The sequence below is a fragment of the Leptopilina heterotoma genome, unplaced genomic scaffold, assembly GCF_015476425.1.
Source record: "Leptopilina heterotoma isolate Lh14 unplaced genomic scaffold, ASM1547642v1 Lhet_175, whole genome shotgun sequence".
NCBI classification, from domain to species: Eukaryota; Metazoa; Arthropoda; class Insecta; order Hymenoptera; family Figitidae; genus Leptopilina; species Leptopilina heterotoma.
In genome coordinates this window covers 607,713-679,801 of record NW_025110891.1, presented here as the reverse complement: position 1 = coordinate 679,801, position 72,089 = coordinate 607,713, and the positions used below count along the sequence as shown (strand labels likewise).

The window sequence follows — 72,089 nt, the reverse complement described above, 5'->3', positions numbered from 1 at the left end:
CCCTTGCAAATCGTGATATTTTTGACGGAGTCTTACCCAAATGTTAAACTCTTTTTAAATTCACAATATGTGACGCTCCACGGTGAAAGGGACCTTAGCTGCAAAAAAATTAATTTTAAGTTATTTATCTCGTTCTATAGTTTTTGAGTTGCTCTTTCAAATACAAAAGTCAAAAATAATTTCTACTTATAGGTTTTTTTGTTATTAATGTTTAAAAATGAGCTTGTTGAGTGTCTACACGTGGATGTTCAGAAAATCAGCCCCTCTACTTTCCAATACTACTACACTGAACATGTAGGGGAGATTGGGGTAAACCCGCTCACTTTTTTTCAGATCGGTAAAAATCTAGGAAAGTATTCTCTAAATCCAAGTTAATTTATATCATTTGAAAGCTTATGATTTCTACTTAAAAAATAAAAAAGAGTTAATGATTTATCTTTTTTAGTTTTGCTTAGAGAAAATTTTTAAACACATATACCAAATATCGAAATCACAATTTTCCAGGGTAAATCCGCTCACTTTATCTTTTTAAGACGGAACAGTTTTATTTTTTAAATATTAAAACTCGTCTTATTCCCGTCTTAAGTAGGGTAGAGTGGGGTAAAAAAGCCACTTTTTTACTTTTGGTACTATAAAATCGAAATTTAAATTTCTTTTTTCAAATTTCTAATTGTTACTGAAAGTTTAGTTATTAATCTTCAAAATCCTTGTAGAACATTTTTTTGTATTCCGTGAAAGGACAAAGTTATAAGAGTTTTACGAAAGTTCTGCATATGGCTTTTTTGCACCACTTGGTGGAGTGAAAAAGCCATTTGGTGATTTTGTCAAAATATTTTGTTATTAAATTTTGTAATATTATATTTTTCTTTTATCTGTATAACAAATAAATAATTTAGAAAAGTTTTTAGCGTCCAAAATTGTATTTTATGTTAAGTTTACCTGCTTTCAATTCACAGTAATCGAAACAAGCAGTTAAAAAATACAAATTACAATAACAACTATAATATTATCGATACGACAGCCAAACTAGAATCAAAAGTTGAGTTTTACTTAATTAAACTTATATTCCAAACGGCTGGTAAAATAGTTCAATAGTTTCAAAATAAAAGCCAAATGCCTTTTTTGCACCCTTGGCTTTTTACCTCACACTACCCTATGATTTATTTTGGATAAACTATAAGTTCTATAAACAATTCTATAAACAACAAATTGGTTTAATAAATAATGAATATAGATTTTATGAATTACAACTATGGATTTCAATAATGTTAAATTTTATTAAGAGAAAGTGAAATATAGTTACAATTTTGGTTTTAACAAGTCATAAATTTTGTTATTGTTAAAATATAATACGTGAAATTATTTTATTCTAAATTTTAAAATTAAAACTAAGTAAGCGGCTTTAACCCGTCTTCACGTGAGCGACTTTACCTCGAGTGTATTCCTCATATTTCAGAATAAATTTAATTAAATCTTTTTGAAATAAGACAAAACAATATATGATTTTTTAAACTGTTTACAGCGTAGACCCTTTAATTTAAAACAAAGAACACTCAAATATATTAAAAATTATACGCTGTAGACAGTTTTAGAAAGTTAATTGTAAAAAAATTCCACTGTGATGCTTGCAAGTGATTTTTGAAAATATTTCAAAACTCATTTAACACATCACACTGCAAAAACGGGCGTCTTAAGAACGTCTCATTTTAAGACGCTTAGACGTTTATAAACGTCTTTTGTCAGGAAGCGTCTTATTCATCCTAAACGTCTTAAAAGTTTAAGACGTTTAGAAATTTGAGACGCTTTTGCGGTTATAATCGATGATTCGATACAGAAGTCGATCATAGTTTGGCAGCGAGAACGGCGCGCTAGATATAACCTCAAAATCTGTCTATACTGTTGTCTGCACGCGAAAATGTCGATTGAAAGCGAAAAAATGAAAACAGTTTACTTTAATTTCAAAGAAAGCTGCAAAAAAGTGAAATTTGCAAAACAAAATAATTCATCGGATTTAATTCTATTACATGATGCAATAGATAATTTAATAAAAAATGATACAATGTTACAAAATATAACCACGAACAGTCATCTGCTATTGCAATTTAAAGATGGAACTAGAATTCGCGACATAGAAGTTGACGACGAAGTCAGTGATAATTGCGATGTATACGTTGTTATGATGCATTTAAAAAGCTTTGTTAAAGAAAGTGAAACGACTGTAGAATATTCTGTGATGGACCAAAGAAGTTTCGAAACGACACAACTTGGTAAAGTAAGTACAGATAATAATGACGTATATTCTTCAATTTCTATATTTCTTCTTGTATTTTTCATATATATCTTATACTAGTTTTGTCTTTAAAGAAACCCATGTAATTTAAGGGTTGCCATGTGTCAGGGCAATCTGGGAAGAGGCAGGAAATTTTTTCAAAAGTACTGGGAAAATAGAAAATTTCATGTAGTGCTGTGAAAACTTTTTTTTTTAATTTAAATTTTGACTTTGAATTTTTGTAAAATTTTTTATAATTAAAAACCTCTATTCAAATTTTTTATTTCCGTCAGTAAAAAAGAAAATTCCTTCTAGAAAGCAGGAAAAAACACTAATGTTTTTTTAACATAAATTTATTCGCCTGGTTTAAGTTGCAGATGAGTGATGCTGACTCGACAAACAATCACGACGCTGGCACGTCAAAGACTTGCGACGCTTTATCTATTAAATCAAAAGATTTAAAAGAAACTACGAAAATTAAAACTTCTGTCATGTATAAAGGGAATGTTCCTTATCCTGCGAGGCTCCCAAAACTGACGAAAGAACTTTTAAAAATTGATAAAAATGGTCAAACTCTAGAAAGGGAGAAATATTTTGTGAGTTTTTGGGCATCTCATTTATTAGAAATAACAAATGGAGGTCCCACTCCGAAGGACTACCGCAACTATGCACAAACAATTGTCGATTCTTTTCCTGCACTTGCCGGAGGTTCAAATAATTACGTAAGTCAATTATCGTTATTGTGAAATTTTTATTATTTAAAAGTAATTATGATTTTAAAGTAAAAAATAAATTCAAGAAAAATTAAGGATTTTCAAAGGTGGCTGGACTCCCTGTTAATATTTTTTTAGAATTACATTTAGAATAAACAGGGGTGATAAATGTCAGTAAAGTCAAGGAAAAGTCAGTAAAAAAAGTTTTTGTCGGGGAAATTAAGAAAAGTTGAGAAATTTTTTAACTTATTTCAAAGAATTGCGACTTTTTCGACTTTTCTTCAAAATATTGAAACAAAATGCCACAATTTTTTAGTAAAAATATGCAACTTATTTTGATTTTCATAATGTTAATGAATAATCTTTAGATGTAAATTTAAAAATGAAAATTATGAAAATTAACTTCTAATTGAATTCTAGAAGAAATTTCAGAAATTTTTTTTAAACAATTGATCTAAAGATGAAGTTTAGTTGACAATTGTAGAAAATAATTTAATTCAGGAAGGGTTATAATTTTAAATCTTAAAATTCATAAATTTTTCTCATTTTTAGTTAAATTTTATATTTTTCTATAAAAAAATTGTCTGGAAAATGTCATGGAAATTGATAAATTGATACTTGAGACCATCCTGATAAAATTTAATTTAATTTTTCAATGAATTTTACAGGGAATTTTAAAGGAGCAATTAATTCGAAAAGTTCGGAATACGCGATACAATGAAAAATTGTACAAAAAAAAGAAAAATCAAAATAGCTCAGAGGCCTTTCAGAATCTGGATGCGAACGCAGAAATTTCTATGGAGTTTGAAAAAGAAGATGACAAGGATGACGAGTAAGTTTTAAAATAATTTATAAATTATTATGTTAAATCATAAATTCATTTTGGGTTACAACGTGGCAAAAAATCAGGGAAAAGGAAAGAAATTTCATTAAATAATACAAAAATTAAAAACCTTTTAAAATGTTTCATTTTGGGTCAAGAAAATTATTACAATTTCTTTTGGAAATCAGGGAAATATCAGAGAAAAGCAAAATTTAATTTTAGTGGCAAAACCTTGTCCTTATATATAATTTTAAAAATCTTCAAAACTTTTTATTAATTAAAAGTTCTGTCTGTTTTTTAGATCAATACCTGCAGTGAATGATGACGATAAAGAAGCACTGAGTGCGCTTGAAAAATGCAACTGGAATGAAGATAGTTCACACAACAGACGTTTGATTAAAGAAACAATTATTTTTCGTAGAAAATGGATTGAAAGTGAAGAAGTAAAACGCACCTTGGATATTGTAACGAAATTTCCACATCTGAAATCATTTTCTATGGTATTTAGCTCAAAATCATTATATGGACAAATTTTTTTTTTAATAATTAAAAAGAATAAATGTGATACAGGAGTGTGCAGGAAAATTTGCCAAATAATATTTACTATAATTATTTTATGCAAATATATATATAACTAAATTGACATTTTAGTACAAAATTTAATTTAAACGAATTTGCAAATTGATATTTAGGCGAATATTTTGAAGTCTTAAATAGTTTACCGCGTTTATCTAAATTAATTAACAATAAATTATCAACAAAATTTTTATTAATTGATTTTGGAATTTATGATAAAATACTTTTATCAGATAAATTGTTGGTTAAATGACAGTTAAGCACAATGAAAATTTCGTTGAATTTGCTATTTTAATCAAATAAAAATTCTGTTAAATAAGATGTAAAGCAATTTTTTCATCGATCAAATTTTGAATCCATTCTTTTGCAAATTGTATTTTTAATTGTAATATTTAATATGTTTTTCAGATAATGTATGAATTACAATTAATAAACAGGGTTGCTACAGAAGTCTGTTTTTAAATTTCCATGACTTTTCCAGGTTTTCCAGTACCAAATCTGATAAATTTCCAGGTCACCTTTTGAACATTATAAATTAGAGCAATTTTTCTGTATTATAAAAATATTCACGTTAGATTATCTCTATTTGATTATTAAAGCACAGACAGGGTGTCTACTGAAAATATGACTTAAAATTCCAGGACATTCCAGGACAGATTTTTTATTTTTCCAGGACATTTACATGTGTAATATTATTTCATATTACGATTAACATAATTTAAATTACCCTACTTGAACAAAAATATTAATTTTATTATAAAAATAGTTAAAAATCAATATTATATAATATAGATATCAGATTCTTTAATCAAACGACAAATTAAAATTATTTTTTGATGAATCAAAAAAATTATTTTTTTAAATTTAAGTAAAATTTTTAAATTATTGAATATTTAAAAGCAAAATATGAAAAATTCAAGGATATTTCAGGACATTTCCAGGAATTCCAAGACATCATTTTTTAAAAGAAAAAATGTAGTAAAAAATATTAAGTGGAATAAAATTCCAGGCATTTCAAATTTCCATGACATTTCCAGGTATTCCAGACCTTTTTTTAAAAAATCCCTGACTTTTCCAGGTATTCCAGACCTTTTTTAAAAAATCCCTGACTTTTCCAGGTTTTCCAGGTTCTGTAGCAACCTATATTTTTTATTAAAAAATATAGAGTTTGATGTCATGTACAGCAGAGTGGAGGAATTTTTGGATCAGTTAACCGTGTACTATGATTTAAACTTGGAATCGGAGGTTTCGAAGGCTCAAGCTTTTTCTAAATTTCACAACGAAATAACGCTAAAGAAATTTCTTCAAGTGAACGAAAAATTATTTACGATTTCAGAGGTAAATTATTCTATCGATATATTTATTGGTTAAATACTCATATGAAACAGGACATAAGTAAAAAACAATATTATAAATATTGTGCAATCTTAACTGTCATTCTTTTAGGGCGGAAAATCGACTAAAGAACTACAATCTGCGGAAAATTCTTCTCCTAGGGCAGTCCTATACACAATTGAAGGACTCTTTGCATCTGGATTTATCGTTGCTGATGGGTCAATAAAAATTAAAATTGCTGAACCCACTGTATCAAAAGTGATTGCTTGTTTGGTGGCCGTGTATTACACATGATCAGTATAAACTACCCAACAGCATACAAGAATACTCTTGATTTTCTTGATTTTAAATTATTTAATTCCGGAATAGAGAAAAAAACATCTTTACAAAAATTTGACCCCAATTTGAATTATAAATTAAAAAAAATAAGCAAAGTTTGATTTTAAAACCGAAGTATTCGTTTATCTATTGTTGTTTACAGATAAATGAGATCGCAGTATTACTTATATATCGAAATTAAAAGTTTATACCTACTAGAGGTATATAAAAATATAAAATATTTTTAAAAGTTATTATTTGAGTTCTTATAATTATTTATTTTTTATCAGTTAATATAAATAAGCATAAAATATAACCATTGAGACTGAAAAATATAAATAAATAATATTTTATTTCTTTAAAGACAAATGTCTATAGTATTTAAGCAAAAATTTGTTGTTCGTAAAATAAAAGTTTTTATACTTATAAACAATATTCCAAACTGATAGTTAAACAAAACTGACAGTTTAAAAAATTGTTTTTATCATATGTAAAGTGTTTTGAAAAGTAAAGTGTATATGTACAAATAAAAATTAATTATTTTATTACTACGCTTTATTCTCAAAGAGAAAAATGTTACAAGTACAATCTTGTTAATAAATATGAATGTTATATTTAAAATATTCTTTCAAATCATTTTAATATTCCTTCAAATCATCCGTAAAATTCAGTTTGCTCGTTGTTTAACAGTAAAACATATTGGTCACCTTCGAATTTTAATACTGGCAAAGAATGAGGGAAAAGCAAATTTACAATTGAAATTGAAAATTGGTTCTTATTTGGCGATTTTTGAAGGCGATAAGCATTAAATTGTTCGGAGTAAAACGATGTTTCTAGCATGCTGTAAATTATAATAATATTTTCGCCTTCAACGAACATGTCATTAATCACTCCAAACAGAGGAAGAGATTCATCTGCGTTTTTTACGAGAATTAAATCGTTCTTTTTGTAGGTTGTTCCTTGATATTGAACTTCAGATGTTCTCATAATTTTGCAATGAAATCGATCATTTTCAGCCACATAGTCGTTTAATAAATGCGAATTTGGTAAATTTTCAAGGAAAATAATTGGACCAACTGACACATCGTGTCCTTGATATAGAAAATTTTTAGACTCCATGCTTGAAGCCGATTGAAGTCGTGAACACAGTCGAGATTGAGATCTAAATGCCAATGAATAGGGCATGTTTTTAAAGTTGCGGATCACAGGAACTAAAGACTTAAAGTAGTTATGAGCCGCTTCAAAGGTAAAACACCACTGTTGACGCGCTGGTCCGAATAATTTAATGTACAGTGGCACATGAATCAAAAAATGAAACTTCGGAACAATCCTGTTTGGATAAAGTCGATTGAATTCCATAATAAAAACTTCGATCATACGAGATAATAAATCCACTGTTTCTATATGGATCTCGAACGCCAAGCAAACATTCAAAATTTGCAATAGACGAATGTGACAAAAGATCCTATTCACTATTTCAGCTTCTTTTCGACGGTAAGTCCACTCAGCAATTAAAAATGGTAAGCAATGAGCGAGGCCAAACATTTGTGAAGCACTTTGTTTTAAGGAACCACCTTCTTGTATGTGCTCTGGAGAAATACAAGCTGGTTTATTGTCTTTAAAATAATCGAAATCGAAACTTGATATTGTAGAATTTAAATCTTCGACAGTATGAAGTCCAACTTCAAAAATTAAATAATGAAGGAAGGCTCGCATTTCAACTTCAAGAACTCCCAAAATTAGAATGTGCATCACATCTTGAGGAAAACACTTCGTCACATCAAAGTGTTGAATCTCACTTAAAGGACTAGGTCCATTTATTCCGTATCGTTTTTTCCAAAAAATTAGTACATCTGCTCTTACATTCGTCTCGCTCACGGCTTCAACATGTTCTTGATGTGTAGCTGCGTCGCGAAGAGTAAAATGTTTTTCATTAAAACTTTTTTTCCACTCAGATTGTGTTGTTTTACAAGTGCGACATGGAGGTTTTGCTGATACCGACATATTAAAACCTCCCATTTCAGCTGAACCTGGCGTGTCTCCTGACGCAAATATTACTGACCCTTTAAATATTTTCACTTGGTTATTAATTGTGATTGAAATTCCCTCAGTTTCGAAAATTTGTACGTCAGCTAAAAAATCTTTTAATACATTTTTTAAACCATGCCGTTTCAAAATTTGTGACTTGACTATTCCTAGTAATTGAACAACGTCTATCTTGCTTCGAAATTCTGGATGTAAATTTGCAATAGTCTAGTACATCATATATAATTTTTCCTTTTTCGAACTAGCACTTAAAGGATTTGCTACTCCCAGTTCATCGATGTACAAAATTATTGCAATTCTTGGATTTTCGATATTTTCTTGTATTTGATGGTTAGTTAACAAATTTTTTAAACTTGGTAAGAAAGGAATCAGAACAGCATTATCATCAATCTCCACGAGGTCTCTGAACGGAGCTGTTTTAGTTCGAACCCAACGATACGAAGAACCCACTTTAACTTTTTTCGGTAATATCATTCCAAATCTTTCAATTAAATATTTGTCCAACAGATGCTTAGTTCTTATTGTTGAAAATATTTCATTTGTATCGAATTCTTCAAATATTTTTGACACAAGTTGGAAATTTATGAGACCTGTATTGGTATCTACTTGTCCTCTGATTTGATTCTGTAAAAAGTAAATGTTTGACAGAATTATTTTGAGCAATTTAAAAATATTAATAAATAAACAAACGTATAAAATGAACTTTATATTACTTTAAATAAATGTTATAATAATTTGTTGTCTGTTTTTTCAATTTGATTTATTATATTTTAAAAAGTTAGATTAGGATATTGTGGTGTTTTATATACAATTATTTTTAAGAGAAATATTAAACTATATATTTTTGAATTAACTAAATATGAATATTTGGAAAAAACTTCAATAATATGGGATAATAATATATTCGGGACACTTGAAAATATTTAATTTATATTGTATTCTTACTAAGATTGTGCTGAAAAGGAATTCAAAAATATCAATTAAACTCTCAGTCATTTCAGTAATTGCAAGTGCAGAAGTGCGATAAGTTTCACGCATGTTGACAAGAAACTGAGCGAGCCTCAGTTGCATAGCTTCTATTTGCAATCCAATTCCTAAAAATGATAAAAATATTATTTTTTAACAAACATTTAAATCTTATAAATTGCTCAAATTTTTTTTATTATTTATGCTGAACAAACTAATGTAATGTATATAAACCCGAAATTTTTTTTTAATTACACTTGTTTTAGAAAATTGTAAATAAAATTATTTAATAATGCTAATTAACATAAAAAATAAAATAATAATAAATATTTATTAAATTATATTTTAATAATAAAACAGTTATCTTTAGTACTAGTTATCTTGCTATAGATTTATAGGTTATGTTAGTTTATTGAATCACAATTTATTATTACAAAGTGTAAAAACTATTTCCATTTACCTGCATTTTTCTCTTCGTTTTGTTGCTCATTGATTTCATCAAATACATTAGCTTTGAAACGATGATTGTGTAATACATGGAATTTAAAAGCTCTCCACTTTTTAAATGTAGCACTGCATCCATTTAAAACACATTTGACTTTAAATTTAGGATCATTTTTGTGGTATGTTATCATGTGCTTAACAAGCAAATCAAAAGAAATTGTCCTAAAATGGCAAAGCAAACATACCTTTTGATCCATTTCCCAAAAAGGAAATTATAATGTGTATACAACTTATGTACAATAAAAATGACAACGTACTTCAATAATATGTAAAAGATAGGTTACGAACTTTATCATATGCGGTTGTCGAATAATCGTGCTTGGGAATAAGAAATTATAGAATCGTTTCTTACATAATTAATTTAAACATTTAATTTAATTTAATTAAATGAATGTGTATAATATGTAGATGATACAATTTACATGTACTTAATTATTATAGACATTTGTAATTTAAATTTGAAAATTCCGCCATTTCCTGAGAATCGATTCTTATATAGATATTTGAGACACTTATAAACGTCTTAAACGAAGACGCTTATACAAGACGCCAAAAAGCGTCTAAAATATGACCACATAAACGTCTTAAATCAAGACTCCTGTTTTTTGCAGTGCAGGCCCATTTCGGGACTTTTTGGAAAATCTTCTCTATATTATAAGGTCCAAAAAATTTTTAAAAAATAAAAAAATCTGGCGCAAAGTTAAAAAAAATTAATTAGTTTATAAAAAAAATTTTTTTTTAATAAAAATTTAAAAAAAATTGTTTTGTTTACATTTTTTAAAAGTCGAAAGAAAACTAAAACTTTTATTTTTTGACAACTTTTTCCTAAACTTAATATTTTCGGACTTTTAAGCTACTGAATATAGGTCTACAATTAAAAGTCCAAAATTTCGAAAATTCATAACTCGAAAAATTTGACAATTAAACAAAAATAAAAAAATACTTATCTATTTTTTTCGATACAGAATAGAAAAAATATATTTTTGACCGATTTTAAGAGGTCGACTTAAATCTCACGTGGAATTGCCCATATATATGTACTTCGAAGATGGACATCCAATAGCAACAAAAAAAATTTGTCAAATAAATTAAGACTCAATAATAATGATCGAAAAATTTAAAAATCCAAAAAACGTTTTTTTCTGACACCTCTAAAACATATGATCGCCTCTGATTCTATGTTGAATTCATGAAACTAAACGAAAGTTCGTTAATATAAGTTGAATGTTAAGTACTATTCACAGTACCAATATCTCCATCTTAAATTAAGTTCATAGCGTCAAATCGCTATTGAGCGGGTTTACCCTGTAAGCGGGTTCACCCCAGTCTTCCCTACGTACAATTCGTGCGTTTCGTGTAACACAGAAAACTAGTAATGTGTAGAGAGTAGTGGGGCTGAATGTCAATGGAACGTCTTGACCAATCAGAGTGGCTCTACTGTAAATGCTTTTCCTGTAGAATTCGTCTGTTGTAGCTAAGGTTCCTTTTACCGTGAAGCGTCACATATTATCCTTATGGAAATTTAAATCTAAACTTTGATCAAAGACTGTTTTTTAAAGTTTATATCCTCTAATTGTTATTAATTGTTCTAAACAAAATGAATTTTTAAAACAAGCATCAGCTGATGTAAGGTTTGAATTTGAAGCAGGAATTAACATGCCAGCCGAGACCACCGCCTATTGCCTAATCATCTATGACCACGTCATACAATAGAAACCAATCAGCGGCGTGTGTAAAGAAATTATTGTAAAGGAGTGGGGATAGTGTGGTGGTGGTAATTAATATAAGAGCAGCTGCTCTTGGCCAGAAATTTATTCTTGCTCCAACATGGATGGAGTTCATTGTAGACCACTTGTTTTCCTGTTTGAACCGCCTTGTCCTTGAAATTCACTGCCAGGACGCTACAAAAGTGAAAATCTATGGCTAACTCATAATTACCATGGAATTGATTGGGCTGCTGGAGATGTCCCTTAAGATGAAGTCCGACTTTTTCTACAAGGAATCCTGCGAGGTACTAGTGCTATCTATGTTAAAGGATTAGAAAAGATGACATGACCAGAGACATACATACTAAATGTATATAATTTAGAAGATTATAATTGTCCATCGTTGAAAAAACTTGTGTATAAATTGTTAACTACTTGTGAACATCATACTTATATGTATTATATATATATATTAAGCAATTCCACGTGAGATATATATATTTCTTATAATATAGAGAAGATTTTCCAAAAAATCCCGAGGTGGGACTGATGTGTTGAATGAGTTCTAAACATTTTCAAAAATCACTTGCAAGCATCAGTGGGATTTTTTTTACAATTAACTTCTAAAACTGTCTAAAGCGTAGATCCTTTAATTTAAAAAAAAGAACACTCAAATAGATTAAAAATTATACGCTGTAGACAGTTTAAAAAAAATAATTGTAAAAAAATCCCACTGTGATGCTTGCAAGTGATTTTTGATAATGTTTTAAAACTCATTTAATAAAAAAATAAAAAAAAAATTTTTAATAAAATATTTTTAAAAAAAATTTTTTTGTTTACATATCTTAAAAGTCGAAAGAAAACTTAAACTTTCATTCTTTGACAACTTTTTCCTAAACTCAATATTTTCGGACTTAAAGCTACTGAATAAAGGTAGGTCTACAATTACAAGTCCAAAATTTCAAAAATTCATATCTCAAAAATATGGACAATTAAACAAAAATAAAAAAATACGTATCTGTTTTTTTTTCGATATAGAATAGAAAAAAAAATATTTTTTGCTTATTTTAAGAGGTCGACTAAAATCTCACGTTGAATTGCTCAGTATATGTGACCTGGTCTATGAAAAGGGACCTTACGTGTCAAAAAATCTTTTTTTTACTTTTTTGTTGATTCGGATAGGGTTTGAAACGCTCTTTAAGATGATGAAAACCAAAAAATCATAAGTTGATTAGAAGTTTTAAAACAAAAATTTTTAAGTTAAAAGAAACAAGAGTAAAAATTTGAAAAACTGATTTTTTGTTATTATACAAATTAAAATAACGAAGACGATAATTTTTTATTATTTAGAAAAGTTGACAGTTTCTTTGATAACTGTCAACAGTTAAAATTCAAATTTGATATCATATTCGTAATCAGCGATCTCAAAAACCTTATTACTGTCTTTTTTACAAAAAACGATCACTTTTTAGAGAAGTTGACAGCTGTCAACTGTCAAATTGTTAATTTAGCATCATATTCGTAATCAGCGGCCTCGAAAACCCTTACAAACATGTGTCACTTATTTATACTTATTGTTGCAAGTTAGAAAACTTAGATTATTTTTTCTATGTTTGGGGAGTTTGTTATTAATTTATATAAACAATTATTAAAAAAAAAATTTCATTACTTGTATGTTATTTATTTAGATACTGTGATTCACGGTGAAGAAAATAAGCCTAAATTGATTAAAAAATATTAATATTTAAAAAAGTTACAAGGGTTTTTCTAAGTTAAACTTTAACTGCTGTTTTCTCGAAAACTTGTTTTCGCACGTAAGGTCCCTTTTCACTGTCCAGGTCACATATATGTTTTTTTAGTTTTCTTCGAAAAAAGAATCAGCTATGATTTCGGAAATGAAAATTTGAAATCTTAAACCGACTCCAAATAAAACTGCGTTAGCACAATTTTGACTCATTTTAGGTAAACCTAAAAGTGCTTGAAGACCATCGTGATGGGGCATTCCAGGCCAAATCGGAAATTATTTTGCTTTTGCATCTCAAATTTTTTTTTGAACATTTTTTTTAGTAATCTTTGAAATGAGCTACCTTGATTTTTTCAAAATAAAATTTTATTTTTAACAATTTATGTATTGATTAATTCTTTTCAAAATTTTTTGTAAGAAACTAGCACTAAATTAACAATTCTTCAGCCTTGTCCGATCGTGGGCAAACAATGGGATCTATTTCTTTAAAAAATTTTTATTTTTATATACACAGTGAAAACGGTAGGCCTCACTTGTCATTTGACCAAATCACAATATTACACAGAAAGAATGTTAAGTTTGGAGAGACTCAGTCTGAAAACATATATGCTGTGAAAAATTTGTATGATTTTGTCAAATAGCAAGTTAGTCATTTGGCCTTAAAATTTGGGCTTAAAAATTGTTAATATAGTGTTAGTTTCTTACATAATTTTTTGAAAAAAATTGATCAATACATACATTGTTAAAAATGAAATTTTATTTTAAAAAAAATTTATGTAAGAAACGTCATTTTTCAAAAATCTGTATCTCTTGAACCGCTTTATGAAAAAATTTGAAAAAAATTAAGGTAGCTCATTTCAAAGAGTACTAAAAAAAATGTTTAAAAAAAATTTGAGATGCAAATGCAAAATAATTTCCGATTTGGCCTGGAATGCCCCATATATATATGTATGATAATAAGTTTAAATTCAATTTACAGGTAAAATTGTATTTATTTTTCAAATTTCTCTGATATAAACATTTTTATTTTACAAATTGGAATTCTACAATATTATAAGTTCCACCAATATTCTTCATTTAAAGCTACTTTGCGATTGCAGCTTCTTGCATCGTCTCCAGAGAACTTGGATCTTTTTCAAATAGTTTAGCGAATCTTGACGGTAAGTAAGCAATGAAGTCAGCATTTACTTTTACGATGATTCTCGTTCCATACATGGCCTGCACTATCTTTATTTTTGTAATATAATAAACAGCATTTTTAACCATTTCTGAAAGAGGCTTCGTCGGCAAATAACATTCAAAACGTCCAACGGCGTTGACTTTTTCTAATTCCATTTTAGTTGGTGCTAATGCGGAAAACCTTAAGCAAACAAAATATAAAACAAAGTTAAATTTCTAGAAAGAATAAACTTGAAGTATTTAGAAATATAAAGACGGAATGAGAAACTGAGAAATATAAAGTCTGAAAATAACCTAAAAGACAGAAAAAATGGTAAAAAATCTATAAAATAAAGCTGAAAAGAGAATCTGAGAAATATAAAATCCTAAAAATAACCTAAAAGATAGAAAAATTGTAATAAAACTATGAAAAAGAATGAAGTTGAAAACAGAAACTTAGAAATATAAAATTCTGAATATAGAAACTGAGTAATATTAAGCTTGAAAATATCCTAAAAGATAAAAAAACACTTAAATGTAACTTTGAAAATAAAGCTGAAAATAGAAACTGAGGAATATTAAACCTGAAAATAACCTAAAAGATAGAAAAAGTGTAATAAAACTATACAAAAACCGCTGCCAAGTGGTACATTTTTATAATTTTAATGTTCATTTCATGAACACTTTGCTTCCTCATAGAAATAATAATAATTGAAATATAAGAATTAATTTTTATACCGACAGATTGGCTCAGTCGGATAGATGCCTGGCGTTGGTGGTCGTTTAAGGACCAAAGGTATAAGTACCCTTGGTTCGCGCCCACTTGGCTTGGTATTTTTCCGGCACGTGAGACAATCTGAGCGGGAGGTTTGACGTCGAGGTATAATGATGTGCACCGTCGATTATTGTCCGGTACACACCATTAGAACTCGACTGTCGATAAACCGGTTGTACTCAGAGAGGTTTTCTACAGTTTCCCTCTTCTCTGGCGAGAAAACCCATTGACGGGTGGTCCAGGCGTAATGCGAGTACTCCTAATAAAGTCGGCTGTAGACGCAAAATTAGGTTAATATATATAGAAAAATTTCTAAAGTAGAATGGTTATGCTTAATCCAAAAAAGTATTTCTCGGGGACTCTTGTCGAAGTGCGTAAGGCCAATAGGGCAGGAGTATAAACAATAAAAAAAAAAAAAAAAAAAAAAATTAATTTTTATAAAAGAGTTAAAAATCATTAAATCTTGGTCCAAAAATATGTTTTTATATATTCTATAAGATGGTTATAAGATTTTAATAATTACACATAAGTTAATAAACAAGAATGTTGACAAAATTATATTTTCCACAATTTTTGATTTTTCAAATACCAATAATTTGATAATTTTTGACCGAATCAGGTTCAAAAATAGGTCAATCGAAGCCTTTTTAATGCTCTACAAGTTGGTAATAAAACTTTTAAAGTTTCTTTTATATTTTTCAACAAAATTTTCAAAAAAGTGTTATTTTCGAAAAATTTAGATTTTTAAAACTTTAATATCTCTGGATAATATAGACGAAAAATGTTCAATGAAGGTTCAAAAGATGCGTCTGAAAAAGTTCTACAAAACTAAAGAAAAACATTTATAGGTGCCCTAACATTTTTTTTAAGTTATGGACAAAAAACTTTTATTTACAAAATGAAAAATGCAAAAAAAATATAGTTAAACTTTATGAATCAGGATAAAAATTCTCTCATTTTAAGTCCCCCAGGGAGACCTACAATTTAAAAAAAAATTGAGGCCTTTAGCTTTTTCTCGTTCTGAGATATTGATGAGGCAAATGTAATGTTAGTACACACTCACACACACATCGCGACAAATTTTTAAAATCCGTTTATTGGATTTCGGAGGTCAAAATACGTTGAAATTTTTTTTTATTTATTAAGAACATTTATACGGGCAGTGCCCATTCGTATATAAAGTACTAAAAGATTAGGTATATTTTAAAAAAATTTATAAATATGTCAAAAAAATCACAATCGAAAATTTTGCTAATACAATCCTTCCTCTATGAGGAAGTAATTATAAAGCTGAAAATCGTCTAAACGAATAATTCCTCGGGTTAATTTAGCAAGCTAGGAACTAAACCTCATTTTCCCGGAATAGCCGATAAAAATATAATAATAACTATTTTATTATCTTGTTAATTATCGAATTGTATACATTGTGAAATTAAAATAACTAAATTGTTAAAAGACATTCGTGAATTAACAAATTAACTTTTCGTGAAATTTTACTAATTTTATACGTTTGTAAATACAAACTTCTGGACACTTAATAAACAAATAAAAATTTAGTGAGTCGTGTAATAAATTAAGTTTTTTTTACTATCGAATTTCTTTTCTTTTCTTCCTTTTCCTTAATAACAATAAGGTGAGTTTCAACTCTTAAAACTAAACAAGATCCCACGATCTGTAATTTTTACCTCTTAACCCCTTGGCAGTCGATGACGTGTATACACGTCATGGTGCAGGTGGGCTCAAACTGTCGATGACGTGTATAGACGCAAGCAGATTTTTGGCTACAAAAACACACAGATTTGTCCAGAAATTTATACTCGGGGGTTTTCGGGGTCGCTGATTACGAATCCGTTTTCAGATTTTAAAAATTCAAAATGGCGGATCCAATATAGCGGACGACATTTTTACAAACTCGTCCAATTCATTTAAAACTCGTTTCTTGGCGGTTTTCGGGGTCGCTGATAACGAATCTAGCAATGTGGCGTTTTGAATATGTCTGGCGCCATTTTAAAAAATTTATCAGATTTACTTAAAAGTTGTTACTTGGGATTTATTGATGTCGTAGATTAAAAATGTAATATCGGTTTTAAAAATGGCGGATCTAATATAAGAACAAAAAAAATATAAACAAGTAAAATAAAAAATGGATTGTAAAATCCGACCGCATACCTCCACGTGGTAAACTCTGGGGTCGTAAGTAACGTAGCATACTTAACAGCTGACTGCGGAGGAAAATTTTGAATTTATTATCGTTTCAAAAGTTTTTCGTAATCAGCGAAAACTCTCTAGTAACGAGTTTCGAATAAATCCGATAAATTTTAGAAAATTTCATTCGCTATATTGGATCCGCTATTTTAAATTTTTAAAATCTAAAATTGGATTCGTAATCAGCGACCCCGAAAACTCCCGAGTAAAAAGTTTTAAGTGAATCCAATGAATTTTAAAAAATTTCGTCCGCTATATTGGATCCGCCATTTTAAATTTTTAAAATCTGAAATCGGTTTCGTAATCAGCGACCCTGAAAATCCCCGAGTAAAAAGTTTCAAGTGAATCCGATGAATTTTAGAAAATGTTATCCGCCATATTGGAACCACCATTCTGAATTTTCAAAATCTAAAATCGGATTCGTAATCAGCGACCCCGAAAACCCCTGAGTAACAAGTTTCAAGTGAATTCAGTCGATTTTTAATTTTCATGTCCGCCATATTGGATCCGCCATTTTAAATTTTCAAAATCTGATATCGGATCCGTAATCAGCGACTTCAAATACAATAATATGCTCGTTTGCGCAAATTTTAGTTTTCTAAAAAGTTGTCGACATTTTGAGCCCACTTATGAGATTTTTGTCTTGATTGCGAAGGGGTTAAGATTACATACATATTTTTCTTACACTTTATATTCACTTTTAAATAGACAAATTACTTCTTTTATGTTGTGAACTTCTCTTTAAAAGAAATCAAAATTCAATAATTATTCAAATTATTAAATCTTGTTAGTATATATTTTTATATACAAAATTTTATCTTTTTTACGATATCTCATGTCGTAACAAATAATTTAATTAAAATTAAAATAAATTTAATAACAATTCGAAGTTGAAAAATATGCCGTCTTAAGTTTTATAAAAATTTATTTTCGAGAAAATCAATACTCGCTTAAAAAAACTATGAAATACTTTTTAACCCCTTCGGTGTGTAGCTAAAATATAACAAAATGGTCTTAAAATCTGTAAGACCTTCTTGTTAATAAATTTTTATGACACTTGGTATTTCGATGTTTTTGGGGTCGCTGATTACGAATATGTGTTAGTTTTTAAAAATTTAAAATGGCGAATCCAATATGGCGGACACGATTTTGAAAAATTCATTGGATTTGCTTAAAATTTATTACTCGGGAGTTTTTGTGGTCGCTCATTACGAATCTGGTGTTAGTTTTTAAAAATTAAAAATGTCGGATTCAATATGGCGGACCCGATTTTAAAAAATTCATTGGATTTGCTTAAAATGTGTTACTTGGAAGTTTTCGTGGTCACTGATTACGAATATGATAGGTACTAGTTTTAAAAATTTTAAATAGGGGAGATGGGGGCGAAGCGACGTGACGCACTTTTTTTATTTTAAAATATTTTCTAATTCCGATTATATTTCGAGTCCTATATTGTATAATACGATGTGTCAAGACATGACGCAACTTTGTTAATGTATAGTTTGTTGATAGACTAAACCTAAAAAAGTTATAGAAAATTTTCTGAACACAATCACAAAAATAATGGGGCCAAGCGACGCAATCGAAATGTAGGTGAATATCAAACCAATTATCTTATCTATAAGTAAATAGAGAAAGAAGTTCATTTAAATATTTGTCTATTGAATAAATGTTAAATAATTATTAAATTATAATTTTCAGTTTTTCGCTTATAAACATGATTTTTGGGAATTTACCCCCACTTTTCTCAAAATCCTGACGTGACCGGCTGTAATACAATATGGTGGTCGAAGTTGTTGAAATTTTGAAAGAGAAATTTTAATTTCAGGATTTCTCTTGAGAAATTCACCATGTAATTTCTTTATTAGGTGAAAGGAGTCGACCTTTCTTTGCAACCGACTCGAAATCATCAATTTCTCGAGGATATAAATGAATCGATTGTTTTGAATTATTTCTGACTTTGGGTAAATTATAGGAAGGATCTTTTATTTCACAGTCGCTCATTTCTTCATTCGAACTATCTGCTCCATCCAGAAGTTCATGGGTAGCTGGTTTTCGTTTAGCTATATTAATTAGAATTTATTTTTCTTCACGATACATTAACGTTTTGCATGATTTACAAACGAACAGTCCTACAAAAGCACGAAACTTTTGATCCCAATTTTGATTCACTTTAACATCACCACTCTTACAACGATGTTTCTCTAAAGCAAATGGATTGCAACAAGTATTAGCACATGGCATTTTCGCAAATATAAAAAGAAAATTTTTCACATTTATTTTTTTGACAGCCAATAAAGAAAACTAGTAAAAACAATAGATGAGATCTTCATTTTTTGTTGCAAACTTTAGGTGCATATATCAGAACTGGGTAAGATTTACTCAAAAAAATCAAAGTTGGTTATGAGTCCTTCAATTTTTGTGAAACTTGGTATAAAGGTAGTGTTTTATGACAGAAGATTTTATAAAAAAAGATTTAAAAATTTTTTTTAAAATTTTACCGGACATTAAACATTAAAGCACATTTTTTTTGAAAAACGAATAACTTTTATCCATTTAGTTAGATTTTGTTTATATTTTAGGTAATAATAGTTGGATATCTAACAATTTAAAGTGCAATATTAAAGAAAAAAATCCAAAATTTGCCCGGAAAAAAATTAAAAAAAAATTTTGATTTCATTTTTTCGGGCATTAGCACCCCTTCGATTTTTTTGTAACGATAATATTTGGATTCGTTATCTTCTCCAGAATTTTTTGCACAAAAAAAATCCCTGGAGACTTTAAAACTAACCGAAATATCGAATTTTTTGTCTCGAGGAGCACAGATATCGATCTCGCGTAAACACGCCTGAGATGTGCACCAAACGTTCTTAAGCGTGAATTTTCGCATTCTAATATTTTTTTGTTCATTTTTAATAAAAAAGGAAGGTTTGAAAATCAAGTTTTGCAATTATAAATTTGTTTTTAAACAATTTTGAATCTCAAAATGTGTAGGTATGTAATATATAAGGGGCAAATTTTCTCAAGTGTACCAATGTCAAAATTGCAAGTTGTTAGATCGGGCTAATATTTTCACAGTATTTAGAACTATGAATAAGTACTTAAAACCACCAAGTAATTATGAAGTTTTATAAAAAATTGTAGGGGGTATGGGGTTGAAGATTTTAAGTAAGTATAAACAGTGAGTTTTATAAAAAATCGTAGCTTTTATATAATAAAGAAAAAAAATTGTGACCTATATGTTTTTGGTAGGTTTTTTTCTGCTCTTTTAAATAGTGAGAATTTTTTTTCAAACAATTCAAAATTTAACTCTTTTTTTAAAAATTAGAAATTTTTTTTAAAAAAGTTTTTTTTTCTTTAAACTAAACTTTCCGGCTAAATATTTTTTGACATTTTCTAAAGTACATTTTTTTAATTTTTACATTTTTGATGTAAGAAGAGGTGATTTTTTTTATCTGAATAATTTTTTATTATTTTAATATCAATATCAAGCGTGATACACCTATAAGGTGTTAAATATTTTATTTATACTGCAAATAACTGGAATATATTTTTTTAAAGTTGAATTTTATAAACATTTGTTTTAAAAAAAACTAACGCTTTATCTTTATTTTTATAAATATTTATTTGTAAAACGTCAATTTAATCAAAATACTTCATATTGTAAAATATTTCTATTTTTATTAATTAATTAATTAATAATTCAAAAACAAAAAAAACGTCACTTTTTTCGTTTCACATATTGAAAGTACACAACATAAGCTTTCTTTTGGTACAAGAAAAAAAGGGGGCTTTTTTTTGAAAAAAATCAAAAAATATTTTAATTTTCAAAAAAGGGTTAAATTTTGAATTAAAAAAAAAATTTCTCACTATTTGAAAGTGCGGGAAAAAACTTATCAAAAACATATAGGTCACAATTTTTTTTCTTTATTATATGAAAGCTACGATTTTTTATAAAACTCACTGTTTATACTTATCCAAAATCTTCAACCCCCTCCCCCTACAATTTTTTATAAAACTTCATAATTACTTGGTGGTTTTAAATACTTATTCATATTTCTAAATACTGTGAAAATATTAGCCCGATCTAACAACTTGCAATTTTGACATTGGTACACTTGAGAAAATTTGCCCCTTATATATTACATACCTACACATTTTGAGATTCAAAATTGTTTAAAAACAAATTTATAATTGCAAAACTTGATTTTCAAACCTTTCTTTTTTATTAAAAATTAACAAAAAAATATTAGAATGCGAAAATTCACGCTTAAGAACGTTTCGTGCACATCTCAGGCGTGTTTACGCGAGATCGATATCTGTGCACCTCGAGACAAAAAATTCGATATTTCGGTTAGTTTTAAAGTCTCCAGGGATTTTTTTTTGCAAAAAATTCTGGAGAAGATAACAAATCCAAATATTATCGTTACAAGAAAATCGAAGGGGTTCTTATGCCCGAAAAAATGAAATCAAAATTTTTTTTGACTTTTTTTCTTGGGCAAATTTTGGATTTTTTTCTTTAACATTGCACTTTAAATTGTTAGACATCCAACTATTATTACCTAAAATATAAACAAAATCTAACTAAATGGATAAAAGTTATTCGTTTTTCAAAAAAATGTGCTTTAATATTTAATGCCCGGTAAAATCCACAATTTTGAAAATTTTTTAAAATCTTTTTTTCCTAAAATTTTCTGTTATAAAACACAACCTTTATACCAAGTTTCACAAAAATTAAAAGACCCATGACCAACTTTGATTTTTTTGAAAAAATTTGACCCAACTGTCAAAATAAGTTCTATACATTTTCTTATTCTATACATTTATATTGAATGTTATATATATGTGTGTCTCTTAGTAATACATATATATTTTGAATAATTAATTGTTTGAAATCACAATAGTGAGCAGTGCGACGAGCGTATTCCCGCGCGCTCGAGAGTTTGCGAATCAGTTAATTCCCGCACGTCGTCAGAAAAATGCGCATAACTTCTGTAGTTTTAGAGGTTACTCACTTTTTATTTAATTTACTCGTTAGAGTTTTGCGCATCACATGAGTATAGTCTGATTTTTTCCCACATTGAAAACATACTTTAAATCGCAATTGTTTAAAATAATTGTTAATAACAATTATAAATTTTTATTTTACTGCAATTTTTTCAGTTGGACTTTAAACTACAGACTTTTAGCTTTAATTTTAAAAAAATTAGAATTATCTTCATTCATTTCGGAGCATAATAATGAAAAGAATAAAAGATAACCTAAGAGTTTAACACCTTATTACTTTCAAATTAAATAAAATTTTTGAAAAATATTATAGGGGGTAAAAGTGTACTCATATATTTATCAAAAACCAAAGCTAACTTTAAATTTAGGGACAAAAATTTTTTAAGTGGCCGGTTTCATTTATTTTGTCCCAGTTCATAAAATTACTGGTATTAAACTATACAAAAACACTTACTTTTAATTCCAAAAATCAAAAATAAGTAGCAAAAATTTGATTTCTGTTATCGCGAAAAAAATGCCCAGAGCTCAAAAACACATTATTTATTGTCAAACACCCTATAAGTTAATAAATATAAAATTTGTTATGCCACCAATTAAGAATGTAATATATTTATTGTGATGTTATAAATATCAAAAATAATAAATTTTGTGATGACAAAAGCAAATATTAAATAAAATATAATAAGATTATTTATTTTTGTTTAAATAATTTTACGTCCGTTTATTAAATATTTTGTCAAATAAATTTTACGAGGCCTTTAAACGGATTTACACAGGTGTTATAAACTTAAAATCATAAGGACAACATGTTTCGACAGAATACTGTCCTCTTCAGGTCCATTTGGCTTTTTTTAAATAATAAAAAATTTATAACAAAAGTACAACAATAACGACAAAAAAAGACACCATTTTCCTGCAAATAAGATCACATTTTAGAATCGGTGAACTTGAATAATAAAAAATATTTTAAGGCCATTTGAACCTTGATGACGTCAAAAATGACAAATTTTAATATTGCATATCTGCAGCTATCTAGTTTTTACAATTTTCAATATATTAAGCTGAAAATTTGTGGAGATGTAGAGAATAATATAATCTTTGGGTAGATGTAATTAGTTTTTCAAATTTTTTGAATAAATTTTTTTTGAATAATTGAAAAAATGTATAGTGAATGCATTTGATTACCTAATGCGCCTGCGCTCCAGACACCGGTGAGTATTTTACATGGTAGTTTTGTTTGTAATTTATAAAGTTATTTTGTAGAATTGAAGCGGAAAATAAGTAATAAATAAATATAATAATAAATTTTATTTTGTACTTTTATAAGCAAATGAAGAAGAAAAAACTTTTTTTATTTACATTATCAATATTTACCAAGCATTTTACATACAGCCGTCAGCTGGCGCCTTCCGTATGTGTATGGTGCTCACTAAAAGAAGCTCAAACATGTTTTATACAGTACACATTTAAAAAAATTTATTTATTTTTATCCACTGTTTTTACATGTAGCAATTACAAATTTAGCACACATATACGAAATCGATAAACATTTAAAATTATTTAAAAGGCATTTCTCTCTTTGTGTTATAAATATAATGGCTATTCTGTAATGCATTTTAAGAGGACTTCTATAATGTAAACCATTATGGTGCGATCACATCTCGGTGAAAGTAGTGGAGACAAAAATATTAACTTTCTCATTTGCTTCAATTTTTGCCTCCAGAAGTAATAATCGGACAAAAAAATGCAACTGCAAACTATTGAAGAAACGCCCTAAAAACTAGGTGTGAACGCGATTTCGACATTTTCCGGTAAATTTTGTTCCTATCGACGAAGGTACAAACAGATCCCTATAGATTTATTTCAAAATTAAAATATAGACAATTAAATTTAGGTATGACAAAATAAGGATAATTTTGGGAATAAAAGTTTTTGTATGTTTTTTTGGAAAAAATGAAAAGTTCCTGATTTTACTTTTTACCGGTAGGGCGAAAACGGACAGCAGAAGAAATTAGAAAACCTGGAATGTTCTTCGAAAGCTTATTCAATTACGATTTTATCAGACTATACTTTATTTTTCCGTACTACATTATACAAACCTGCAAACGACCAAAAAATTATGTAGTAAAAGATTGTGTAAATTTTTAGATTTTTGAAGAAAGCTTTAAAAAATTTTTGATATGTACTTCCCCTATCGATCACAGTTTTTTTTACCTAGAAAGATGAAAATTTGTATGCATATGTATTTTCAAAAATGAATTACAGGAAAAATATAGCAAACATATTTGGTATTGATCTTCATAGTGTTTTCAGCGAAAAACTCGAAAATTTTGAAAAAAAATGCATGTACCCCCCCTCTGCGGCAACAGTTTTTTTACCTAAAGAGCTGTAAATTGGCATACTTATGTATTTTTTCGCGTAGATGACAGGAATAATATAGCGGAAGTGATTAGAATTGATCTTCATAGTGTTTCCATCGAAAAACTAGAATCTCTTTTTGCAAGCTCGAAAATATTTTAACCCTTGCGAAAAACTAAAAAAAAATTCCGTTTTAGAAAAAAGTGTGTATCCCCCCTTGTCTTTACAATTTTTGGCCTATAGGACTGCAGTTTTGCTTATTCTTATGCATTTTCGTGTGTAGATTTCAGGAAAAATATAGCGAACGTGATTGGATTTGATCTTCATTGCGTTTTGAGCGAAAACCTAAAATTTTTTTTTCAATTTTTGATAGTAATTATATCTATGCTAGTTCTTTCAATTCTTAGTCTAGTGTACTCACGTTGAGCATTTTTTATTTATTTTCACGTGTAGATTACAGAAAAAATTATTGGAGTTCATCTTTATATTTTTTTTGCGAAAAACTAGAAATTTTTCTTTATTTAGAAAAAAAATGTGTACCCCCTTCTTGGTTTTCACAATTCTTGGCCTATTGGACAACAGTTTTGCTTATTGTATGTATTTTCATGTATAGATATTAGGAAAAACACACCAAACATGATTGGATTTTATCTTCATATTTTTTCAGCGAAAAACTCAAAGTTTTTAAATATTACGTCAAAAAAGCGTGTTTTTCACCCTAGCGCCTACAGCTTTTTATCTGAAGAGATCAAATTGGTTATTTATTTATTTTCACCTGTAGATTACAGAAAAAGTAAAGCGAACAATATTGGAGTTGATATTTATATTTTTTTCAGCAAAAAAGTAGAAGTTTTAAACGAGGGTACGGATCCCTCGGTTTTAGTACGAGTTCTATTCGCACTTGTTCAGTTTTTTTTAACTGAATTTAGGCAGTGGCCCACAATTCCCAAACATTTTTAAAAATCGTAAAATTGCACTCTTTGGTAAAACTGAAATTTCTTTAAGGTAAGTGCTAATTTTGAAAATCTGACTATAATACATGATAGCTTATTACAGGTCTCCTCAGAGGTGAGCAGGTTATTCTAAAATGTAACGCTACAAACTCGGTGGGCAGTTGTTCCAAATGACTTTCAGATTCCAAATTTTAAAACCGATAAATCGTACCTGATCCTCTTTTTGAATTATCTCTTATACAGATAGTGGGAAACTTGAACAATTTATTATCTTAATGTGGAAGCTTTGACTCAGAAGACTGCTGATTTTTCGTTACTAAAAATTTTTTAGACAAAGATTTTATAGATAATTATGGTTCCGAATTGTCTCTTCTTCAAGAAACTTTTTGATTTTTTGAATTTAGACACATCTGTCACATGTTAAAGTGCTACATTTATAAATATATATAATATACTTGTCATATAAGTTAAATTAAAGCTTGAACCTTCTACTTTACGAAAATATAGCGATATTGCCAACAACAAACAAAATTAACTGTCAAAATTGATTTTTCAACAGTTGTCCTGCATACAAATTGACCTAAATACAACTATTTTAAAAAATGATTGGATTCGCTAAGAATTTGTTACTCGGGGGTTTTGGGGATCGCTGATTACGAATATGACGTCAGATTTTCAAAACTCAAAATGTTGGATCCAATATGGCGATCGACTTTTAAAAATCGATTCAATTTGTCTGAAACTCGTTACTCGCTGGGTTTCGGGGTCGCTGGGCATGCCGGTCGCTGATTAAGAATTTGTCCACAGATATTTTTATTTTGACATCATATTCGCAATCAGCGACCCCGAAACCCCTAAATAACCCCTAAATAATAGAAAAAAATATTTTTGTCCGATTTTAAGAGATGTCGACTAAAATCTCACGTGGAATTGCCCATATATATGTTTTTTCGAAAAAAGAATCAGCTACAATTTTCGGAAATGAAAATTTGGAATCTTGGGGCGGTTCCAGAAAAAACTGCGTTAGCACAATTTTGACTCATTTTAGGTAAACCTAAAAGTGCTTGAAGACCACCGTGATCAGGAATAACTGGAGGACATGTAAGTTTAACTGCATTCCAGTCAATCATATCAGTATAATCTGTAGCATTGAAATTAATTTGTGGTATTTTAAAGTATCTGACTGTTTTGTTTTTATCTGTCTGTGTTTTGCTTTCAGAATTCGTCTCCAACCAAGTTCCTTGATATTATCCCTAGAATCCATGATCATTGCAAAAAGCAAATTTTCTGGATGAGCAAAGTAACCATTATTTTGGATAACAGAATTAACAACACGCCTGAGATTTTCTGCTAAGTACCTTGACGTTTGAATTGACTGATATAAATGTTTAGGACCATCTTCAAGTAGTGGATTTGCTTTGATAGTAAACCACAATGGTGCGTAGACTTTACATATGAAAGTTACAATGTGGAAAAGCTCTCTTGAAGGTATCTTGGTAGATATGTAAAGTTGAAGGTATCTGTTAGCAGCAGTCAGGTGCCAGAGTTTATAGCTTTACATAACTCAAAAAGGTACTTCTGATCTTTACTAAGAGTGTTGACATCAATTTCGGGAAGAACGCACTCAATTTTATTGTATTGTGTGACAGAGAGCTTCTCACAATCTTTGAGGTTCTTGCCAATAGGTCCAGAAAAACTTTTTGGTCCTTCAGTTTTGCCATCTAGTTTTTCAACCAAGTGTCTGAGGGGCAGCTCATTAAAGTGCAGAAGACAAATTGACCACTCAAGAGGTCGTTTCAGGGATACTTCTAACACTCGAATGGCACCTCCTTTCCATCCAGTGTTTGTATGCGTACCATCACTTCCAATAATGCAATCGCCAGATAAGTCAATGTCTTTAGCATTAGCTTCATCAAGTATACAAGAAGCAGTATCTTTTAATGATTTTGACGAAGGTACTGCATGAAAAAGATACACAGAACCTGGTTCCTGGTTCAGAACCGAAATGTGTTCTTCTTTTTTAACCTTTTGTATCTCTTTGAGTCCTTCGTTTCAATCACAAGAGTATTATCTGACCGACCATCGAAGTGCCTCTAGGACGTAGCTCTGCTCGTTTTAACTGATCATTTTTTAAGTCAGAACGAACTACAGATTTTTCTCGTCTTATTTTATTTCTATCAATAACGAATTTTTGGTTTGTTTTAGATATCATCCCAAAGTCGGATAATACAGAAGAGGCGATAGCTGCTGTTGCCCTGTCTGATAAACCATACCTGTCACTAGTACACTACCGGTCAAAATTAAGAGACCACCCATTTTCAGGTGATTGAAAAACATTTTAAAACATAAAATGTATGGAAACTAAAATATTTTTATTTTTTGAAAGATGATAAAATTTTGAAAAGAACTAGATCTTTTAGAAGTCATTTGGACAATATTTTATTTAGATATTTTTAAAAAATCGTTATTTTCAATGTTTTACAAAAATTTGAATAACTTCTAAAATAATGAACGCTTTTAATGATCTTAGACTTCTTTTAAAGGTCATTTGCTACACTATCAGAATTACTCATAGACCTTAAAGTGTAATTTTTTTCTTAGAAAATGCAGGCCGTCAAACTTGGACCAAAAAAATTCAAAAAATTTGGAACAATTTTTCTGTACTAAAAACTATTTTAGAAAATATATAAAACATTATATGGTGTAGATTTTTCAAAAAAATTTGATAAAAAAATACGTTTGAATTTAAAAATTGTTTTTCTGTTAATAAGAATGTTTCAAATTTTTAAAAAAATTTTCGTTGAAGTTTGACGGCCTGCATTTTCTAAGAAAAAAATTACACATCAATTGCTATAAATAATTCTTATGGTGTAGCAAATGACCTTTAAAATGAGCCTAAGATCATTAAAAAGCGTTCATTATTTTAGAAGTTATTTAAATTTTTGTAAAACATTGAAAATGACGATTTTTTAAAAATATCTAAATGAATTATTTGACAAAAGACTTCTGAAATATCTTGTTCTTTTCAAAATTTTATCATCTTTCAAAAAATGAACAGAAAAAAATTTTATGTTTTAAAACGATTTTCATTCGCCTGAAAATGGGTGGCCTCTCAATTTTGACCGGTAGTGTAAGAGCAGTATAGGTAAGCTTTGTTGTCAACTGAGATGAAGAGGATGATTCAAAATGTATCTGAAAATCTGGGTCACTTTGTTTGTCAACCGCATCTATCTCTTCTGTTTCAAATTCTGTGTTAATTTCCAACGATACAATATTGGTTGATGTCTCAAAAGATTTTGCAGTTTTATGTTTTGCTTGTCTCCTTTTTCTTTCTAAGCGCTTTTCAAGCTTCTTACTTTCCTTTTTGTCAACTGTTCCTATCTTTCCAATTCTGTGATATCGTTGAGCGTAAAGAAATTTTCTTTCTATAACAGGAATTTTTCTGTCTGCGGAGCAAGAACATTCAATTACAACTGGTTGAGCACAAATACATTTATCTATAGGTTTGTCGCAAGCACAATGAAGGTGCATTTGGCACTTGCAGAAACAAACATCAAATAAATTACTTTCACAGTCAGAACTGAATTTCGTGCACTCCTTTTGTTTTTCCTGGTATATTTTATCTCTATTAAATTTTTTACGTATATTGTAATACTTATCATGAAGGGTTCTGATAAGTTGCAAAATTCTAGTTTTAGAGACTATTGGCTATTGGCTATTGACTATTTTTTCAGTTGAAAAAAGGTGGAATATAATTTAATAATATACTAATTCTTCTAAATCAAATTTTATAAAATTATCAGAATTAGGTTTATGTTCTTTATATTGTACATATGATGGAGCATATTATAAACAGATTTTTGGCTTACCCATGGGTTCTCCTCTTTTTCCAACAACTGCTAACATGGTTATGGAGGATTTTGAGGACAGTGTTTTGAATAATTTTACTTTTAAAGTTTTATTTTATTTTCGTTATGTTGACGACATATTAATTTGTGTTCCAACTAATAAAATCAATACGATTGTTGATGGTTTCAATACTTTTGATACAAGGGATATTGATTTAAATTTGAATTATGAATTGTCTGTAAATAATAGCATTAATTTTCTTGATCTTTCTTTAATTGTGGAGGATAATATTCTTCTGTCATCATTCTCTTCAGTGTTTAAATGTATTCAGCAAACTTTTTGTGTGTGTAATTTTTGAGTTAAACTCCTTTAGAGTTTTGTGATTAATTTTGTAACGATCATAATCATTCCTGTATTATCAATCGTTACAATCGCTCATATTATCATTGTTAATTTGATATTAGTTAGTAAGAGCTTATTTGAATTCGCGCCCTAGCGCCAAATTTTGTCACCAGGCGCCGCACGCGCCGGAATTAGCAGACGACAAAAGCACATGTTGCTTTTGCCGGTTGAAGCACCTCAGATTGGTGTGAACCACGTTTTGATACATAGCCTCTGCGCTTATACAATTTGTAATTGAAAAATCAAAGTTTAATAAATATTGTAAGTGTGTTTCTAAATTGCGCTATTATTTGTTACTGTTTCCATTATCATCTACAAAACTCAGCGCAGATTGCAGTGCAGATCAAGAAGGAAATACAAGTAAGTTTGTTAAATCTCTCTACATACTTGGCTCGACAATGAAAAGGAGGAAGGAAATATTCTTGTAAGTGTATAGTTATTCGGCTGATTGATTGTGTCACCCCGTTTAAGTCCTACCCACGTCTTATTAATTTAACAATATTAAAATCTTAAATAGGCTGCCACATTTTTGGCGCCCAACGTGATTTTTTTGTGTGAAAAACTTGCATTTTAAAAAAAAATTACCTGAAATTCTTTTCTCTTTGTGTGAGTCTTCATACAGAGTCTCCCTTTCGTCGCCGCAGTAGCGTTACGCCAGGGCTACTCTCTCTTGACACTCACACAACTATATGCCTTTACCGCGCCTGAACAGCAGTTCACTGCCATTTTCGAAAACAAAATAGTTCCTTTTTCGAATTATTCTCTCGCGCTAAAAGTCATATTAAATTATAACCAGCCGAATTTCCGTACCTTACTGCTATTTATTGCCAGTTATTTTGCTTTATAAAATTTTATTTATTATAATAAATACTATGAAATCAAGCATGCTCAATTTTCCCTGATCTCTCACTGCTTTCGCCTGCACCAATCTCGCACTGCACTACGAACAATACAAAATTATAAATTTTTTGCTTATAATCACACCAATCTCACTATACTTCGCTTTAAAAAAAAAAATAAAAATAATATCTGATAATTATTTAAATTGTTTTTGTAATTCGCTCAAAATAGAATAATTATTATTTAAATTATTTTTGTACTTCGCTTTGTAAAACTGCTTACTGCTTTTACATTTCTGCCAATTTTTTTTCTACGCTAATATAAATAATCGCATTTTATCATAAAATATCTTTGAATTGATTCTCGCCAATTTTCTCGACTATCATGCGTGACAAAAAATAATTAAATAAATTTTTGTCAATACGGTAGCTAAAATTGCTACAACAAAATACGGAATTGCGAGTTTCTAGCTTGATTAGCGCGACGAAAACACAGCTGTGTTTACTATCACAGCACAAATACCTTGCTTCTTTCAGGTCTTCGAAATTACAGAAATAATGAAATTTTAATTTTATTTCAATGACTTCTGTATAATCTTTCTATTAAAGAGAGAAACTATTTTGAAAAAGGGAAAAATCTAATCAATTTAAAAAAAAAAATAATTTTATTAATAAAAGTTTGATTATCGAAATTAAAACGAAATGTAACTTTTATTTTCCTCTGAATTAATAAATAAAATTAATTAACAATTGAAGCAGGAGAATAAAAATTACCAATAATAAAATTGACAAAAAATTCTATTAATAATTAAATTAACAAAATAGAAATTATTAACAATTAAATTGGTAAAATAAAAATGTGTTAAAAAAAAATTTTGAATTGTTAAATCAAAATTTCTTCAATGATTAAATTGAGAAAAGAAATTCTTTTTTCTCACTAATAATTGGATAAATCAAAAAAAAATAATAAAAGAAAATAACTTAATTTGAATACAGTAATTCCCAAAATTCAAGCGCAATAAATTGCCTTGAATTTAAACAAACTACTGAATTTTAAAAAAAAATTTTTTCCAGCGCAATAATTCAATTGAATTAAATCGCCAACAAAATCTTTTTTTTTGATGTGTAAAACGACTTAATTACTTAATAGTAATCAATCAATAAATTCCAATTTTTTAATTATTGAATTTTTTCTTCCTTTCTCAGAATTAAATAAAGTTGATTTAGCCAATTAACTAAATTAACTTACAAACAAAAATTTTTTTTTATTTAAAATTTTTTTTTATCTTTCTCTTTTTTAACTATGGGAAGAAGAAGCCCAAAATCAAACACACAAAAAATGCAAACTCGTTCTGACACGAATGCATTTAAAAGAAGTGACAAAATGACTCGCAGCCCCACACAATCCACAAAAAAAATAACAACATTACCGAACACATTCCACAAGAAGAAATATGGAGCGCAACTAGAGAAAATTTAGAAACTATTTTTCCACAAAATCAAAGACCTCCTACACCAACAGAAAATTTTAGCCCAATTCACAGCGATATCGAGGAAAACGAAACCGCTCGCGCTAATATTCCAGGAGAAAATGAAAATTTGTTAGATAACACAACTGACATTTTCAAAGATACTAACACAAACGACCAATTACAGACTTCATTAGGAGCAATCTCGAAAACATTATTTTCTCGCCGCGGCCGTAAAACCAAACACCCGGTAGCTCCAATCACAACTTCACACTTAAAATCATTTTTTACACAGGTTGAATCTTTTGCTTACAACCAAGCAGAAGAGAACAAAAAATTTAAAGACGAAATGAAAAACATGTTACGGAACCATCTTGAAAATTCTAGCCAAGAAATACGCATAGCACACAAAGAAAACCACTTCGAAATAACCGCGCTTAGAAAAGAAACTTCTAATTCAATAGAAAAACTTCGCGCTGAAATGAAATCCCAAATTCAAGACCTTACGAATAAAATGTCGCAAATGCAAACGGGACATGCGCCATCCCCATGGCACGACTCTCGTTGGGCATATGATAATAGTGGTGAACATATTCCACATGCACAACAGACTAGTTTACCCCCCACTACAACAACCACAACGGTCACATTCACGGGTAACACTTCGACTGTAAGTCAAAGTACAACTGCAGTTGCACCACCAACATGCCCACCACTTTCTTATGCTACACCTTCGCGACAACGCTCTTCTACAAACCGTACATTACATTTCGCCGAACAACCAGATTATTTGTTTCAAACACCCTTAAATTCAAACACAAATAATCATGATTTAATTGATATGCATTCGAACCCGGCTCTTAACGCATCTATTGCGCAACGAACTCACGTTCCAAATTTGCATAAAATCATTAAATCGTGGGACCTCAAATTTCCCGGAAAACAAGATGCAAATGAATTTCTCGACGAATTTGAAAGAAAAATGACCGCTTCAGCAATCGATGCCAACGACGCGCTTCCGATTTTTTCCCAAACGCTCACAGATACCGCGTTTTCATGGTTCAACATGTTTCGCCATAAATGGACAACATGGACCGAATTTTCTAAATCATTCCGAAAAACATTTAGCGATGTAAACGACGATAACCAAATCCTCAATAAAATACATCGCGCGGTTCAATTAGAAAACGAAACAGGGATAGACTACGTCATAAAAATCGGCGCGCTCTACAACAAACTGAGAAATAAAATTCCAGAAAATATTCAGCTCGATAAAATTTATCTAAGCCTGCATTCGGAATTAATTTCTCTTTTCGATCGCGACAGCTTCAACTCTTATGAAGAACTTTTAGATAAGATACGCAAATACCAAGAAAAAATCGAATTTATGCAGCAATCAAATAAATTGCGCGAACAAGACGCGAAACGGTCTCGTAACCCGCGCAATAGAAACCAATTGAATGCAATCGATTCGCAGGTATCTCAATCCAAAACCCCTTCCGTCGAATCTACCGAAAATGATAAAAAAGCAGAAAATAAACAAAAACAAGCGAATAAAAGTAAACAAAAAGCGAAACCAGAGCCCGAACAAAACTTAAATAAAATAGACATCTATCAAAAACAGTTCGAGTCTCTTAAACAAAAATTAAATATAAGCGATGCAGAAAATTCCAAAGCAAATAAATCTAAGAGCGCTTTGATCAGTCCGAACAAACCTTCGTCTTCTCACAGATCGCGCAAACGTTCCACTTCTACTTCTTCTCACTCCTCAAGCTCTGCTTCGTCGCAGAAAGGGGGGGAAAAGCGTAGATCGTCTGCGCACAAGAAAAGCGAAAATCCTCGTGGCCAAAACGGTCGTAGAAATGGCCAACGAGGCGGAAACAATCAAAATAATCGCGGACGCGGTTATAACAATGGTTGGAATGGCAGTGGCCGTGGTTACAATCAAAACCAAGGCTACTACCATAACTCCCCCCACTCTCCGCAATACTACCAGCTAGATTGCCAGTGCAGCGCGCAAAACGTAAGACCTCCTTGTCCCCCGCACGCGCCTCCACCGCAACCAACGCAGCCACCATGGCACGGTAATTACAACCGCGATTACTCACAAACCTACGGTCACAACGCGCAGGATAATCAATCAAAAAACGACAGAGATGCCAGGAGAGACTAGATCTCCCTGGCAAAACCCCATCTAAACAAAACGAAAATCGACCGATAAACTACTTAAACGAAATTGATACTTCTTCAAATTCAGAAAGCATCCCTATCGCTAATGAATCAACGTACAATCCTCAAATAGCATCAACACTAAACAAAGCGCATGCAGGTAGGATTGATACTAGTGATTCTGAGAGCGATTATGATGATTGCTTATATTCTGAATCTGAGACTGAGTACTCTGAATCTGAGGAAGATTGCTCTCCCACAATAGGCGCGTGCATATCTTCACTCAGATCGTTGCCACTGATTAATCAGTCGAACAATTTATTTGTATTGACTGATAAAACTAAGTCTAAACTAAATTCGATATCGAAATAGATAATTGCCACGGTGAAATATGGTTTGCCGTTCTCGACGGTCTAACTACACCAGTCATTTTAGGCTTGGACTTTATAACTAGTTGGCAAGTTATTATTGACGCAAGCCAAGGTTATTGGTCCATGAAAGGGTCCTCGGTTCGTCACCCTTTAGGCTCCATTTCCAATGCACGTAGCTTTCTAAATTCGGCTCAATTAATCAAATTATCTCCGAAACAAAGAAATAAATTGAATGCGTTTTTAGATGATAAATTATCGAAATTTACCTCTGGAACCGGTGTTACTAATTTAACGACACACGTTATAGAGCTCACCGATCCAACGCCATTTAAATTGAAACCTTATCGCCGCAGCTTAGAAGCGAACAAAATTATTAACGATGAAATTGACATTTACCTAGACAAAAAGTTTATTGTTAGGAGCAACGGACGTTTTGCTAGCCCAGTGGTGCTCACTTATCGTAAGGATGGTAGGCCTAGAGTATGCATGGATTTCCGAAAGTTGAATAAGAACACAAAGAAATCAGCATACCCTTTGCCACGTATGGACACCATACTTGATGCGCTATCTGAGGCTAACATTATTAGCACCATTGACTTAACCGACGCGTTTCACCACATACCAATTGACCCGAAATCGCGAGAATACACCGCCTTCGTTGTCCCTGGTCGTGGACAGTTTGAATGGGTCAGAATGCCCTTCGGACTCACAAATGCGCCGGCAACTTTCCAAGCTCTAACCGATAGACTGAAAGAAAAGTTCGTAGAACACATTCGCGCTAAAAACCTGCCCGAACATTACTGCGAACAAGTTCACGCGTATCTCGACGATTGGATAATAATATCCAAAACTTTTGAAGAACATATTCTGCTTCTCGATGTAGTCCTTACCATTCTACAGGAAGCGGGATTGTCCATCAATCGCGACAAATCTTATTTCGCGAAATCGTCAGTAGAATATTTAGGTTTCATCCTCGACAAAGACGGTTTAAAACCAAATGCAAAGCGCGTCGAACCAATCCTCGAACGAGCGACTCCTCGTAATCGAAAAGAATTACGCCGGTTCAACGGCTCAGTGAACTGGTACCATCGACACCTGCGCAATATTGCAAAAGTGCAAGGACCACTAAATAAATTAGCGAGTCCAAAGGTACCTTGGAACTGGACCGAAGAACACGAGGCCGCGTTCAACGGAGTTAAAGAATCTTTAAAAAACGCTTTAACTTTAGTCGCGCCTAGGCCCGGTTTACCCCTCTACTTGTATACCGATGCAAGCGACACCGGTATCGGTGCTATTTTGACACAGCAAGATGGAGAAAAAGAATACTTGATCACATGCTTAAGCAGACCTTTAAGAGGTGCTGAATTAAATTACACCACCACCGGAAAGGAATGCTTGGCAGTGATCTTCGCTATTAAAAAGCTCCGCTGCTACCTCGAATGCGCTGAATTTACTGTGATAACGGATCACTCTAGTTTAATTTGGTTGCAAGGTCTCAAAGACCCAAAAGGTAGACTCGCGCGATGGGCTCTTGAACTATCCGCGAATAACGTCAAGATTGAACATAGAAAAGGTACAACCAACGAAGCGCCGGATACACTCTCACGACTTTACGAAGACGATACTAACGATACGCACGTTACCGAACTAAATTCTGTTAAAAGTCAAAGTTGGTACGACCAGATGTTAGAAAAAGTTCGTAAAGATCCCTCGCGCTACGAAAGATACAAAGTTGATTCGAACAATCAACTATACTACTATAAACCAAATATGGTTAAAGAAACCATCGGCGATAATAACGCCTGGAAAAAGATCCTTAAAGATGTAACGAGAATTTTTTAGTAATGAATTCTTAACGGCAAATTACAAATTGGTTAGCCAAAGTCTTTAATTCTCTATTACAAAAAATAATAATAAAAAATTTACCGGAAGGGCGCCAGGTCTTTCTTGGACCAATTCAAAAAAAATAAAGAATAAAAAGGGAATTCGAGATTTTCAATCAATCTAAATATACAACGAATTGACTAGCTCGGGAAATAATACTAATACGGAGAGGTGTGAGTTCAATAATTAAACCATTGTTCTAGTTTAATAGTTTTTATTAAATTGAGAAAATCAAAAAAAGGGGGGTTTAACAAAATAGTCACGGAAAATAGGTAACCAGTTACAGATAAATTGATTGATTTATAAATGGGGAATTTACAATAATAAAGGGGAATTGTTAGACTATGGGTAACCAGATTCACTATGACTCTCTCTCAAAAGACTCAGTAATCGGAAAAGATACATATATCAACGGCATTCGACAAACTTGGATCAAGAATAATATAATTGAATACAAAAATTGTTTAAACAAAGTATTGTTACGACGAAAATTGGTTACTGATGGGCAGAAGTCTCATCGGAGGTTAAAACATTGGAATTCACTAGTAATGAAAAATGCCACCAGGCAGAATTAACGTAAAAAAGAATTAATATCTCATTAACAAGAAACACGAGGTCACCAGACTAATTTCTCTGTTAATGAAACACTATAAACGCGACACCAGTCAAAATAAACCCTGAGACTAGAACCCAACAAAGAAAACCTGACTCGACAAAAGTAACATGACGTTAAAATCAGATTACATTGCGGCGCAACTCGCCAAAAAATAGACAAGGAGTAGCCAGAAGGGCTATATACAAGTATCTCACCTTCAATTTTACCAGAAGCACAGGCGTCGATCACAATCACACAATTCACAAACTTATTGTCAACCTTACTCGGAGGATCGCAGCGAGAGAGTGAGTGAAGCGTTGTCGGCGGCTTGGCGTGGCGAGGAGAGTGTTTCGTGTCGTCTGCTCCTTCAGGGACGTAACTGGAAGTGGCGACGGTGGCGCGACAAGGGAATCTTTGTTGATCGGTGATGCTATTGTAGATTAAGAAAGAGATTTCCTTTATCAGGATAGTGGAATATTTTCCTGCTGCCTCCTTACATTCCGAGCAATAATCTTCGGCAATCAATAAATTTAAAAGGCAGTAAAATACAAAGTGCAGGGCCGTAGGCTGACAGGGCAACTTGGCAGCGAATCAGGCGACAATAATAAAGTCCAGCAATAATTATAATCTTGTGGCCAATATCTTCAGGTCATGATCTGGCCTATTATTTGTTTATGAGGCTTCTTATTTCGATCCAAAACTGAGTTTGCAGCAAATCCGGTTAGAAATTCGTGGTCGTCAATTTGAATTGGACGCCGTTTCCATCTTTCATGAAGTTAGCATCAATACAACAGGTAACCCTTGGCGGCAATTTTGAATAAAGCTTGTCGTCAATCATCCATGTCCCAGAAACAGCGAGTGGCAGAAAGTAATGCGATTTCCATGATGAGATCCCAAAGTACAAAGGCTCCGAGCAAGTTTACAATGGAAATAAAAAACATTAAATAAAAACGAATAAACGTAATTTTGGGCCGATTACTGAGCTTCTCGCGATCCTTCGAATCATGCAAATTCTTGCAGCGTTACAAAGAAAACGAAATTTTACCGATTATTACCGAGCATCATTGCACTACTCAATCCGCGCACCAAGGCATCAATAAAACTTATCTTTCGATAATTAACCATTTTTATTGGCCCGGTATGCGCGAAGACATCAAGCGTTACGTTAATGAATGCGAGACTTGCCTCAAGTGTAAACCAAAAAATACACCCCCACAAGGCTTAATCTATCCGCGCAAAATTACGGAACCTTGGGAAACAGTGTCATTCGATATAGTAGGTCCCCTACCTCGGTCGAAATCTGGTAAAAGCTACATATTAGTTTGCGAAGACACATACACTCGGTACATAGACTGCTTCGCGCTGTCCAAAGCAGACGGTCCCAAAATTGTAAAATGTTTAAACACTCTTGTTAACCGCTGGGGAGCGCCTAGAATCGTTATTACTGACAACGGTACAGAGTTTGTAAACCGCAACATTACATCGTTTTTACAAAAAATCGGTTCAGTACAACGTACAACACCTGTACATCACCCTCAGGCTAACCCTGTTGAGCGCGTGAATCGTAATTTAAAAACTATGCTAGCGAGCCTTCTCGGTGAAAACCAGCGCGAATGGGATACTCTACTCGAAGATATCCAGTTTGCATACAACACTACCGTTCACACTTCCCTTGGAGTCACACCAGCTTTCCTAAACTTTGCCCGTGAACCAAGACGAACAGGCGAACCACCGCGCGAGGTAAACACTGACACAAACACAGACGAGACGCTTAACACTTGGTTAGATCGCGTAAAACAAATAGATGCGCTTCGCGCAAAAGTTGAACAACTTATGACTAAGGCCAGTAAAAAGCAAGGCAAGATATATAATAAAAATCGGAAGAATAATATTGACTTTCAACCTGGAGATTTCGTATTCTAACCTTAATAACGTCTTGTCTAACGCTGCACGTGGTTATAGTTCCAAACTAGCGCCACGTTATAAAGGTCCAGCAAAAGTTCTAGAAAAATTGTCACCCATGATAGTTTCCATCGGCAATATGCATGGCAAAAAGTTAGGGAAATATCACATAAACGATTTAAAACCGGCAAGAAAAAACCTTAGATCGCGTACTATTTTGTAAACCTCCTTTTCAGATATCAATTCTACAATATGGAGTCTACAACCAGCGCAAAAGCACCAACAACCAACGATGTATCCGAGGTTATGGCTGTATACTTTGCTTCTCCGCCAGAGGGTCAGCAAATAGATGACGCCAAGTTAAAATTCGAGGAATCACCGACGGGTTTGGTCGCGCTTTCCAAGTCCGCTTTCAACAAAATTGTCGCCGAGCGCGATAACTTTTTGGCTCAACTAAAAAAGGCCGACAAAACAATCGCCAAACTGCGCAAAGAGGTCAACACCCCAGACCCTAGCATCAATGCAGATATTGCTGAACAAAACCGCGAAATCATTCGACTGAATCAAGAGCGTCGTAAAATGTCCGATCGTCTTACTGCAGCAGAGGCGGAATCTAAATCTTCAGCCGAACAAGAGGCCAAATTCAAGGCCGAAGCCCAATCCTACAGGAAGGATTACAACGAATTAATAGCAGATTATTATCATATCGAAGACCAGTATTACCGTCTGCACAATCTCTTCAAATCCAGCATTAAAGAGGTTTTCCACGCCATGACCGAGCTGCGCGAACCTAGACTACGCCCGAAAGCTCCAGATGGATGCCTCAACTGTGGAGTCTCTGGCCACAGCTACCGCTCGTGCGCAAAGGAATATACGGGTCTCTTCTGCCAAATTTGTTCTCACCCAGACTTCTCGACAGATGACTGTCCATGGCCGCACTATTCAGAATTGCCTAAACAACTACCTGACCACAAGCGGTGCAAGTGCTGCTGACGTCCGCGCAACATGCTGGACCCGAACTGCTACGACTGTCGCAAACGTATGATACAAGAAAACATCGCGCTGCGCAACCAACTTGCCATCGAATTGGAGATTAAACACTCACTTCCTCGCATTACCTCGCATTACCTAGGGAACCAAGCAAAAACGATGACAATCCCTCACCACAAGAAGAAGAAGGACTGGCGCAGAATACTTGTGCTCAAGAAGCCCTGCTCCTCGGTGCCGAAGCGTTACAAAAATTGTCCCCACACGCTTCAGACGTCGCCAACGCTACCCTTTGGCAAAGCTTAGCTCAAGCCTATAGCCTCGTCGTTGATAAGGACGACACTCTTCAAGAAGAAGACGAAGAAGATGAGAAGAAGTGATCCTCTTTAGTGCGTGTCCATCCTCATAAACTATTTTTATTTTTGATTATTTTATGCCGTTGCATAAACCTTTATTATTTTATTACTTATTAAATTTAATATCTAAGTTACGAAAAAAAAATTTTCTTTCGTTTCTCAACGACTATTTCATTTATGATTTCAAGCGCCGTTGCGCATTAGAATTATATTCTATTTTCTTAAATTCTTTTCGTTAACTAAAATTCAAGGTATTATTACGCCAACAGTATTCAGCGAACAACATTACATTGTATCGCGCGGAAAAATTCCAAAGAATAATTTTAGGTTAACCTACCAAAGGAAGGTCAAAGTGCCTTTATAATTGTCTACCTCATCGCTAAGACTTATTGAAAATAAGTATACTCTAATAAACTAAGTGAATAATAAATTCAGTCTAAATTAATACTATCTAGTTAATCATACCAGCTATTATTTTACGATTGATTATTAGGATGAGCAGTGAGACATCAGTGATAAAATAATTCTAAATCCTTTTTCCTTCTTTTCTATAGTTTATTTGAATTTTATAATGATATTATTATTAATAATTATTGATTACTTTCTTTTATGTTTCTTTTAACTTTAAACTTCTAAATTGTTTTTCTTACTAGCCAAGATTTCATAGAATGGAGAAATTTAGCAAACTAGACTAATTCAAAACGCTAGTAACGATTTAGAAAGGGGGAATTGTAACGATCATAATCATTCCTGTATTATCAATCGTTACAATCGCTCATATTATCATTGTTACTTTGATATTAGTTAGTAAGAGCTTATTTGAATTCGCGCCCTAGCGCCAAATTTTGTCACCAGGCGCCGCACGCGCCGGAATTAGCAGACGACAAAAGCACATGTTGCTTTTGCCGGTTGAAGCACCTCAGATTGGTGTGAACCACGTTTTGATACATAGCCTCTGCGCTTATACAATTTGTAATTGAAAAATCAAAGTTTAATAAATATTGTAAGTGTGTTTCTAAATTGCGCTATTATTTGTTACTCTTTCCATTATCATCTACAAAACTCAGCGCAGATTGCAGTGCAGATCAAGAAGGAAATACAAGTAAGTTTGTTAAATCTCTCTACATACTTGGCTCGACAATGAAAAGGAGGAAGGAAATATTCTTGTAAGTGTATAGTTATTCAGCTGATTGATTGTGTCACCCCGTTTAAGTCCTACCCACGTCTTATTAATTTAACAATATTAAAATCTTAAATAGGCTGCCACAATTTCTCAAAATGACATTTTGTTAAGCAAAAAATGTGTATAATACCCTTCTCATTTTTTATGTTACTCATTGAATTTTTAAATATTCTTACAGTTTCTAAAACGTTCTAAACATCTTATTTCATTCAGAATTTTTTATTTTATTTTTTATGTAATTTTTACTAATTGTTTAAAATTAATTCGGATAGAGATACAAATTCATCATTTATTAATATTATTTAATATTAATAGTAATATTATTAGTAATTTTTACTAATTGTTTAATGATAAATTTGTATAGAGATACAAATTTATCATTTATTAATATTATTTTGATATTCTTCTATTAAACTGTAAAATTCACTACAATAACTAATTTTCTAATGAACTCAGTGGAGAAACAAAAATATCTAATTATATTATCTAATTATGTTACTTTACCGACAGATTGGCTCAGTCGGATAAATGCCTGGCGTTGGTGGTCGTTTAAGGACCAAGGGTATAAGTACCCTTGGTTCGCGCCCGCTTGGCTTGGTATTTTTCCGGCACGTGAGACAATCTGAGCGGGAGGTTTGACGTCGAGGAAAAATGATGTGCACCGTCGATTATTGTCCGGTACACACCATTAGAACTCGACTGTCGATAAACCGGTTGTACTCAGAGAGGTTTTCTACAGTTTCCCTCTTCTCTGGCGAGAAAATCCATTGACGGGTGGTCCAGGCGTAATGTGAGTACTCCTAATAAAGTCGGCTGTAGACGCAAAATTAGGTTAATATATAGAAAATTTCTAAAGTAGAATGGTTATGCTTAATCCAAAAAGTATTTCTCGGGGACTCTTGTCGAAGTGCGTAAGGCCAATAGGGCAGGAGTATAAACAATAAAAAAAAATTATGTTACTTTATTTTCATTATTACACTACAACGGTATTTACATCTATACCGAACTTAAACTTTTGAAGCGCCAACCTTCATAATTTATCTGTTTTTATATGTTACAAATGTAACTCTTAGAATTAGGAAGTACGTAATGTACGAAAGGGCATGTCCCGTTATGTTATTAAATAAATAAAAAAATATTCTTCACACAAATTGGTATCACAAAAAAACATGGTCGGCCAGATATATTAATTTTGCATCTCATCATCCTTTGTCTCAAAAAATTGCAGTTATTTATTCATTAGTAGACAGAGCTATTAAATTATCTCATGAACGATATCATTTTGAAAATTTAAGTTTTGTCAAAACCACTTTACTTCAAAATGGTTATCCTGCTTTATTATTAGATAAAAAAATTAGTATTAGATATTATAAACTTACAAATCCAATTTTCTTTTTTAATGAGAGAGATCAAAATATTTCTCGTTTCTTTTTTGTATTTCCCAATATACAAGGATATGATTCTATTTTGTATGACATACTTAAAGGAACAAATTCAACTTTAATTTTCTTAATTGACAGAACTTTGAAAAGAGATATTTTTTCACATAATTTCAAAGATTATCTTCCTCTTCAGAAAAGATCAAATTGTATTTACTCTATTCCATGTAAGAATTGCAATAAAAATTTATATTGGTCAAACGAGGCAACTTCTTTGTAATAGAATCGGTCAACATGAAAAATCTATAAAAGAAAAAAGAATTGACACTGGTCTTAGTTCTCATGCTACAAAGAATCATCATATATTCGACTTCAATAATTCAACAATTTTAAACAATGAAATTGTGTGGTAAATTATTTTAATTTGGTTCATTGTTTTAAATAATAGTTTAATATTTTGCCTACAAAGTTACTCAGATGTTTTTATTTTTATTGTCATTGGCAACGAGAAAATAATTATTAAAAATCGAAAAAGTAGAAAGGTTATTTTACAAAAGTGTAAAAATTTACTAATTTCTTCGAATTGAATGAAAATCATTAAAAGATACTAACGGTAAGTATACTTTATTTAATTATGAAGAAATTCGCGTTTAGTTTAATCATTTTTAATGAGTTTTTTTTAAAGAAAAACACATAAAACCAAAAAACCTAGATTCTCTGGGTAATTATAGAACAAAAAAATGCATATTAACCAAAAATCCACTTTGTAACAAGTAAATAAGAATTCAGTGATTTGAGTTAGTGTGCTTTTATGAAGTTTTTGTATTAAGGGGGAGTGACACCATTGAGGTGCCTTTTAAACCTGTTTTTCATGAATTTTTTTAAGACACAGGAATAAAGTAAACAAAATTTGGTTTCGAGGACTTTATTTATTAACTTTTTAAGTTTACGAAAATATATTTATACTTAAAAAAAGTTTCAATTTGTTGCCTACAGAGGGCGCCGAAGTTGGTCTCGTTTCTATGCAGGGTAAATCGGTGGGCAATATTCTGGTTAGACCGTTTAATCAAAAACCAAAATTTAAAGTTTTTCTGAATCTGCGATAGATTTAGCTTTCGAGTACGTAAATTTAAAGACTCGATATTTACATCATTTGAAAGCTTGTTTCATTACCTTTCCAACGATATATTTAGTTTTATATTTATCTGCTTCCATATTAATTTTATAGAGCAATTTCTAAGGGACTCGCGCCTGAGTATTACTCAGATATACTGAACAATATTAAAAATGAATTTTTTTTCAATTAAAAAATTGGGTTTCATTCTTTGAACGTTTCTGAAGAGAAAGAGACTTGTCCGGTCAAAAAATATTGATTTTTGGGGATTTTACATTAAATTTACGAAAAAATGTTTTTTTCACTGTTTAAAAACATAGCAAGTTTGAAGGCTTTGAAAAATGGATTAAATTATTATTTTAAAAAGTCAAAAATATGGATTTTTTCGTCTTTTCGTCTACTTTAATCCCAAAGGAGTGACAGAAAAGAAAAGTTGAATTCCCTTTTTTTAAAAGCCTTTTTTTCGGAACATCCTTCCGGCAGGACGGGCGTTTGGACGATTTATCATTAATCTACGATGTCTGCACCATATAAGTGACTTTCTACATTAATATTTCCTTCATTTACATCCTTTAGAGCAATTTGAAGCTGTCTACAGTATTCTTGAGCTGCTACGATAAAAGAAAAAATAGCCAATGGCGCTAAAAAGAACTCAAAGCGCTCTTGGACACCTTTTACAGATTTCGATTTTTTTCACATAAAATAACTTCGAAATTACTTCTTATGATATAATTTCTATTCCACACCTCATAAAGTATCGTTTAAGCAAAATAAAATAAAATTTTTTTCAGATCAAAGGTGTCACTCCCCCTTAAAAAACCTCAAATAAGTTTATTTGAAAATGATCAAGATACAACTTAGCCTAAAAAAGTAACAATTATTAGTATATACATAATTTCAATGTTAATTCAAAAACTTTTTTTCTAGGTTAATATTATAAATAATGTTAAGTCTTTCAATATATATAGATGGTTAGAAACTATGTAAGAAAAACACCATTTTGCAAATTGCATACATGAAAGAGAAACCTTTTGAAATAATGGAATGTATTCAACTATATGTGACTGTCCACGAGAAAACAGGGCTTAGCTTTTACAGGGCGAGTGATTGAAGTAGAAGCAGAACGAAGGAATGCATACAATATAACATCTTTAAAACGTTGTATTGTCAAAAGTAATTGACATTACAACTTTTGATTTTTGCATTTGAAAAAGCAATATAATATCTATCGATTAGCATAAAAACTCAAAATTGATTTTTTAGAGCTAAGCCCTGTTTTCTCGTGGACAGTCACATATAAAGAAAATAAAATAACGATTCGAGAGATGTCCAAAAAATTGGGAATATCATTAACCACAGCGCTAAAATATGTGCAATATGATGGAAAAGAAACTGGAAGAATGGTTGGCCATCCGACAGTATTTTCAGAAGAAGAAAAATTAATGTTTGAGGCCCATATACTTTAATTATCTGCATATGGTTTCCCAATTACGAAACAAGATCTTAGAATCATAATTGGCAACTATTTGACAGATTTGAAACGAAATGTTTCTGTATTTCGGAATAACTTGCCAGGAGATGATTGGATTAACGGGTTCATGATTCGTCATCCAAATCTTTCGCACCGGTAAATATTAATTGTTGTTTGAATATTAATTTATCATAATATATATATATATATAATTTCCAAGCTGATAAAAATTTTGAACATTTACAGGTTTGCTTGTAATACTTCTCGGGCTCGAGCTTCTGTTAATGAGGAAGTTATTAATAAATATATGGACAATTTGACAGTCGCAATTGATGGTGTCCCTCCAGAAAATATATTCAATTATGACGAAACAAACATTTCTGACGATCTTGGAAGGAAAAAAATCATTTGCAGAAGAGGTTCGAAATATCCGGAAGTAATTGTTAATTCTAGTAAATCAAGTACCAGCGTTATGTTCTGTGGTAGTGCTGCCGGAATTCAGGTACCACCTTACGTAGTTTTTAAATCTCAACATCTATGGAATAGTTGGATGGAAAATGGACCGCAAGGGGCTCGTTACAACAGAACTTCTTATGGTTGGTTTGACAGCATTTGTTTTGAAGACTGGTTTATTAACCATTTGTTTCCAATTTTAAGAAGACTGCCTGGGAAAAAAGTGTTAATTGGTGACAATTTATCAAGTCACATTAACATAAAAGTTTTGAAAACTTGCGAGAAAGAAAACATCCATTTTATTTGCCTTCCTCCGAATTCTACCCACATCGCTCAACCTTTGGATGTCGCTTTTTTCCGGCCTTTGAAAATTCAGTGGAGAAAAACATTAGAATTCAAAGAGACCGATGTAGGTAAGCGGTCAGCAGTTACTCCAAAGGACAAATTTGCCGGCCTCCTCAAGACGTGTCTTGATAACTTAAGTTTAAATGCTTCGAACAATCTAAAAGCTGGCTTCAGAAAATCTGGAATTTATCCTTTTAATAGGAGTGAAATTCTTAAAAGAGTAACCTCCCCATCGACTCCAGACAAAGATCTTGTTGGAGAATGTTTTTTAAAAAAGATCCAAGAAATCAGGAACAACATCCAGCCAGAAAGAATTAAACGTATAAAAAAGTTAACTGTAGCTCCGGGAAAAAGTATTTTGGCTACTGATATTAAAAAATGTATGCCAATTGTGAAAAAGAAAACGCCAAAGAAAACATCAAAAAAGCAAAAGATTAAGAGGGTGAAATCTATTGTTTCTTCTGATTGTGAGTCTGATTTGACTGAAAAAATGTTTATAAGTTCTGAGGAATGTTAAGAAATGGAAGATATTGATGATGTGAATTATAATTTCATGAAGGATGATTTTGTAATTGTAGAAATTGACGGTAAACGTTTTCCAGGACAAGTTCTATCCGACAGTGCTGACGGAGCTCTCGTTTCTTTCATGGAACCTACAGTAAAGGCTTGGAAGTGGCCTGTGAAGAAGAATGAAGAGTTAATTCCTTTCAAAAATTTTATTAAAAAGATAGATCCTCCTCGAATGAGAGGCAAAGGATACTTTTTAGTTTGTATTGAATAACAAAACACAGGTTTTGTCAAAAACCTGATTTTTTATTTTCATAAAAATGTTTTACAATAATAAAAAAAACATTTTTTTTCTATTATTATTTTACTCTGCAGTACTAAATAAAGTTTTCTTAATATACAGACAAATAAAATTTGTTATACTTGCTTTTATAATTAAAATAATAATTTGTTCTATAATTGCCCCAAATGCGAGGCAATTATGGAGCAATATTTATGTTTAAATAACTCCGTCAAAAAAAAAAAAATTTTTTTAATGCAACTTAAAGGAAATCTTTAGAAGAATGTTTACAATATATTTGAATAGCTAATAAAATTTTTTTGTACATTTTAGATTTTTAGTGAAGAAGAAACTCAAAAAATCGCGTTTTTGTTCCATAATTACCCCTGTTGACGATACTGTAAATTTTAATACTGACATAAATAATTGGAGTAATTCTTACTCTTTTTTAATTTCCAATTTTTAATTTAAGCTTAATTTCATTTTCAATTCATTTCAATCTCTATTTCATTTTCAATTTCATTCAACTTTTATGAGAAATTTTCCGCCAGTTAACATAACCTCAATACTATGACCACAGTGCTTTTCTTTTTTCATTTTTTGAAAAATAAAATAAATATGTTATTTTTAAATTATACAACATTTCCTCTTTTTGAAGTAAGTTTTTTATTGTTTTTTATTATTTTTTATTTTTGTTAAAATATTATTTATTATTCAAGTTCACCGATTCTAAAATGTGTTCTTATTTGCTGGAAAATGTTGTCGTTTTTTGTCGTTATTGTTGTACTTTTGTAAAAAAAATTTATTATTTAAAAAAAGCCAAATGGACCTGAAGAGACCAGTATTCTGTCGAAACATGTTGTCCTTATGATTTTGAGTTTATAACACCTGTGAAATTCCGTTTAAAGGCCTTGTAAAATTTATTTGACAAGATTATTTATTATTAAACTTAAAAGGGAATCCATTGGTATTTAATATATGTAAAAGTAATACCATATTATTGTATTTACAGTGAATAATCTATTCGCATACATAAAAAGTAATTCATTGAGATTAAATGCTTCACAAAATTATTTATTGATGCATTCCGTGTACGCGTTGTTCTTAAAAGAATTGGACAATAATACTTTCTAGTTCAATAGAATCGAAATACATTGTGCCAGAATTAAACATTATATTTTCCAATATGATTAAAAAAATAGAAAATACCTAAAACAGTCAAAAGTCAAAAATGAAACTTAATTTTAAAAAAAGCAGATTATATTTTTTTCCAACTAAGACTGCTATCGAATTTTTATGAGCGGTTTTCAAAATCCGGCGGATTATAAGATAATATTTCGTCTTTTTTCCTATAATTAAATCGTTTATATCATTTCATTAAACTTTACCCTAATTACTCAAACGGAACGATATAATGGTTTTCCATTTTTTTGCAGATGCACAATTAAGTTCTATCAATTTACCCTATAAAACATGCCGACTCCATAATAATAGCTTTGCTATAATAATTTTGGGTGTGCTCATATTATATTTCTTGACAAATTCATATAAACGATGACAACTGTTTGCTCTTCACCGAAATTATATAGACTAATAAAGCCTCACCCCTGAAATCTTCCGGTAGTCTTCTTTGATTAGATTATTTAAATACTCTTTAAACAAGATAATAAGAAAGTTAAACTGAAGTTCTTAATTAATGACAACCATATAATTTTTATGTACCTACTCGTAAAATATAAAGAAGCTTTCTTGTGCAATATAGTCTAAGGGCATTCGTATTAGAACTTTCATAAAATTCTTTATCAAAGAAGACAGCCTTTTTCAAACAGATTATTACAAGTTTTATTTTAAAACGTATTTACTTAAATTTTTTTTAATTATTTACATGTAGTAGTCACTTAGATTGCAAAAATTATTATTTTTACTATCCAAATAATTAAAATATTTATTATGATAAGGATACCATGAATATTTTAAAAATAAATGTCATGATTTAACGATGTTTAAAACTATATTATTTTTAAAATAAAATAAAATACATGATAGTTTATGCTGTATGTTTAATAATGCTACTTAAAATCCCATAAAAGCAAAAAGTAAGTATTATTTTTAAAATATTAATTCATACTTTGCTAAAGAATTTTTTTTAATGCAGGAATTACTTCATTATGTTTTTTTTGCTTAGGGAATTTTGGGAAATCTGCCTACAGATACCTTGGATTCCTCACTCTAAGGTTATGTGGGGTTAGTTTAATAAAACAAAAGGATGAAAAAAACTTAAATGATAGTTATTGTCATTTTTATGAGTCAACTCAAAAAACGAAAAGCAACACATCAAACTTTCCTGTTCACGAATTCATTTATCGTCACAGTTAACTAACAAAATGCGATTATGAAAGTAATGAAAAATGGATTTACTCAGAATATTTGGATGACACTGTTAAAAACACAGTACCCACAGTGGGGCCAAACGACATTAGTTTTTTCAAAACCCCTTACAGCCTTCAATTTTGAACCGATTTCAATAATTTTATTAAATACTCTGTATAAAATTTAGAACAGATCTCTGAAGATAGATTTTTAGAAAATTTGTTTAAACCTTTAAAATGTTTAAACAAATTAAAAATTTATTCAATTTTTTAATATATTTTTGAGAAAAAAAGCTTTATTTTGTTTAATATCACAAAAATTTCATATCGGAGTTTGAAAAAAATAATAAACCAATTGTTAATATGTTAATAAAATTATTACAAACAAACTATATAAACAGATTGTTTATTTACACAATATCTGCAGTAAAAAAATGTTGGCTCCCTCAAAGCTACCTCAAAGCTCCCTCAAGGTTACCTCAAGGCTCACTTAAGTCTGAAAACATTGTTTGAAGCTCAAAACTCGTCTAAAACTTAAGACATAAGGCTCGATTAAAGCTCAAGACTTGTTTGAAGCACAAAACTCGTCTAAAAGACAAGTTTTCGAAAAATTGGTCGAATTGGATTAATATTTCTTACTTGGGGGTTTTTGGGGTCGCTGATTGCGAATCTCAACTTAGTTTAAAAAAATTCAAAATGGCGAATCCAATATGGCACAATATTTTTTAAAATTTGTCGGATTCGATCAATATTCCTTTCCCAGAAGTTTTTAGTGTTGCTGATTACAAATCTGAACTCTGATTTTTGAAATTCAAAATGGCAGATCCAATATAATTATTTTTTTGGCTATTAAACAGGCCGGTTGATAAAATTTTTAAAGTGTAATTTTTTGGTAGTCTTGAAAAAGGCTGATTGATATTATTTTTAAGTTTTATTATTTGTTAGCCTTGAAAAAGGCAGATTGATATAATTTTGATGGGTTATTATTGGTTAGCCTTGAAAAAGCTGATTGGTTACATAATTATGTGGAAATGAAGACGATAGATCTAATCTAGGAAGTATGTCTGACTTGATAACAATTTTTACATAAATACTTTTGACAATCTTTACAGAACAATTGTGTTCATATAAAACATTTTTCCTCAGAGCAACTTTTTTTTATGGTAATTTTCTTGTGAGTTGTGAGATCTTGTTTCAATTGTTGAAAGTAACTGTCACAAATGCTCATGGCAAAATTTTTAGCGCTTGATTTTGTATCATCTTTTCGCCCGTGATTATAAATAATTACTGCATTTGAAATTGATGACTGAATTATTCGCATCAACATAGGCCAAGTCCACTTTTTGCTTCTAAACGCGGGTAGAAGTTTGCTACAATATTGGTCAAGCGTATCAACGCCTTCCATATATTTATTATATAGCGTAAACGCTGCCGGCATCATTATGTCAATTTTACTTTTCTTCTCTTTTGAATATCGCTTTACTGTTTTTTGAGGACTTACACCTGCAGCTGCTAAAAGCAATTATACAACTTTTGAGTCTTTAAGAGTAATATAATTTACTCCATTCTTTATATCATGCTTGACAGTATAAGAGCTTCGGGTAGATTTTTTATCCAGATCGTTTTTTTCTTTTATGCGATCTTTCCTTACGACTCCAGTTGCAATCAAACCAATATTCCGCAAATGTACAATAAGATCAGGATTACAAAAAAATTATCAAAATAAAGATGATAGGAATTTCCATATGTGACGCATGGACGTTTTTTCGACACTTTTTACTAATCTAGCTTATTTGAAACTTTCAAATATACTTAAAATATAAAATAAGATTGTGTACCTTAAATCTAATTAGCAGATCTTTCTAAAACTTATATTAAAAATATCTTTTTATTTCTCTATCCCTCCTTTTTTGTTAATTTTCAATAATTTTTCAATAATTTGTTATAATATATATATATTTATATATATAATATATATATATATATATATATATATATATATATATATATATATATATATATATATATATATATTTATATATATATATTTAATGTATGAGACATTCTCTGAAAAAAACCCACTTAAAAAAAAGTGCTCAGTTTTTTTCGGCAATAATATGTGTTTTAGTATATCTGAAAACTAAGAGAAAAAAATGATTTTAGGTCCGTGCAATGCGGGGTTGCCATACTGTCAGGGGTCAAACTTTTAACCAAAATAATTTTCGAACCGCTATAACTTTGAAACAAATTAATGGATTTTAAAACGCCCAGAGAGTTTTTTCTGCAGAATTACCTAAACTTTAAAACTATGTATCACAAAAATTTTTTAAATTTATATTTCATAGCAAAAATGTAAAAAATTTCTTTTTCAATTTTTAACCCTTTATGACCCCTTTGATTTTTTTCAAAATGACCTCAAAATATTCCTTTTTTTTATTACCTTTTTATCCCACTAAAAGAAATTTTAAGACAGCAATATTTGTATGAGTTACAAATTAAAAAGTAGCTCAGCGCACGCTCTCAATTCGAGAAAATGCTCTCGCGTATAGAATTCGAGTACCCAAAAATGCCACTAGGTGGCACTGATGAATGCTTTTTTACAACCGAGTTTATTTACGCATATTATAAGTATCGCGACTTTTTGTACCTGTAACATTTTCTAGTATTAATGAATGGTAACTTTTTTCACAGTAATACATTTATAATTTTATTTTTTCTTTATCTTTACTATTAATTGTCTAAGTTTTCTGAAAAATGCCTTTTGTTAAAAGTTTTATTCCATTTTAATTTAAAGACCATAAAAATAAAAATGTACGAAAAATCAATAACTGCAAAATTATTATAGTACCTCAAAATTTGTGTTTGTGCAACAAATTTCGCAAACAGGTTTCAACAGAAGGTTCGCCTGAGATTTTTACTGTTGTACCTAAACCTTCTACTTCTTCAGGAAATTTGAAAAAATCAGCAGAAGAATTACTTTCATTACTAGACTTATTGACCGTATCATACATGTAATCTAAATCAGATTCGTTTTCAGAGTATTAAAATTATTATTATCCTCAAATTCGTTTTCGACTTGAAATTCACTCAAATTTCCTGAAGAAGTAGAATGTTCAGACAACAGTTAAAATCTCAGGCCAACCTTCTGTCGAAACCTGTTTGCAACATTTGTTGCACAAATACAAATTTGAGGTACTCTAATAATTTTGCAGTTATTGATTTTTCGTACATTTTTATTTTTATTGTCTTTAACCCCTTAACTGTTTGAGGAAAATACAACATGATTGTCCTAAAATGCCCAGCGGAATCTGATACTTTTTCAAATAGTATAATATATTTAAATTATAACTAATTATTCAATTATTTTCTAAAATATCATTAATGACCCTTATAATTTCTTATAATATTGATATAAAGAAAAATATTTATCAATTTATATACAAATTATATTTATTTTGAGTGATAGTGTACACGACCCACGGTTATGGCCATACTTTTTCACGACCCACCCGTAGGTCGGAAACGGGCAACAGATTTAATTAAAATGGAATAAAACATTTAACAAAAGGCATTTTTCAGAAAACTTAGACAATTAATAGTAAAAAAAATAAAATTATAAATGTACTTACTGTGAAAAAAGTTACCATTCATTAATAGTAGAAAATTTTACAGGTACAAAAAGTCGCAATACTTATAATATGCGTAAATAAACTCAGTTATAAGAAAGCATTCATCAGTTCCACCCAGTGGCATTTTTGGGTACACAAATTCTATACGCGAGAGCATTTTCTCGAATTGAGAGCGTGTGCTGAGTTAGTTTTTAATTTGTAACTCATACAAATATTGCTGTCCCCAAATTTCTTTTGGTCCGCATTGCACGGACCTAAAATCATGTTTTTTCTCTTAGTTTTTGAAGTACTAAAAGACATATTATTGCAAAAAAAAACTGAGCAATTTTTTTAAGTGGCTTTTTTGCAGAGTATGTCTCGTATACTAACATAAACAGAAAGATACAGAGAAACAATTATAAATGATTTTTTAATTTTTTTAAATTTTGTAGAATTTTAACTCATTTAAGTATCGTGTCTCACGGACTTGACTTTGTGACGCACGGATTTTTTTCAATTTTTTAATAGGGATTTGTATACACAAATGTCAAAATGTATTATTGAAAGGTTATATAAATTAATTATGAAAATATAAAATTTAGATAGTAGAAAATGCGTGTTCTTTGACTCCTAGAAAAGAACTATCTACTACTCGAATAAAATGCTTTTTTTGCAACAGTGGATTTTTTTTTACTACAGACCAGTTCTCCTCAAGCTCATTTTCATTTTCGGCAATTTCTTGTTTAGATATAAAAGCAATTTTTATATTAGAGCACGCTTTTTGAGCTACATTAGTAAACTGTAAAGCCGTTCTAACATTTTCTCCTGCTCTAATTCTTCTCCAAACTGCTCCTTTTACTGTCGCACCTAATCCGTCAACAACGCCTTTGCCGTGACTAGTTGCAAAAAAATTCCAAGAAATTTTAACACCGTAGCGATTTTCGAACACTGGAAGAAGAGACAGAGTAAAACGCTGTTTAAATTGTCTGGCAGCTCCATCCAAGCATAAGCAGTGAAAATTGTACACTGAGAATGATTCCAATGAGCAGATTGAATTTCTCTCTGATGTTTTAAAGCAAAATTCTCTGCATAGTCAATTTGTAAAACAATTCATTTCCCATTAGCAGTAGCAATAGAGTTTTGAAAATAAGATGCTTGAGTAAATTTCAGAAAATCGTGAAGTAAAAAAGGTCTCATTTGTGCTTTTAACTCCAAAAAATATTTTGACAAACTCCATTTAAATTTAGCTTTATCAAATAAACCTTCATTAAGAGCCCATTGAGTTACTGACACTATTACTTCATCAGGATTTTCAGCATGATATTTTGGATCATGTCCATCGATAAGATTACAGCACAATTTACATAGACCCTTAATACAATTTTCATTGTTTGAATCGCAAGTTAAAGAATTTACGAATTCTCTAGAATCAATCGGTGTGTGACAAGTAGAGTGTAGAGATTCAACAAGAAGTTGTAGGTTTTCATGGATTTTACATTTGCAAACTTACAATTCTTCGACAAAAGATGGTTTTAATTAATGAAATTTGTAAAAACCAATTGGAATTTCAGAATAAGCTTTTCGAAATTCAGCATAAGCTTCGCGATAAGACATAAGCCTGTATCGTTTTTGAACATAGGTTTTTTCAGTTCTTGAATCTTCCCCTTTAGTCCGAATAATTTTTCTTTCTTTGTCAAGTAATTTCTAAAGAAAGATAAAATTCCTGAACAGACTTTAAAACTTCACTAAATACTGCAGATTTGTTAACCTTATTTTGAATATCATTACTATTATTCACAATCACTATTCCATTATCTTTCGCCAAAGATTTAATAACACTTTGTCTCTTCATAAAGCTAGTTGGAAGATTTCTTTTGGCTCTTTGAATTGCTTTTCCCAATGTTTGAACACAATTGTATCCTATTTATTCATTCAATTAAAAATTAATATATTACAAATACATTACATAATATGGGTGATTCTACAAAAGAGGGAATTTTGATGTCTGAAGCATGTTTTGTATATTAATTTTGGAAAGAATAATTTTACTTTTAATGGAAATTGTAAATCTTAATGGTTTCTTTTATGGCACAAAAAAAAACCGATGAAAAAAATATTTTTTTGCAAAAAATACACATTATAGTGCTAAATTCTCATTCGTCTGGCATGTCCCTTTGGGAGAATGACAGTTCATATTGAGAATAAATATCACTTTTCAAATGTTTTGCGGAAATTTCATACTGAATTAGTAATTTTGAATAGTTGTAGATTACTAATATGAAAATAATTATGACGTTTCTCTATATCTTATTTATAAAATATCTTCGGGAAGTTTGTCCCCTGAATTTTTTATCATTCGTCTGGCAGTGCAAAAAATGTAAAAATTATTAAAAATCAACATTCTGATGAAGTGACTGTTCGTTGTAGTTGTTAATCAAACTAAACTAAATGTGATACCAATCGGGTTTTATTGAATCTTCTAATCTATTAACCAAGATTTCTCAATTTGTGACGGAGATTGTGTTGTGACCAGACAAATTCTCATTCGTCTGGCATACATTTTTTAAAAAAATATTTTATTTTTTGGTTATTCTATAGACTTATATGTTTTGTAGATTATTATTCTCTATAAGATAGTACTGAAGGATTTTTTCATTTAATGTTATTTTTATATTTTTTAAACAAAAAATGCCAAATTCTCATTCGTCTGGTTCTCATTCGTCTGGCACTTTTGAGATAGGATGTATACTATATCACTAAAAATAGCGTAAAACTAACAATTTTCAACTATTGTTCGATTTTCTGGTCTTAAAATAATCCTAATTAAATTTGCAAGAAATTGCTATAACTGAATTTTCCATTTTCATTTCGCATAAATAATTATATTGACATAAACAAACAAATGGAATAAGTATTTTTTTATATGAATAAAGTTTAGCCCACTATCAAAGTAGTTCTTTATTATTAGACACTTGAACTTACTTTTACAATTCTATGATTTGTGAAATTGTGCTTATAGAAACAAATAGACCATCCGTAATTTGTTATAAACAATTATTAATTAAATTACAACCAAAATTAATTAAACCGATGACTTTCATTGATCCTCGTAAAAATCGTTACATAGGGGTTTTCGGGGTTGCTGATTAAGAACCTAATGTCAGTTTTTAAAATTTTTCAATTCAAAATGGCGGATCCAATATGGCCGACGATTTTGGAAAAACTTAACATACTCGTCTGAAAATCGTTACTCGGTGATTTTCTGTTTCGCTTATTACCAATCCGAGGTGAACTTTTTTCAAATTAACCATTGTTTTTACAATTTGTTTAAACAATTTAATTATGTTTTTTAGTTCTACTACTATATTTATAGTTCATACATGTATAAAAATAAATAAATAAATTTTAAATAATTTTTAATAATCATAATTAATTAATTAATTACAATTTATTATTATTATTATTAATTATTAATTACTTAAATAAATTAAATAAAAATAAATTAATAAATTATTAAAAAGTAAATGCAAAATTAAACTCAACGTTAAAAACTAGAGGTGTACTCAAAGTATTTAGTATTCGATTTTTTCGGGTACTCGATTTCTTTTCAGTCCTCGGAAATTTCCGTATGCATCAAGTATTCCGTATTTTAAATAATCTTGAACTATCTGATTCAAAAGTTGCGAAAATGGTGGTAACTTGTAAATTGTTAGTTCTAACTTTTCCTCTAGGTTAATAACTTATTTAACGTTTAAATATATTTTACAAAATCAAATTTAATAAAAATCGAACAATTTTTTTAAAATTCATTTAATTAGATTCTTAATCAGCGACCTCAAAAACCCCCGGGTAACGATTTTTAGACGAATACGATCAGTTTTTTCAAAAGTCGTCCGACATATTGGATCCGCCATTTTGAATTTTGAAAAACTGACATTGGATTCTTAATCAGCAACCCCGTAAACCCCCGAGTAACCAATTTTATAAAAATCCATTCATTAATTTTTATGTTAATGTGAATTTTCTTGACACGATTTTAATTCTCTGGATAAATTGTTTATAAATAACCATAACTTTTGTAAAATTTAATATTTTGTCTGGCCACTTATGGATGTCTTTATTAGTACCATTAACTTGAAGTTAAAATACTTTTCAGACCTTAAATGAGAAAAAAATGTTGTGTCCGAATTTTCTTGATTTTCGTCCTTCGTTTGTAGAATCACCCATATATACAATTAATTTTATTTTTATACCTTGCATATCTTTCTCAGTTCTACTTTTAACGGCTTTTATTGCTCTTCTAGCTTTGCGTTTTCTTTCAGCATCGTTTAATTTAAAGTTCTTGTAAGCTTTTGCATCATTTTATAAATTTTTTCTTTGCAATCTCATTCTATTTTTTTTTATCTTCTTCATGAAAACCGTTTTCTTTTCTACGTTGCCTATATGCAGCTGTCCTTCGGGCTCCAAAAAGAGGGGAAGACTTTTTGGGTGTCATTGTACTTTTACACATTCACAAAAATTGTGATTGAAATTTTTTTTATTTATTAACCTTACTTATTAAAAAACAATTGATATTATTAACCTGTATTTTATGCTAACCTAATAATTTAAATTTTTTTGTCCGTGAAATATAGTTTTCAAGTAACTCTCTTAGTGCAAGATGAATTTACACTTGTACTCATAACGTATAAAAATGGCTCAAAATATAGTTTTTAAATTATTTTATTTAATAATAATTTTTGAATCATAAAATAAGATGTATTTTCTTCAGTGGAATTCATTTATCTACCTTTTTTAACCAAATTAAAATTTTTAACTTTATGTCCGTGTTTTCATGGAAATGCCCTGATAATTCATTAGCTTTTTCGTATCAGTCACTAAAAGTAGGCTTCTTAACATTTGTAATTCTACTCGATTTCCCAAAGCACATTCAGGTAACTCCTGAAAATTATTGCTATTTTTCCCACAATAAATATCGCAGTCAAATAAGTAACCGTCAGCGCCGCATAAAGCCCACATTTTTATGCCGAATCTAGTTGGTTTATTTCGAATATACTGCTTTATTTTAAAACGTCCGTAAAATTTCACCATCATTTCATCTACTGAAAGTGCAGTTTCAAAAAAACCAAAACATTTTATATTCTTTTTTAACATCTCTAAAATCTCTCGAACATGCCAAGCTGCATCCTTTGAATTTTTATCCTTGATTTTAGAGCATTTTAAATTTCTTTTTATTTCCAAAAATCGATCACGATGCATAACCGTTCTAACAATTGGATTTAAATTTTTACTGAAACGTTACTCAAATTAAAATTAAATAACTCTTTTCAATATTTAAACAACAAATTTTACTCGAGTCAGATTGGTGCCTATAAATTTCGTTTTGGAAACTAAAATTTCAATGTTTTAAGGTTTTTGGTCTATTTGGAGAAAAATAGCACTATATATTTTTCTTGAACTTTATCACTTGAAATTAAAATGTCAACTTTTTATTTAAGTGTAGTATATAATTTAAGTGACATTATTTCAAAGCTGATTCGATTACGTGGTTTTTATCATCGAAATCAGTACAAAAGTAAGAAGTATCACTTTTTTAATTATTTTGTTGTAGATTAAAATTATTGTAAACATACTACATTTATTTGTAAATATTTATTACAAAAAATATTTAAAATATGTGCGCACCTTAACTAAAATAGAAAAGTTTTTAAAAATGTACGATTTACTGACCCAAAGCTGATTAGAGACATTATTCAATAAATTACTGAATTATCAAAACTTAAAATTACAATAAAAATTAAATGGCTACTAATTTTTCAAAACCCTTTAGAAGTTTTACTCTGCTGGGGTAGTACTTTCATCCTATTATAGTCAAGTCTTAACCAAAAAAAAATTTTTTTACCACGCAGGCATGAATTTTGCTACTTTTTATGCATGCGAGGCGAGGCAGAAAGCGGTGTTTTCTGATTGGTCTACAGTAGCGGGAGTAAATGCTCCCTAGGGAGCAAATACAGTGGCGGACAGGCGAAACGAAAAAATAAGTGTTTTCTTTGCCGACCGACGAGCGATTTGGAGAGATAATTCATTTCTTTAACGTTGCGACTACAGCGCTTTGCGTACAAAGATTTGTTGTAGTATAAAGGTTATGTAGACTCTTCGTTGGTGGAAAAATTATTGTCAGTGTTAAACAGTGATTTATAAATAAATATCTATAAATAGTTAAAAATGAGCAGCGAAAGTAGTGATGAAGAACTTTCACTTACACCTCCAGAATTGCAAGCGGCTGCGAATGGTATTGTCAGTAATCTGTTGCCTACAAAATCTAAACCTTTATATGACGCAGCGTACCAATCATTTAAAGACTGGAAAATTAAACACAAGGCGAAACCGTCATCAGAAAATGTCTTGTTAACTTATTTTTATGAGCTTTCAAAAAAGTATAAACCAACTACAGTATGGGCACAATATTCGATGTTAAAAAAAGAAATGAGTATTTATGAAAAAGTGGACATCAGCAAATTCTTGCAATTAGATGCTTTTATAAGAAAAATATAAGTCGATTACACGCCAAAAAAGTCAAAAGCTCTCAACGCAAATGAAGTGCAAAAATTTTTGATCGAAGCTCCAGATGAGCAGTATTTAGCTGTAAAGGTAATTTTACATTATTTAAAAAATTTAAAAACTATTTACAGATTATTTACAAAAAAATAATATTTACAAAATATATACAAATATTTCTAATTACTCAGAAAACGATTTTTTCAATTTTTATTTATTTATAAAATATTTGGTTACTTTAAATAATAATTCTAAATAATCCAAACTTTACCTTGTAATAATTTTTCAATAATTCCATTGGTATATTAATAATTATTACTATTAATTAATAAAACAAAATTATCTAAGTAACAAGTTTTTATTATTTATGTAGGATGTTTAAATATTGGGAGTTTCTGGTGCTCTGCGTTCTGAAGAATTTATCAATATTTCTAATAATGATATTGAAAATCGAGGAGGATTACTTTTAATCAAAATTAATAAGACGAAAACACACACTACTCGTTCTTTTACAATACCGGAAGAATTTAACGAAACTTTTGAAAAATATCGAAAATTACGCCCGCCAAATGCACCCGAGAGATTTCTTCTAAACTATCAAAACGGCAAATGCACGAAACAAGTCATCGGAAAAAATAAAATTGGCTAAATGGTAAAACAAATTGCAACATTCTTGCAATTGCCTAACGTTCATCTTTATACCGGACACTGTTTCCGTAGAACCTCAGCAACTTTGTTAGCTGCATCAGGAGCGAGTGCAACAGATCTCCAACAACATGGTGGCTGTAAATCAATTCAAGTTGCGACCGGTAACATTAATTAATTAATAAATAAATTTATTTGTTCACTATAAAAAAATTAAATGTTAAACCAAAATAAATCTATAAAATAATTTCAGGTTACATTGAAGATTCAATCCATACGAAATCAAAGAGAGGATCCCTCATTTCAAAGTCTATAAATCTACCCTCAACAAGTAAAGATTCAAATGAAATTTTAAATTCTGAGGTGCCAATGAAAAAAGCAAAAATCGATGAAAATCCGACAAACGCAACAAACTCAATTAAACAAATTGAACCTGAATTAGTATCTGATGTTCTGAATAAATCCTTTTTACTACAGAATTGCAATGTTACCATAAATATTTATCAAAAGTAACAAGTGTTGTAACGTTTTTAGTACTTTAATCTTTAAAAAGATATTTTTCTATAAAATGTTGTAAATATATATGTTTTTTTCACAATTGCAGTATTACTAGGGGAGAGGGCCCCAAGATGGACATTTCCTATAAAATTTTTGTTTAAAGTGACAGCATCTTCTCAATTTTTTTATTTTTGTTGTTTGTATAGACGAAGATTTTTATGCATATTTGAAAAATAAAACCAGTTTTTTTTCTACTGCGCATATCACCTGAATTTTTTGTCAAAAAAAGTTTTATTTCCGATTTTTCTTAAGTCGATAAAGTTATTTAAATTTTTGATTTTAGATAGGTATTTATCGTTATAATATTATTTATTTATCATATAATAATATTCTAAAATGATTTTTTTAATATTTTGTTTGTATACAATTTTTTTCTGGGTTTCAAAAAATGGTGTCATATACCCTAAGATGGACACCACATTTCAATGTACTTATTTTCATGCTTTCGATTACACATTTTTTAAATAATTTTGTAAGCCTCGTAATTGAGATTTTTTATTTTTACCGCCATGGAATGTAGAGCTATCGATAGAGAATTCGATATATCTTAACTTGTCAAATTAAAGTTAAATATGTTATTTTTTTTTATTCTCAAGTTATTAAATTAAGATTTTTAATAATGTTATTCCTAGTAAATAGAATAAAATGATTAAACATTAGTTTAAAAATTAATACAGGATGTTTATCTTTAATTTACCACACTTTAAAGTGATTTTTAAGAAGGTGTCCATCTTGGAGCCACTTTTTTTTGGTCAAAAATTTTAACAATTAGAAAAAATGCTATAAAAAATGTTTAAGTTCAAAATAAAATTTTATCTCAGTGGCCATAAGTTACCTAATAAATTGTACTTTCATTTAGTATAAAACATTTTAACATATCTTATTCGGTTTGGATTTTAGAGCCATCAATCGAAGAGGTGTCCATCTTGGGGCCCTCTCTCCTATAAATATTAGTTAAAAGTAACAAGTGTATTAATGACTCTTGTTTAAACAATATTTTTACAAAAAAGTCAAAATATTGTATAATGCGTTTAAAGAAAAACAAAATATTATTTATTGTATTAAAAAAAATCAAAATATTATATAATGTGTTTAAAAAAATATTATTTAATGTGCTCCAAAAAGAATCAAAATATTATATAATGTGTTATAAGAAAATAAAATTTTCTTTACATTTTTGAATTAAAATACAAATATGTAAAAACTTAATCTTTTGAAATTTTTCTTCTTGTGCCCCCCCTGGCACCACCCCCCTCAACTCTCCTTTATCCTTATTCTATGCAGCTTTTTTAAACATTCTGAACATTTTTATTCTTCTTATTAGGTTTTTTGTGATGGGGGGCTTCGCCCCCAACACCCCGACCGGGGCGCTGCCCCTGGACCCGTCGGGGGAGACTCCCCCCCCCCCCCCCCGCGCGACCGAACAGGGGCCTACATTTGAATGTATATGGGCGAATCCACGGAACCGTGCGATTTCATGTTACTCCTCATTTAAACAATTTTTTTTAACATTATATAATTTTTGTTAATGTCAATGTCTCTTGGATAACATATATAACAGAATAATCAAATAAAACCATAATTTTTATAATCTTTATGTGAAATAAAAAGTCATATGTGTACTTAAAAAATTAAATTTGATTTGTTACTTTGGGCTTCTCTTCGATTTAAACGTGGATAACTTTTTCAGCGTAAATCAAAATCGTCCAAAAAAAGTTGTAAATAATTCTTCTAATATTCTAAAATCTATTGCATATCGAAAGAAATATGTGCTCCTTTATTAAAACTAAATGGCAGCAATTCAAACAATCTTACTTCCATTTTTCAGTAACAGGAAGTCCAAGGTTTTTTTCATTTTGTGCTTTCAGCGGAAATGAAATTATAATTTTTTTTGAATGAGCTTATTCCTTATGAAAAAATGAATAATTTGAGACCTTACTTAACCGTGTGCCATTAAAAATAAAGATAATAAAACAATAATTATGTCTACACCTTCAAACGTGAATGATTCTAAATTTATACTTTTTTTAATGGCACACTTACAGCTTAAAAAATAATCGGTTGAAACTTTGTGTGAACGGTGGATATTATTATAAATTTTCATAATTCTAAATGCTAAATATGTATTCCAATTAAATAATTTAAAAAATATTAAATATAAAAATGTTGTGAAATTTTTATCTTGAAAAGACTCGATCTCATAAGTGTGAATATATCAGTTTTCATTTGTTGGAAGGTCGATATGTTTGTTTATATTCAGAAATGTCAATTTCTAAAAATACAGGTTAGAAAATATTTTTCACAATGGGTAAGCAAATTATAAATAAAATAAAAAATTAAACTAAAATAAGTAAATTACAATTGCAATTCGTAATTAAATAATATTAAGATTTTAAAAATTAACTGAATATTTGTAATAATATTATTAATTTCATGTAAAAATAAATATAAAATATAACCTATTAATAAATCAAATATAGATGAAACACTAAAAGCAAAGAGAGAAGAAAAATTATTATTAAAAAGAGATCAACAAAGAAAAAAGCGTAAAGAAGCTGCTGACGAACGAGCTAAAGAATTACTTCGTAAGAAAAAATACAACGATGAAAAGCGTAATGAAAAAGAAAAAAATGAATTGATGTTAAAAATGTAAGCTTATTTTATTATTACATTATTATTCATGGTTGCCACACAACCTGGAAAACCTGGAAATAGCATGGAATTTAAACAAATTTCTGGAATTTTTTTTTGGTAATGAAAGATATTAAGAAAAATTCCATTCAACATGTTATTTTTCTTTAAAAATGTTAACATACAATTTTCCTTTTCCATGTTATCTTCTCTTTAAATTAATTTAATTTTTCTTTTTAATTATTGACTAAAACTGAAAAATGTTGTTAAGATTGTTCTAAAAGAAGGAATTTATATCTTTATTAGTATTACTATTGTCAAAATTTTTTGTTACTAGTTGTTTTTTGTTCAAGATTTTGAACAAAGTTTAAAGATAAAAATGATTTGATTTAGACATGACTTGAATGTTCTAATTATGACTAATTCTTCTGAAAGTGACATTTTTGATGTCTCGATTAATTTTATGAAATCTACTCTCTAATATTATTAACCATTTTCATAGTAAAAATTTATCACTTACTTATCATTAAAAAAAATTAAACAATTTTATTCAACTGAATTTGCAATAACTAAAATAATTTCATCTCCAAATTCTTTTTAATATTTCTCCAATAGGACTTCTATAAGAAAACTAAGTTTTTATGTTTTTTTTCAAATTCTTAGAAATTTTTTAAAAATAGTGCCAGAAAGTATAAAAATTTTTCTATCATTATGTGCATTTTAAACATTTTTGGACCTCCGTTTTATATGTGATAAAAATGTTTAAATTTTGTCTTCAATTTAAGTTAAAATTACATCATGATGATTAATAATGTTTTTATACATTAAAAATATTCTTATAAAAATTTTAATGCACATTAAAATAAAGTTTAAGATCTGATGTTTAATTTTTCCATATAATTATATTATTTATAAAAAAGGAGGAATATTATTGCTTTTATAAATATATTCAAATTTTACATATCGGCCCGAGTAAAATTCAAAGAAGAAAGATTTTAAAATTTTCAAATTAATTTTGCGCAACTTAAATTCTTACTCTTGAATATGAAATAAAGTAGTTTCAATAGAAAAAACCAAATAATTTAAAAAAAATAAATTGAAAAATATTGTTAACACTGTTTTGTAAAATACTTGTTTTTTCATCACAAATATTTCCTAAATTTTAACCTGGAATTTTTAATATTTTTGACCTGGAAAACCTGGAAAAAGCCTGGAATTTTGAAATCTAGATTTTGTGGCAACCATGTTATTATCTAAATTAAAAACTCTTAGAATTAAAATTAAGAATAATATTTATTTTAGCAATCAAACAGAGGCAATTCCCGTAACTGATGATTTTCGTTCACTTGCATCTTCAGAAAGTAATCAAAGCAATAATGAACCTTCTCTTCCTATGTTTGTTGATAACGTAGCAGTAAATGATTCGACAAATTTTAATAATTTATCTGCTAATAATGTAGAATCTCATTATACGCCGGATTTGAAAAATAAAAACATCGACAATGTGAATAAAAATTACAAAACATATACTATAGAACGTCTTGAAAGAACCGTACGATTTACTCGAGCTAGAGAGGAAAAATTACGCAGGGAAAATAAGAAATTAATTAACATCATCAAAAAGAAAAATACAATTATTAGTAAATGGAAAATGCGATTTCACCGATTACAAAAGAAAAACAAAGACGATATTTTGGAAAATGTTAAGAGAATTGAACGCAAAGGACCCAGTGAAATTAGAAAAGAATTATTGTATGCTGCGGCTCTTAATCGACAATTAATGGAAAAAAGAAAAATCTTAACAAGTGAGAAGGAACGATCGATTTATGCGCAATGTATTTCGGGAAAAATTGTTAAAAAATATAAATGCATGCAAAACATGAAGCATTTAATTTCTATGACTACCCAAAAAAAATACAATAACTTGAAAACATTAGAATTCGAAAAATCGCGTAAAAGAAAAATTTCTATTAAAAATGAAATGTTACAAAAGGTTCAAACGTTTTTAGAAGAAGATGAAAACTCGGCGATTGCTCCTGGAGTTAAAGATACAATTACAAAAGGCGAAATGACTAAAAGGAAGAGATTTTTATTGGATACGATGGATAATTTGTGGGAAAAATTTAACTCACAGGGATCATTTAAAATCTCGAGAGGATCATTTTACAATGCAAAACCTTTTTGGATTGTAAATCGAAAAGTTACCGGCCGTGACACTTGTTTATGTAAAGTTCATGCCAACATGAATTTTTTACTCCAAAGATTGCAAGCTTCAAATCTACTCTCCAGCTCATCATCGCGGTTATTTATAAAATCAATTGTCTGTGATGTTGAAGATAAAAATTGTCATTATGGAGAATGCGAGAAATGTGAAGTCAAAAGTATAGCAAGTGATAAAAATTCCGATCCAACTTGGTACTTCAAATGGCAAACCAAAGGTGTTAGTAGATTAGGAGCAAAGGGCCTCAATTACAATGTAAAAATAACATCTAAAGAGAAGATCACTTGTAACGTCAACGAATTAGTAAACGAAACTAACGCATCGATTCCTGAATACTTAAAACATGTATATATCACAAATCATCAGTTTAGAGCGACTGCAAACATCCGTAATGATCTGAAACCAAATGAAGTTTATATCGTGATTGACTTTTCGCAAAATTACATTTGCAAATATACCGAAGAAATTCAAAGTGCCCATTTTGGAGCGTCGAAAAAGCAAATATCTTTGCATACTGGTGCTTTCTATTACAAAGATGTATTATCTGAAAAAGCATCATGCAATTCATTTTGTACCATTTCCGAATGTCTTCGTCACGACGCTGCCTCGATTTGGACACATTTAAATCCAATATTGAACTTAATTAAAGAAACTGTACCAGATTTTTGTGCAATACACTTCCAAAGCGACGGCCCTTCAACCCAGTATAAGAATAAAACGAATTTTTATTTATTTAGAAAACATTGTGAAGATATGAAACTGAAATATGCATCATGGAATTTTACTTCACCTGGCCACGGAAAAAGTACTGCAGATGGGATTGGTGGTACTGTGAAGGCGTTGTGGGATAGAACAGTATCACAAGGTAAAGATGTCATCACCGCTGAGTCAATGGCTAATATAATAAACACATCTTCCGAGAAGATTAAAGCCTTTTTGGTGCATGAAAGCGATATTATTAAAATGGATTTAAATGTAAAATTACAACTTCAGGCTGTTCCCAATACGCAAAAGATTTTTCAAATCATTTGGACACAACAAGACAGCAAAACGCTTTACTTAAACCATTTAAGTTGTTCTTATTGTTTATTTAATGCTCTTTACGATCAACCGTGTTGTCATTTTCCCTTGCATCCCAATAAGTGGACTTTCGAGGAGAGAAAAACTATTTCTGCTGTTAAAAGGAAAAGTGTCCTTAAAAAAGTACAAACCGAAAACCCGAATGGACCTAAAAATACCAGCAAAAAACGAAAAATGTCAAACGATCACGAAGAAGGACAAATCAAAATCACGAATGAACGTAAAAGGAAAAACGAGACTAACAAAAATGGCAAAGCTTCAAAAAAGAATCTAAATAAATGTTTAAAAAAATAAAATGATACGAATTTTTTTTTAACAGAGATTTTGAACAGTTAATATAATAATCTTTTTGATTTTCAATTTAAAAAAGTTTTAAAAAGTAAAATGTTAAGAATATTTTATGAAAATAAATATTTTGAATTGTTAAATACCTTATAATTTTATTTTTTGCACTTAAAAACTTGTAAAAGAAATAAAAAATAAATATACAAATAAACAATCATTCCTATTGAAGTAAATTATAAGAAATAAATAAAAATAGGTAAAAACATTTTTAAAAACTTTCTACTTAGAAAAATCGACTAGAATATAATTGATTATTTATTATAAATATTTCAGTTGTCTTCATTTGTTTTTTCCGTTCAAAAATGACATCTTGCTAATAAAAATTTCCATATACTTTTTTAATTATAATGCTTTCAGCAGTAAATAAAAATGATTCACGCACAGAAAATTTTGTTCTTGAATAAATTTCGAACTTATATATCTAAAAATGAAAAGTGTGCTTGTAATTAAAAAATATTTATATTTTTATGTTTAAATCGCACGGTTCCGTGGATTCGCCCATATCGGTTCACTACTCTGTTGATAAAGTATCTACGAACCTCTTTAAACAGCCTTATTCCATAATTACTAATTTATTTTTCTCAGCGCAAAATTCCTACCTTTGTGGTAAAGAATATGGTGTGTTACGGGACAGATGCCTTTTTCATACTCGTGCGAAGTATGTCTGTCTGTCTGTCCCTTGGAGCACAATATACTATTCTAAAATTGTTTTACTGTGTTATATATTCCTTCATACTCTTAGAAAAAAACATCTCAAAGAGCTCTACAGGTGAAGAATTGCAGATCATATCTTTTTGAGCATCTTTTAATTAACATTCATTTTGTAGTAATACATTATTGGGGTTTTTTCCAAAAACCCAATCATATTCAAGACCTTTTTCCAAAAGTTTTTGCTCAGCGGAATAAGTTTTTAATACAGTTCGATAGGATGGAATGTCATTGTTAATTGCAGATAATTCAATACCATCATCATCAAAATCACCAATGTTTTCATCATATTCAACATCCGAATTTTCAGTGTCGGTGTTCGACTCGATGTGTGAATCGTTTTCCTGCAGTATAAATGCTATATCTACCTCATCGTTGTTTTCAAAGATTTCAGTTGATATGCGTTCAGCAGTTTTCGAAACACCTTTTTCAGTTTTAAAATGCTTTTAAGGTCGCATTTTATTTGCAAACATTATTGCTCACCGTTGAAAATTGAAATACTATATAATGCTAGAAATACTCACCATACAAAATTTTAATATTGAAAACAATATGAAAAAGAATTGGAAAAACTTAAAATAAAGAAAGAGAACTTTCATGCAGAGAAAACAAAAAAACGAAACAAAATTTAAGAAAAATTCCAAAAGAAAGAACTTAAGAAAATCAGAGAATGAAAAACTAAAAAAATTTATATATATACGGTTTGAATGCAAAAAATCCACTTACCTGGAAAAAAGCACGAAAAATTCGTAATATTTCTATCTCAAAAATTGGCTGTTCTTATATATGAGGCATTTCATATGAAAAGACGGGGTCATATCGTCGATTTTTCTTAAAATTTGGAAAAATGTTCTCTTACAGGTGAACAATAAGTCTGCCAAATTTAAATTAAAAATTTTGCATATTTACGCAAATATTTGCATTTAAAAATTTTTGCATTTTTTTTCATTTGGTCATAACTTTTTTTCTAATAAAAATAGAAAAAAAATGTATAAATGTTTTTTACACTAAATTACGTATTATTTTAGGAAAGAAACATTAAAAGAAAAAAGAAATAATTTTTAATTAATTTATTTAAAAAATAATTTTTTAATTTTAACCATGTTCTTCCTATTTTTCAAACTCGAAAAAAATTGTAACAATAGCTTATTTTATAATAAAGGAGTGGTCAAAATTGCAAAGTGGCAATATTTTTTGTTTTTGAAAAAAAAATTATTTAGTTTTGTAGTCCGACCACCCGGTGAGCCTTTGAGTGGCACCGTCAGACCCGGCGGCGCCCATTAGTGTATGGTTATTGTTAAATGTAATAAATTAAGAATTTTTTCAATAATATATTGTTTATTATAGGCTTAATTTTTATTTTGTAGGAAAGGATGAAGAGGGCCCCATCCTACGCCCTCTCCTGTGAGGTACTACCATAACATAATTTGTTGCCTTTAAAAAGGAAATAAGGAGAACTTTTTTTATTTCCCTTTTAAAAAACAACTTATTTACCTCTCCAGAAAAGAAAGATTTGAAGGAAATGGCAAGAAAGTGATGGATTGAGATTTATTTTAATTTATTTAGTAACACAGTGAATGGAACCGTCAGAATTTGGAAGTTGTGAAATTTTTTTACAACGAAGTTTATTATTTCCTACTGGTACAAAACTATGAAAATTTTTAGTTCCTTTAATTAAACGAGCTTGTTGAATACGATCAGCCAAAATACGCTCTTCGTCTTTGTGTTCTTCGGTAGTACTTAAATCGAAATGTATTGTTTTTATCCCTTCGTTAACTACATTAAAAAAGTCTTTTGCATTTAAAATAAAATTGTCAGTGAGTCTTCTTAAACTTTCACGAGCAGCAAATCTTTTAACCGTACCACCGATTCCATCACAAGCATTTTTTCCGTGCGAAGTTGCGAAAAAATGCCATTCAGCCTCAATTCCAAAAAAATCTTGAGAGTGATGAACCAAGTTAACGAAATTAGTTTTATTTTTATACTGACCTGCTGCACCGTCAGAAAAATAATAAAGTTTTTTAATATTATTTAATCCGTATAGTGATATAAGCTTATTAATTAACTTCTTTATAAAAAGATGAACAGAAACTGCATTATGATCGTTACACTCGGAAATCATAACAAAGGAATCATATTTTGGTTGATCGTTTTCATCACACTCAGATCGATAAATTACGAAAGGGTGGACAGTAATTTGATGATTGTTCCAGTATTGTTTTTGTATCGAATCTTGTACAACTGGAAGGTAATTTTGGGAAAAATCACCGACAACTACATATTCTGAAGGTTGAAGATTTTTTTTTTAATTTTTTAGAAACGAACTTTGACTTTTCGCTACAAAATGATGCTCCTGTAGTTTTTCAGCCTTCTTTCTTAGTGTGTTAATGAACTCTTCAGCCTCCAGTGTGACTTTTTCTATGGAACAACGATCTGTATTAGTCCATTGAGGAAAAGAAATTGAATTAATAGAATATTTTTTAAATAACGCGCCTATTTCTTTACCGATTTCAGAAAAACCCGGACATTTTTTGCATTGTAGAAAATTGCAAGACGTAGAAGGATATTCACATAACATGTCAAGCAAAAGTTTATTGTACGTAGATACAGATAAATATAGTAAAATTGGTTTAAGACCTTCATTAAACATTAATTTTAAATTTTGATGAATTTCACAAACACAAATGTTGGGACTTTCATTGTGATCTGTTAAAATGCATTCTTTCGGACGTAACTGAGTGAATTTCGTAAAACCAATATTAATATTGGGATATAAATTTTTATACTCTACATATGCTTCCTTTAAATTACATAAAATTAACCGTTTTTGCATGCACTTTCGTTTTCCCGAAATTTCATCTTTAACTGAAACACAATCTTTCTGTCCCGGCATTAATCTACTTATTTCATCACTATAATACAATTCTCTAACGCAAACTAAATCACTATCACTAAATTTTTTAGATAATCTTTTTTGAGGATGTGAACCAACTCCACTTTTTTCTTGTAAATTTTTAGCCTTTTGCGCTGTTTTATAAGAAACTTTAAAAAAATTTTCTATTTTGGATGACGACCAGGAACGCGAAACAAATGTTAAATAATGGATTTTTTCGTAATAAGTTTTAACTTTTGAAACCTGCTCTTTTAAGTTCAATAATAATTCTTTTTCCCCATCTAGCTCTACAAATTAAACATCACTGCCTGGAAGACTATCTGAAAAATTTAGCACTTTATCACTTTCTGACGAAATTAATTCACTGTCACCGATATTATTATTATTATCAACTGAACTAATTTCTTGATCAACACTCACCATATTTAACATTATTTGCATCCTACAGCTTGAACACAAATAAAAACCCTCTTTGAGAAATGGAAATTTAACACACATTGTTGAACTTATTAACCGCACATGTTTCATAACTTTCTTATGCTTTTCTAAATTAAGCGGATTACAACAAATTTTAGAGGGCTTCACCATCTTAAATACTTTAATTTACAATATGATAAATGTAAAAATTAAACAAAAAATAACGAAATCGCTTTAAAAACAATATTTAATGCAAGATATTATTTCGCAAAAGGTAGATCTTGTCAGGCCTAAAGCTAGAGCAAGAGTTATTTGAATGTGCTGAAATTTTTCATCAGGTACCTAAAATTTTCTCAAAAAACAGAAAATCGTTATATTGGCCATACTGACCTTTGCGCCTAGACACTTTCAATAGAAAAAGTTACATCTACAATTAACCATATCTCATTAAAAAGAAATTTTGTTTCATAGCATTTAACAATAACCATACACTAATGGGCGCCGCCGGGTCTGACGGTGCCACTCAAAGGCTCACCGGGTGGTCGGACTACAAAACTAAATAATTTTTTTTTCGAAAACAAAAAATATTGCCACTTTGCAATTTTGACCACTCCTTTATTATAAAATAAGCTATTGTTACAATTTTTTTCGAGTTTGAAAAATAGGGAGAACATGGTTAAAATTAATAAATAAATTTTATTTTTTAAATAAATTAATTAAAAATTATTTCTTTTTTCTTTTAATGTTTCTTTTCTAAAATAATACGTAATTTAGTGTAAAAAACATTTATACATTTTTTTTCTATTTTTATTAGAAAAAAAGTTATGAGCAAAAGAAAAAAAAATTGCAAAAATTTTTAAATGCAAATATTTGCGTAAATATGCAAAATTTTTAATTTAAATTTGGCAGACTTATTGTTCACCTGTGGGACAACATTTTTTCAAATTTTAAGAAAAATCGACGATATGACCCCGTCTTTTCATATGAATTGCCTCATATACTCTGTAACGCGTCTTATTAGTGAGAGAATCGAAGTATTGATACT

The 72,089-nt window shown here is 30.0% G+C and overlaps 2 protein-coding genes across 2 annotated transcripts; both read left to right on the top strand.

The window, feature by feature from the left end:
• The first annotated feature begins 29,637 nt into the window (after nucleotides 1-29,637).
• On the top strand, nucleotides 29,638-39,942 carry LOC122499773. The gene is made up of 2 exons (XM_043608278.1): nucleotides 29,638-30,067; nucleotides 39,173-39,942. Exon 2 carries the CDS (start codon nucleotides 39,189-39,191, stop codon nucleotides 39,927-39,929), a length of 741 nt encoding a protein of 246 aa, XP_043464213.1. The 5' UTR covers nucleotides 29,638-30,067; nucleotides 39,173-39,188; the 3' UTR covers nucleotides 39,930-39,942.
• Nucleotides 39,943-59,524: 19,582 nt separating this feature from the next.
• LOC122499774 lies at nucleotides 59,525-60,980 on the top strand. The gene is made up of 3 exons (XM_043608279.1): nucleotides 59,525-59,639; nucleotides 59,920-60,355; nucleotides 60,445-60,980. Exons 2-3 carry the CDS (start codon nucleotides 60,196-60,198, stop codon nucleotides 60,702-60,704), a joined length of 420 nt encoding a protein of 139 aa, XP_043464214.1. The 5' UTR covers nucleotides 59,525-59,639; nucleotides 59,920-60,195; the 3' UTR covers nucleotides 60,705-60,980.
• Nucleotides 60,981-72,089: the final 11,109 nt, after the last annotated feature.

What these genes read in the sequence shown, in the direction of transcription:
- LOC122499774 (XM_043608279.1), top strand. Translation starts at nt 60,196, where the DNA reads ATGGTAAAACAAATTGCAACATTCTTGCAATTGCCTAACGTTCATCTT. An exon ending in ATCAATTCAAGTTGCGACCG is followed by an intron (nt 60,356 to 60,444) that starts GTAACATTAATT and finishes AAATAATTTCAG; the next exon opens with GTTACATTGAAGATTCAATC.
- LOC122499773 (XM_043608278.1), top strand. Translation starts at nt 39,189, where the DNA reads ATGGAGTCTACAACCAGCGCAAAAGCACCAACAACCAACGATGTATCC.